At 29.2% G+C, this 72,089-nt stretch overlaps 4 protein-coding genes and 3 pseudogenes across 8 annotated transcripts; 4 read left to right on the top strand and 3 right to left on the bottom strand.

The window, feature by feature from the left end:
- Window positions 1-17,100: 17,100 nt before the first annotated feature.
- On the bottom strand, window positions 17,101-22,893 carry LOC111294342 (putative leucine-rich repeat receptor-like protein kinase IMK3). 2 transcript variants are annotated; one of them, XM_022887616.2, is made up of 2 exons: window positions 18,072-22,893; window positions 17,101-17,986 (listed from the first exon to the last, which is right to left on the bottom strand). In XM_022887616.2, exons 1-2 carry the CDS (start codon window positions 20,002-20,004, stop codon window positions 17,364-17,366), a joined length of 2,556 nt encoding a protein of 851 aa, XP_022743351.2. In that variant the 5' UTR covers window positions 20,005-22,893; the 3' UTR covers window positions 17,101-17,363. The 2 variants fall into 2 exon arrangements, with proteins under 2 accessions (XP_022743351.2, XP_089599693.1); XM_089743567.1 differs by having other exon boundaries at window positions 18,096-22,893.
- A 107-nt stretch (window positions 22,894-23,000) lies between these two features.
- LOC111295393 (PRA1 family protein B1 pseudogene) lies at window positions 23,001-24,107 on the bottom strand (annotated as a pseudogene). The gene has a single exon (XR_016327548.1). The product of XR_016327548.1 is annotated as a PRA1 family protein B1 pseudogene (transcript).
- An 18,087-nt stretch (window positions 24,108-42,194) lies between these two features.
- Window positions 42,195-46,752, top strand: LOC111294796 (uncharacterized; annotated as a pseudogene). The gene is made up of 9 exons (XR_016327284.1): window positions 42,195-42,461; window positions 43,519-43,716; window positions 44,049-44,131; window positions 44,984-45,132; window positions 45,581-45,707; window positions 45,796-45,858; window positions 46,003-46,060; window positions 46,149-46,190; window positions 46,444-46,752. The product of XR_016327284.1 is annotated as an uncharacterized LOC111294796 (transcript).
- Window positions 46,753-49,382: 2,630 nt separating this feature from the next.
- Window positions 49,383-50,134, top strand: LOC111294293 (protein EARLY RESPONSIVE TO DEHYDRATION 15-like). The gene is made up of 2 exons (XM_022887557.2): window positions 49,383-49,697; window positions 49,785-50,134. The coding sequence occupies exons 1-2, from the start codon at window positions 49,445-49,447 to the stop codon at window positions 49,943-49,945; spliced, it is 414 nt and encodes a 137-aa protein (XP_022743292.1). The 5' UTR covers window positions 49,383-49,444; the 3' UTR covers window positions 49,946-50,134.
- Window positions 50,135-50,627: 493 nt separating this feature from the next.
- Window positions 50,628-51,124, bottom strand: LOC111294795 (cytosolic sulfotransferase 17-like). Its single transcript, XM_022888157.2, has 2 exons — window positions 50,988-51,124; window positions 50,628-50,898 (listed from the first exon to the last, which is right to left on the bottom strand). The coding sequence occupies exons 1-2, from the start codon at window positions 51,122-51,124 to the stop codon at window positions 50,628-50,630; spliced, it is 408 nt and encodes a 135-aa protein (XP_022743892.2).
- Window positions 51,108-53,724, top strand: LOC111294794 (staphylococcal-like nuclease CAN2; annotated as a pseudogene). Its single transcript, XR_016327547.1, has 5 exons — window positions 51,108-51,854; window positions 52,016-52,605; window positions 52,701-52,887; window positions 52,986-53,035; window positions 53,113-53,724. The product of XR_016327547.1 is annotated as a staphylococcal-like nuclease CAN2 (transcript).
- Window positions 53,725-55,195: 1,471 nt separating this feature from the next.
- Window positions 55,196-56,008, top strand: LOC111295697 (protein LURP-one-related 14-like). Its single transcript, XM_022889317.2, has 3 exons — window positions 55,196-55,426; window positions 55,508-55,732; window positions 55,880-56,008. The coding sequence occupies exons 1-3, from the start codon at window positions 55,196-55,198 to the stop codon at window positions 56,006-56,008; spliced, it is 585 nt and encodes a 194-aa protein (XP_022745052.2).
- The last annotated feature ends 16,081 nt before the right edge of the window (window positions 56,009-72,089 follow it).

Below are 72,089 nucleotides of genomic sequence, written 5' to 3'. Positions count from 1 at the left end.
CCAAATTAAGGAAAATGTCTCTTGAAAAGATAAGCACCTTTATTTTCACCAACTATTATGCAGTGAAAAATGAGCACATTTAATTGGTTGTTTTATCCTTCAAGTACCCAAAAGAAATCCTTTCCCCAAGTTGTAATATTTGAAACATTGGTTAGTTATTCAGGAGCGTCTGTCAAAGACAGCGATGTAGAAAACTTTCTCCGTCAAAATAGGATAATAACTAGGAAGATATAAGCTGAAACTTGATAGTGATACAAAATAATGAGAAGAATTAATTATATTAGTGATGAGAACTACTGTCCTAATCTGTTCTAGACTACATAAAAGAAATCAAGTTTTTCGGCCAATGTCATGATTCGCGTCTGTTTGCAAGAATCAATTGGTCTGTGCTGAATAAATTAATCAATATCAAGCCCTATGCTATTGGCTATAAGAAATTGTACCAAATTTCTTAAATATCAAGAAAAAATGATTCAACCTACAGGACTAGGTAAATTGAATTGTTCAGTTGTATGAATGGCAGCAACTGAGAAACAACAGCAAAGGCCAGACAAGTTTAGTGATAACGGTTAGTCTCTTTTAATAGAACCGTGTCAATAGAGAGAGAAAGAGAATCAAAGGGTTAGGATTGGACAGGTGGACAAAATTGAAGGAACAATTACAAAGTTGGTAAAGTTTGTTACTGACTTTTCAGAATCTTAGAGAAAAAAAATAAAAGTGCATAAGAAGTTCGTTATAAGTAATGAAAGGAGATGAAAAAATTGATGGGAGAGCTGAAGGTTCCTTTTCAAAGTTTTCTTCAGCTTTGCTCTTTCATCGATTTTTTATCTGTTTTTATCTTTTGTTTTTAAATTATTTCCTCTTGCTTTCTTAGCTTTTCATTTTCAGTGGTAGTTATAGGTGGTTGAGAACTAATGGAATGTTTAATTCAATCATTTTGGTCATATCTGATAAAACTTACAACAGCATTTTATACTGTAAAAAATGTTAGCTAGAGTTAGAATTTTTCTATCTGATAATTTATCCAGACAGTGACGGATAGTTAAAGGAATTTGCTATTTGGGCGTTGATCATTCAAATTCTGATGGAATGTTTCAATATCCATGGTAATTTCGGTTTTCAGTCCTGGATGAATTGAAAAAAAAAAGTTGAAAATGACAAAAATTCAATAGCATTTTCTGTTTTTTTTCCCCTTTGGGGATAGATTCATTGATCCCTCCTTCAACAACTTGGATTCCAAGCTATATGCAGTGGTTAAAGGGAATTGAGTGAAAATGAAATGAAAGTGGAAGAGCCCAAAAACCGAATGACTGAGAGAAAACATGGAAATGAAGCCTCCAACCACTTTGTGATTGAATGCTACAAACTGGAACACATTGATGGTTTTTTTATTTTTTTGAATTACTTAGACAAAAAACAAAGTTTAACCAAACAAATAATTTAGAGGTAGTAATGAAACCCCATTTTTAAGTCCCTCCAAAAGGAGTGATAGACTCTTAATAATAGCAGGAAAGACACCCCTACTTTAGAAGGTCTCGAGTCTTTCGACAAAGGGTAATAAAGAGTATATGAACAGCTTGGCTGACCAGTGTACTCCTTCGTAATGCAATTTACAGGACTGCCACCAAAAAGGGAAACTTATAGAAGAGCCAGCATCAGTATTTCATTTATAGAAAAAAAATTAAAGAAAAATATTGAAGAGCATCAGAAATTTCATTTATGCAGCATAATGTTTAGGCTCAACTTCAGTCAAGTATTTACGCCACGTCTTTTATCTACAGCCTAGAAGAGAAAAGCCAGAAACTAGAGGCTGACATGCTATAAGTTGGGATCGTCTGAACTGAAACGACATTAGCCATGACATTTCTGATTAGTGCTTATAGTTAATTATGGAAGATTGATCAGTCATCAAAATTTTGAGGTAAAAATCTTGTGCAGGATTTCCAACCATTGCTGCAGGTACTAGCCTGTTTGAGGTCCATTCCCTATTGAGCTCTTTTCTTGAATCATATTCTTTTTAAATACTGATGTATTTCGGTAGGCTGAATTGATCTCCAGATCTAGACCCTCCAATGGAAAGGGGATGTGTTGAAAATCTGCAGCAAACTTTGTAACCACAACCTTAACCTGGCATGTGTCAGCCATGCCTTACTTTTGTGCATATAATCTTCTATAATGTGATTTAGTGAAAAACAAAATAGTATTAAGTTTGGTAAGCAAAAAAAATAGCAGAAAATGGACTGCAAAGACAATGAAACAAGGAAAAATGTACTGTTTCATGATGAGCAAGTAATTTGTATAATGAAATCTTATCAGAAACAATTCCAAGGCCAGATTGCCCTAAACTGTCAGTGCTCTATAAAATTCTATGAAAAAGATACTTACGATTTATGAAGTCAAATAGGACAGATCACCAACTTTAATGAATGCTAACATCATCCCGAAAGTTGCCGTGGGTTAAAATTTTTTATTTATAAATTATAATTAATAATATTTATGATAAATTTAATAAAGTAGTAAATATAATTTTATTTATAATTTTTAATAATAGTAATGATTAGTAAAAATTTATCAATTAATTTTTAATAATATATATTTTATTGTCATAATTTATATAACAAATCAAATTCATGTATATTCTTTCAAATTTATCTTTACAAGCATAGTTTAAAAATATTAAAATGGATAATTAAAAAAATTAAAACTAAAAAAAAAAAGGCCAAAGATTAAAAAAAATAAGAGTCAAATAGAGGTGCCATATGGACATCTCTACTTAAAAATGACAATAGGCTTGGTAGATATGGGTTTATATTCGTCTCAACTCAAACTAAAAATCAAGTTATTATTTTTTATACATGACCCAACTCAACATATAAATAGATGTATAATTCATATTTGACCCAACTTAATAAAAATAAATAAATTTAATAGTATAATAGTAATAAAAATATTATTTTTACTGTAAATTATATTTTAATTATATATAAATATAATATTTTATTAAATTAAATTATTAAATAATAACTATTAATATAATACATATATAAAATAAATAAATAATAATATATATATATATATATTCTTATATATAACCGAAGATGAGATGGAACGGAGCACCCAAATCAATTTCCATTATAATCTCAACTCCGATTTTAAAAAATTATCCATGTTGGATTGACAAAAAGAAACTCATAGATATGAGTTATTTTGCAATCATAACCTTCATTAACCCCATTTCTTACAAAATTCATGTTATTAAAAAAAAAAAAAAAAGGCATGGCTAAAAAAAATAAAAATCCAAATATAGGTGCTACATTGACACTTCAATTGCTCATTTATTTCTTCAAATATAAATGAGAAATATTAAAATGGATAATTAAAAAAATAAAGCAAAAAAAATGAAAGCACCCAAGCAAAAAAGAATAAAAAAGCCAAATGGAGCACCACATGGACACTTTGATAATGGATGGTTTGGTAGATTTATCCTTATCCTAACTCGACCCATTTTTATAATAATTTAATCTAATTTCGATTCCGACCAACATTGGATTATTATTTTTTATAGCTAATCCAACCCGACAAATAAATTGATAACCCACATACTATATGCATTAATCCAAAATTAATTAAATTATTTAAATTTAGTATAATGTTCAAAAAAAATTTAATATAAATTACATCTTAATTATGTATAAATAAAATATTTTATTAAATTAAAATATTAAATAATAATTTTATTAATATAATATATATAAATATAAAATTAAAATAAAATAATAAAAAATATATTTTTATATATACTCAGGATTAGGCAAAATACTATAAACCTTCCTCAAACCTAATTCTTATTTAAAAAAAAAAAAAAAAAAACTTGATATGATCTCGAATTTAAAAAAAAATGCACTTATTTAATCTATTGAATTGAAATTCATCAAATACAAATTTTTGGTCATCCCCACGTCTATTGAATTATTTCTTACAAAATTTATTTAATTAAAAAAGTAATAATAATAAAAAGAAAGTGGCAAAAAAAAAAAAAAGCCAAAAGGTGCCACGTGAACATCTTAATTGCCCATTTTCTTACAAAATTTAATGCATAGATTAAAAAAAAACTCAAAATTTTAAATTTTAAATTAAAAAAAAAAAGCAAATAGCTAAAAAGACAAATTAGGATACCACGTCAACACTACCGTTTGTACCTTTTTTTTTTTTATAAAACTATCTAATTTAAAAAAACAAAAAGGAAAGCATCGAAAAAGAAAAAGGTTTTTAATTAAAAAAACAAATGACCTCATGCATAATTTTTTAAAAAATAAAAATAAAATTATTTATTAAACATAAAAGATAAATAAATAAAAATAAAAAAATAAACAAATAAGGGAACTCATTGGGTGCCACGATACACCCAAATGAGTAAAATTAATATATTAGACTAGAAATAAATTTTTTTGGTTCTGTCATCTGCATTTATCATTTTAAAAAATTATTTAATTAAAAAAATAGGAATGATACGTAAATATTTTAATTAACTTCTTTTGCTCATAAAATTTATCTAATTAAAAAATCAAAAATAAAAAAATAAGACTAAAAGCTAAAAAAAAAATTTTAAAAGGGTTTATAGAAGGTGTTAATTGACACTTTATATTGAGTTTAAAATATTAATTTATTAAATTAAGGTTAAAAATAATTTTATTAATATAGTATTATATACACTTAAAGTTAAATTAATTATAAAATATCTACATTAATATATAACTCAAAATTGATCGAAACAAAATACCGTAAATATGTTTTCGACCCTATATTATTTATTTTTGAAAAACTCAACCTATTCAATACTCAATCCTTATTTTTTAAAAAAATCAACCTTTGTCAAATCAAAATGGATCAAAATCAATCGAATATAGATTATTTTGGCATATATATCAATTGACACCAGTTGTTGCAAAATTTGTCTAATTAATAAAAAAAAAAGGAAAATGAAAAAAAGTCAAATGACTGTCACATGACTTTTATTCGTTCTTTTACAATAGAATTTTAATAAAAAAAAAAAAAGAAAAAGGGAAAGAACAAGAAAATATAAAATAAAAAACATAAAAAAAATGAAAAGAAAGTTTATTTAAGTACTAGTGGAGATCCCATTTAAATGGAAATCTATCGAATACGAATTATTTTGACACATCTATCCATTAGTTTTTTTTTTTCAAAATTTACATAATTAAAAAATAAAAAAACTAAACGTAATTAAAAAAAAAAAACAAAAAACAAAAAGGGACAAAAACAAATTAGGATGCCATGTGGAAATGCACATTTTTTTCACAAATTAATCTAAATAAAAAATTTATAACAAAAAATTTGGGATTGATGGATTACATCTTAATTACATATAAATATGACATTTTTCTTAAATTAAAGTATTAAATAATATCTTTATTAAATAATACATTTATATAAATAAAATATAATTTAACATGTATAGTTAAGGCCAAATGGAATACTATAAAGTTGCCTCCTACTAAATTTTGATTTTCGAAAAAAACTTTGATTCGATTTCAAATAAAAAAATATACCTATTGAATCGAGAAGAATCAAAATCAATTAGATATGCATTGTTTTGTTGAGCATACATCAAATGACTTTTTTTTTTAAAAAAAATTCACTAATTTCTTTTATTGTAAATTATTCTATTAAAATAAACCAAAAAGACAAGAAAATGAAATAAAGTGCTACTTTTACACATTCATTGATTCTTTTTTTAAAAAAAATTCTCTTATCAAAAAAAGAAAAAATGAATGGGACCAAAAGTTTAGGAAAAGTAAAAATAAAAGATGAAAAAGCACAAAAAATCGAAGAAAGTCGGATTTACACAACCTTAGCGATAATGAGTTTTCTTTGCAAAATTTATATCATGAATATTTTTTTTTTAATTTACTTATTTTTATATTAATAATTTTTTTGAGATTTTTTTTGGTGTAGGGTTTGCCTTGGAAGTTATTTAATTTTATTAAGGGGTTAATTGATTTAATACATGACATGCTTTTCAGCATCAAGTGGATCTCATTAAAAAAAGATGTAAAAAATTAAGTTTTTTAAACAAAAAATATATATTAAATTGGTGTCAACTAAATCAAAACAAAGAAAATAAAAATTTTATTAAATATTAAATAAAAAACAAATAAAAACACACAACACCAAACAAAAAATTTTGAGTAGAACAAAGATAAAAATGAGTACAAAAAATATAATAGAAAAGTAAGTCTTACATTTTTAAGAAACATAAATTATAAAAAATTGAAAAAAAAATGAGTCTATAAAAAATTGCAAGCTCCATTAAAATAAAAACATAAAATATATAGGAATAATAAAAGAATCGTAAAAAAAGTCCTAGGAAAAAAGGGTGATAAAAAAGGAATTCAAAACAAAAATGAGTATATTAAAAAAATCATAGTTACAATCGAAAAAACATAAAATATATATAAAAAAAAAGAACCTTGTGAAAAACAAAAAGTAATAGGTCCCAAAAATTTCTTTTTGAAAATAATAAATGTATAAAAAGTTAAAAAATAAAATATAAAAGGTAAAATGGCTAAAAAACTTATCAATAGAAAAAAATAAGTTCTACCATTCAAAAAGAGTGGGCCTCGAAAACTAATTTTATAATGTTATATATTTAAAAAAATAGAAAAATATAAAATATAAAAAAAAGTAAATAAAGCAAAAAAATAAAATCTATTACATAACATAAAAGCAATCCTTTAACTATTTTAGGTGTTTTGTTCTTTTAATTTGATGTACACATCTATAATGTTATAAAAAGAAATTAAAGGATAAATTGGGAAACCAAGAAAGGGTAGAAAGCTTATAAAGAATAAGAGAAGCTTTCCAAGCAAACAAAATTGCAGTCTTTCTTTGACTGGGATTTCTCTCATGTTTCTCTCTATTTATAATTCTCTCAATTTGGCATCTCTTTCTAATTATTTCATTTATTATTGATTGTATTTTATCAAATTTAAAACATGCATTTTTATTTTTACTTTTCTATTTAATCTTTATCTAACTTTTTCAACTTTTTTGTTCTTTTGATTTTAGTCTTAAGGTCTAGACGTTTTTAGGTAAAAAAGAGGGCAAAGACATATTAAACTTTGCAACTAGAAGCTTAAATATATGAAAAGATCAAAAGCTCAAAACAACAACAAATAATTAAGCTCGAGAAACATAGGATGGAGTTTACAAAGGATTTGCAGTTTCAGCAATTGAACATGCTCATTGATGCCTAGTTGGAGATGGAGAAATCGAATCGACAAAAACATTTGACTCGTTTAGGTCTTAAAAAAAAAAGCTAAATTTGTTTGATTTATTATATACCTAAGTTTAAATTTTGCTTCGATTTGCTCTATTTAAAATAAAAAAATTTAGAATTTTGATGATTGATAAATGAGTTTGATTGCTTAATTTAAATAAGTGATCTTTTTCTAGTCAACAATTATTACTAGATGTCCTAAATGAAAATAAGCTAAAGTTTTGATGATTAATAAAATAGCATAAATGTTTAACCATTTTTTATAATTGTGTTTGATGGTTTATATTTGATTTGAGGTTATGTTAATGGTAGTAATTAGTGGTGGTTGTTATAGTTGGCGACATGTTTTTGGAAACAACTTTATTTCATGCTGAGCATTGAAAATTATATTGTACAAGTGAACTCATCAATCCTTTTTTAATATAACATTCCCTTTTCTGTTGATGACCTTTCCAATTCACTCCAAGAGAAAAAATTCTTGGAAGTCAAACCAGTAGAGGAACTTCTTAAGAATCTAGCCTTCCAATTTTTACACAAGTAAGGCTTAGATGTTCTCTCCCTTTTTTGTGTCAAGGTGGCAATGGAGACTTTAAACACTGTAACCAACTTTATGATTGCTATAAATTCAATTCATTTTCCCTTCTTGATACATATATCTTTTTCTTCACGTCCATCAATCGTTTGTTATAAAATGTTCTATTAGTTTATTTTTTTTAACATCTAAATTGTCAAAACTGTCATTGTTAAGCGAGGCACGAATTTGTTTGGTTCATTTAGGTTTTTCTTTATTTTATTTATTTTTACATTAGCTTATTCTTCTTTCATAAAAGGGAAGGTGTTTTTATTATTATAGGAAGTCCAGGCGTAATGCTTAATGTTATTATAGTTGGTGGTGAGACACTGATATCTCTCCATCCAATTTTTTGTTGTATAAGGCAACCCATTATGGAAACATTCATATATATAATTAAAAGATTTATTATCATGGTTTTGCTAATAAATTTTGTTTCCACAATTTCTTTCGCCTCCAACTTCTTTTTGTAATTTTCATTTCAAATTCAAGATTTTATGATTTCTTGTGAGTTGTTAGGTATGAGCATGCTTACATTTCTTGCTTTTGACATAAAATCTCCATTTTCATATATGAACGTTACTTGTAGCCACTAATTACTACCATTAGCATTACCTTTGTTGTTTGTAAAAGAACTTTTTACTATTGTCATGTTGTCATGGTCTATAAGTTAATATTGTAACATTGATACTGTTTACCAAATTTTTAATTTTAGTATTTGAATCTTAGCCTTTATATCACGATCATATAAGTTGTTCTAAAAAAAATAAAATGAATACATGTGAAATTTCAGATTGGATGATGCTTCTGAAACATCTTGCTTGAAGGTAAATTGCTTAGAAGTGACTTTAAAGATTAATTTGCAAAATAAGTTTGTATCAATTATTTATTATTTGTGTTATATGAACGATCTCTATGACATGGGCTTATTCATTTATCCATATTTTAAGCTTAGGTCAGTGATACCTTTTATGGATGTTGGATGATTGAAATGGCATTAGGTTATGCTTTCTAATTCATATAGGTTTTCATTCTAATCTTTTTTTTTCTTTTTTTTTACATAGGTTTGTTTATTCATCTTAGAATTTCATATGAAAAAAGGTCATTTTTTTGCTTTTAGATTCTATATGGATTTTACACTAATTTTTCTTTTATGTTCTACAAGTAAACTCTATTGATGAAAGCTCAACAAAGTCAAATGAAAAGTAGGATGATCTGACAATGCAGGATTTGCAAATGAATGGCTACTAGTCAAAGGATGAAAAAAACCTTGGTGATAAGGTAGTGACATTTTTTAAAGACCAAGTAACCCATATAAGAAGGGATAAATATAATAAAAATTTGGGCTTTTTCCTTAAAAATAGTGGTGAGCAATTATCCACTCCTTAAAAGTAGAGATTAATTATGAAATTCAAGCAATAATCCAGATGGTTGGTGGTAATGTTTTGTTGTTGTTAAGGTCATGGCAAAATATTTGGATTCGGTTTTCAGAACTTTAAGCTGTTCTTTAAACAATAAATATCTCTCTAATTTTTTTTTAATTCAGTGTAAGTCTCTTTCATAAGAACCATAACAAAGAGATGTCTCTCATTGTAAAAAATATTTTACTTTGTTTATAATCAATTATTTTTATTTATAAATTAATGCTTTATTATGTTATTTGCAGGAAGAACATGGGGCTTAGTAGGAAGTAAAGTTAGAAAAGATTACCCTACTATTCAATTGACTGCATTAAATGTATGGGAAAGTGACTATCTTTTGTTGTATCATGTAATGCAATGTAATCATATGATTTTATTAATATATAATTATGGTATTGATAACTTGCAATTTTTGCATATAGTTGGCTGGATAAACTACCAGTATATGCCGTTATAGTTCTAAGTTTTTTTTTTTTTTTCATAGCTTTGTTGCTTTTACTGGTGAGCTCTTCAATCTTTCATACAAGTCCACGCCTACCAAAACTTATCATTTTTGAATCATGCATTGACTTTATAAGTCTAGGGTAATGTAATGTGAATATATGACTAGGCATAAAGAAAATCAAATTTTGCAAAAATTTATTGCAATTGTTGCAAGTATACCATCCCTTATGAGATTCTACTGGCTGACAAAATCCATCATGGAATTTATGTTAATAAATTGTTAATCTTGTACATGTGTATTGAAATTTATTTAAATAGTAAAAGCACAATGTTAAAGTAATGAGATGTGGAAGTTATTGTAGACTTATTTTATGATGCATCATGCATTACTAGTGTTTCATCTTTTTAATGGTATTTTGTATACTAAGAGTACTTTAATGTTGTTTTTCACTTTTTTCCTGTTGTATCTAGTGACTTTAGGAAGCATTCCAGATGGAACTAATAAGCTTTTTTTTTTTTTTTGCATAATTAAAGTAAAATTATTCATAAAAAGTTGCTAACCCTACTCTTACTTAAACTTTACTAAACAAATATTTTTGGCGATACAAGGATGATGCAAAGAAAACAAATGATTTTGCCTTGAAAGGGGACAAATAGGCTCTACAAAATCTCTATGTTAACCAGGTGAGCCTGTGTATTCATTTTATTTCTTTAATATTAAAATTTTATATAATATTTTATCTAAATAGTTAATGGTTCAAATGGAGAAACTTATGGACTTATGGAACAACAACGATGAATTTCGTAGATGCAATGTCAGAAGCACATTAACGAGATTAAATACATTAGATAACTATGCACTTGGTCCTGATGAAGAACCACTTGTAATTCAACAAGTAGTAAATGAAAGAGTGACAAGGATCGTAATGTGACAAGGATCGTAGTGTTCTTAGCTCAACTTTGAAACAAGGAACACAAAAGAAACTGCTGCTTGCAAAAGATGATAAGGCAAATGATAAACCAATGGCAAAGGCTGTTTTCACGGCTAATTTATCCATTGTGAACAAGTTGTAAAATCTATTTTTACTACTTTCATTGTCAAGATTTTAAAATGTTCATTAAAGTTTACTAGTGCAATACCTTTGCATATTGCAGAATGGATAAATTGAAAAGTCACTTTCCATGTCATAAGGAAAAAAGATTAAATGAATCATAAACTTACTATCAGATTTGAGAAAAAGATTTATACTGCAGCAAGTAGTCGAGCAATCACAAAAAATCATGGCTACAAAACTTTTTTCTCTTATACATTGTTCAATATTTAAATTATTAATACATCATTTTATTTTACTTTTGTAACTAAATTACAAGTATATAACTTTATTTTATTCCCACTGCAAAGCACGGGCTTGAAACCTAGTAAAAACAAAGTGAGCCCTAAAAAAAGTTATGGATTCCACTTGAAAGAAAATAAAATAATTTAATAATAAAATATATAAAAAATTAAAAAAAAAAGAAAAAGAAATGAAAAAAAAAGTAAAAAAAAACGACACATAACCATAGTACAAGCTATACAACTACAATATTTATATTACTAATGCATAATTAATCATAATAGCATAATACTTGTGCAATGTCGTGGGTTTTTTTTTTTTTTTTGCTATTTTTATTTATTAATATTTTATTGTAAAATTTATCTAATTAAAAAATAAAATGATCAAAGATGAAAAAAGAAAACTAAATGGGAATAACACTTAGAATTTTCAATTGGCTTTATTTTCTCACAAAATTTATCTAATTAAAACAAAAAATATAGACATAAACAAAAAAAAATAAAAAATAAGGCTTTATAAAAAGTGCTATATAAACACTCCCATTAAGTTTAAAATATTAATTTTTAAAATTAAAATATCAAACAACAACTTTATTAATTTAATGTATATAATAAAATTAAAAACAAAATATATACTTTTATATAGTCCAAAAAATAGGTTTGGACAAAACGTTCTAAACACATTTATGTTCCGATCTTATTTCTCTCAAAATACTCAATCTCGTCCCAACTTGCTTTCTATTTAAAAAAAAATCCATTAAATTGGGATCGAACGAAACTCATCGAATATGAATTGTTTTGATATTTTTATTAATTAGCACCTTTTTTTTTTAAATTTATCTAATTAAAAAGTAAAAATTTTGAAAAATAAAACACCAATTGATGGTGCCATGTGGATTTTTCTATTAGCCTATTTAAAAAAAAAACTTAATTTTATTTAAAAAACCATAAAAACAAAAAAAAAAGAAAGAAATAAGAAAATGGAGCTCATCGAGGCATAACATGAAATTCCAATTGAGCTTCAAATGCCAATATATTAAATTAAGGTATTAAATAATAATTTTATTAATTAAAAATCAAAAAAAAATAAAGAAAAAAATAAAAAAGAGAGATCATCGGGCTATCATATAAACATCTTAATTAAGTTTAAAATATTAATATTTTAAATTAAGCTATAAAATAAAATTTTAATTAATATAAAACATATATAAATATAAAATTATATAGATAATAAAATATAGACAACAAAAAAAATTAAATAAACAATATCAAATGGGCATCACCAAATAAATTTTATAATATAAAAAAAAGTCATCAAACATTAAAAAAGGAAAAAGTAAATTAAAAAGAAAAAAACAAAGAAAAAGACTTGATGCATGACATACCTTAGGTATAAAATGAGTCACACAAAAAATTTTAAAATCTTTAAAATATTTATTAAATATATAAAGAACAAAAATAATAGAACAAAATGAAAAAAAGAAAAAAAGCAAATACAGAGCACACCATAGATATCAAATAAATCCCATAAGAAAAAAAATTTAAATCTTAGTAAAATATTTATAAAAAATTACAAAAAAAAAAAAAGAAAAGAAGATGCAAAAAAAAAAAATTGGTATGAAGTACGTCCCACTTTTAAAAAATTTAAATGGAAAAAATGATTAAATATAAAAAAATGTAAAATGTAAAAAAAATAAAAATTTAAAAAATTTAAAAAAATTTAAAAAAATTTAAGAAAAAAAAAGTCTCACTTGGCACTCGAGTTAAGCTCCGTATAAAAACAAATTTTATCTAATTAATGAATTTTAAAAAGAAAAAAAACTATAAAATGAAAAAAGAAAGAAAAAAAATTAGTAAAGTGGATCCCACCTAAAATTTGAAATCTTTAAAAATATAATTATAAAGTTTATAAAAAAAATGAAAAATAAACTTAAAAAACTTGGAAAAAAAACCAACAACAATAAAGTAAGCCTTATATCTCATAACTCTAAGGTCAACTACATGAAAGGCCAAAAAAAATTTTTTTTACACCACTCATTTCTATCAAAAATAATATTTTCATCTACTTTTTTAACCCTCATATTATTTCTTATCACTTGTATCCATATCTTTCATGGTCTACCTTATAAGTTTTGATTTCTCCTAAATCCAAAAGCTCATTTCTCTTAACTAATACACAAATAGCTCTAAATTTCACATAGCTAAATCATCTCAAACAGTATTCTCATATCTTTTCCTTAAATCAGGTTACCCCTAATTTTTTTCGAATCTTTTTATTTCTATCTTATCTATTCTAGTCTTACCATACATCCATCTAAGCATCATTATCTCAACTATGCTCATTTTCTTCTCATGTTGTTTCTAGCCACCTAACACTCAATCCCATATAACAATGTAGGCCTTACTATTATTTTATACAACTTTATCTTAAACTTTAAAGGCATGTTGACTCAATATACTTCACCACCTTAGCCATTCTACTTGAATCCTTTAGTTTACATCCCTTTCTAATTTAATATCGTTCTAAATAATTGATCTCAAATATTGAAATGACTACTTTTTGGTATTATCTCACCATCTAACTTAATCACACTAACACTCATTTTCCTATGACTACTAAACTTACACTTCATATATTTAGTTTTAAATCTACTCAATTTAAAGTCTTGAAACTCCAATGTATGCCTCAATAATTCTAATTTTGCATTAAGATCATCACTAGTTTCAACAACTAAGACTAAATCATTGGCAAATAACATATACCATGGTACCTTATCTTGGATATGTCCAATGAGCTCATCCATAACTAATGTAAAAAAAAAAAAAAAAATGGACTCAATGCTAAGCCTTAATGCAATTTTGAGGTAATTGGGAAAGCTATGAGTCAAGCCCTCAAATGTTTTCACACTTGTTACAACTCTTTCATACATATTTATAACTATATTAATGTACTTTAAAAGAATTAATTTCTTCATTAAGGCCAACCAAAGCACCTATCGAGAAACTCTATCATATGCTTTCTTTAAGTCGATAAAAAGTAATTAAATGTAGATTAAGAACAACTCTTTTTCTCTATCTCTTGTCTCTAGTTTTTTATATAATTTCTTATAGATCTTAGTCCTTGAATCTCGAATAACCTTTTTAGCTTTTTTTTTTGTTGTCCTTTACTTCAGATACCTATTTCTTCTTAAATTCCTATAACACTCATGCCTTTGATGTATCTTATGCCATTAAGATCCTTACTTTTCTTATCTCTCATCTTAGCAATTTTGAATAACTTTTTTACGTTATCTTTTGTCTTTAGTTTTTTATATAATTTCTCATGGATCTCAATTTTTGAATCTCAAATAACATTTTTGCCTTCCTTTTTTGCTGTTTTATACTTTAGATAACTCTTTCTTTCTTATCCCAAAACCTTCTACCAAAAGTCCCAATAGGTAAATTACTTCTGTTGTAGAGCATCCTTACTTAAATCCAAATTAGTTTTCGAAAATAGTCGTAACCTATTCAATTACTCTCTCAAAGTTTCATAGTATGACTCATAAGTTTTATTCCTCGATAGTTCAAACAATTTTATATATCATCTTTATTTTTCTATAAAGACATTAAAGTACTCATTTTCCATTCTCTTGACATTTTTTTTAATACATCAAATTTTGTTGGAATGATCCATCAACTATATTATCCCTATTTCATCCAACTGTTTTCAAACCTCAATCAAGATTCTATCTGGTCTTATAACTTTATTTGCTTTCATCATTTTCAAAGCTTTTTTAATATCATACCTTTTAATATTACATTTAAACATACAATTTATATTCTTAAAAGGTAGGCTACACTCATATATATCATACTCAAAATTTCCATTAAAGATATTATCAAAATAATCTCTCTATCATTTCTTAATCTCCTCATCTTTCATTAAAACTCTTTCGTCACCACTTTTGATACATTTTATGCCATTAAGATCCTTACTTTTTTTATCTTTCATCTTAGCATTTTTTACCAACTCTTTTTCTCCATCTCTTGTCTTTAGTTTTTTATATAATTCCTCATGGATCATAATCGTTGAATCTTGAATAACCTTTTTGGCTTTCTTTTTTGTTGTCTTATACTCCAGATTACATGTCTCATCCCTATTACTCTTTAAATTCCTATAACACTCTCTCTTAATTTTAATTGTCATTTTTACATCCTCATTCCACTACCAAGATTCTTTTTCTAATGGTGAACGATCCCTATATTTGTCAAGTGTTTCTTTTGCAATCCTTTGAATTCTTATAGAAAATTTTTCTCACATTACTTATACATTCTTATTATACTTCCAATCAATCTCTTTTACTGGTTTATCCTTAAAAGCTAACATTTTTTCCTCTTAAAGTTTCACTACTTAATACATGGTTCATGACTTTGACGTATCCTCTTTAACTATGAGGTGAAAGATATCTAAAACTAACTGTCTATATTGTGTTGTCACACTCTCACTCGATATAACATGCATTCTTTACAGCTACTTCTATCTTTTTTCCTTATTAAAAATCAATTTGACTACCATTTGACACATTCCTAAAAGTTGCCAAATATGATTCTCTTTTCCTAAAACGTGTGTTTAATATAGTTAGATCAAATACAATAGCAAACTCTAGAATATTATCCTCGATATTGTTTCTTTCTTCAAAACCATATCCTCTATACTCATTCTCAAAGTTACTATAATCTTTGCCTAGGTAACCATTCATATCTCCTCTAATAAACAATTTTTCTCCATTTGGTATGGCTCACACTACCTCGTCCAAATCTTCCCAAAATTTTTGCTTAGTCTCTTGATCTAAACCTATTTGCAAGGCGTAAGCACTAATGACATTAACAGTTTCCTCTCTTAAAATAAGTTTAACATGTAAAATTCTATCTCTCTCTCTTTTAACCTCAACCACATCATCTTTTATATTCTTATCTATAATTATCTCCACTCCATTTCTACTCTTATCTTTACTTTTGTATTAAAGCTTAGAGCCCTACTTCTATCTTTTTGGCCTTTTTTCCTACCCGTTTAGTTTCATCAAGACATAAAATATTAATTTCTCTCCTAGTCATGACCTCTCATATCTCTACTAGTTTACTAGTTAATGATCCTATATTCCAAGTAGCTAAGTGTAACTTACCTCCATAGATTAGCTTTTTTTACTTGCATTTGTTTGTTAGAACACGAGAACTCTTGCTTATTTGACACCACACCTGGGTGACAATGTGACGTGTCACTTTCAAGTGATGACCTAAACTCTTACCCATTTAACACTATAATCGAGCTACAGTGTAGCGCACCATTAGGAGGAGACAATGATTCAATAAAAATTTTTATTTTGGTCTTCTCATCATAGTTTGATTATGTTTTAAGTTAACCATCATCCTACCACCACCCTCTTCGCTTTAGGTGGGCTTAGAATCGGCAATGTGATTACATACAAGCAAAGTTAAAAAATAAAAAAATAAAAAAAAAGAAGAACCACGTTGTGTCACGTGGCACACCAAGGGAAGGGGATATCTGTACATTAGTAAAATTTAAAGTATAGATGTGAAAAGATAAAAAGAAGTAAAATTTACTTTATTGAGATTTATGTACACCATTTATTGAACATAAGTTAATAACTTGAGTTTTTTTCTTTTCTTTTTCTTTTCTGTTTTTATAGTCAAAGTATTTAGTTACTATTCTGAATTAATTGTTAAAAGAAACTGACTTCTTTGCTAATTATTTAGTAAAAAATTCCTTCTATAAAATTATGGGGCAAAAATACAACATTTGATATGCAATAAAGCATTTCCAAAAGGGAAAAAAGAACAAGAGTCCCAAAAATAATACTAGTAGGAGGCCATCATACAGATGGAAATTTGAACCAGTTGGCTTTGGCTTGCTTTGAGTAAATTTTATTTTGCTGTGGTCCGTGGAAGAATTAATGATTATTTTATGGCAGATGCTTGTTTAGGTTAGAACTAGAATGGTAATAAGTCATCAAAAGGAGCTCAAATTCAAACATACTTATCTAACAGGCCAAAATTTTAATTGAAAAACAATCTTTTCTCTAGTGAATCAATTGTAGAGAATTTCAGAATTTGCCTAGTCGTTCCAGAGGATGGAAGGAAACCAATTTTTATTCAAAACAACATCCTCGAGCAATTTAAACATAATATACAGACTCATAGATTGGCACACAAAATTAACATCTTAAGATACATAGTAAGAATAAAAGAATCATACTCTATTGCCTAACACATAAACTACATCCTAAAATCCCTTTCTCACTCGCTTGTTGAAGGAACTCCTGCTCCATCATCACCTGAAGGTGCAGAACTAGCAGGTGTCTCTAGTCTAATCTCTTCTAGCTGCTGAATAACCTGCCGAACTTCTGGTCGCGCTGATGGTGACGGATCAACACAATGTAATGCCAGTTTCAAAGTGTTTAGTAACTCATCGCCAATGGAAGATGCATCCCTCATCAACTCCAGATCAAAGACTTCATTTGTCCACTCTTCTTTCACTATAGAGGCAACCCATTGTGGCAAATCCACACCATTCATTGCCTCTCCAGGAGATTTCCCTGTTAGGAGTTCTAATATAATAACTCCAAGGCTGTACACATCAGTTTTTGTGTTAGCTTTCTTGAGCTTTGAAAGCTCTGGTGCTCTATAGCCTAATGCTCCAGCTGTTGCAATTACGTTTGCATTTGCAGCTGCTGTCATTAGACGAAAAAGGCCAAAATCTGCTATTTTAGCATTTGTATCCTCATCAAGTAAGACATTGCTTGATGTAAGGTTCCCGTGTATAATGTTCTCTTGAGTGTGAAGGTACAGCAAACCTCGAGTAACCCCCTTTGCTATTCTCATCCTTGTTGGCCAATCAATGGGTGTGTCTGGCCCTCGAGCTGGGCAAGATAGAACACATTATTTGTTGGATGAAAACTGCAATATTTTATTAATCAAAATAGTAGTAGTTTGAATTTTACGTACCATGAAGGAAAGTTGCAAGACTACCTTTAGGCATGTAATCGAATACAAGAAGCTTCTCCCCTTTAGGTCCTAAGTAATATGCCCTCAACGCCAGAAGATTTGAGTGTCGGATTTTGCCCAGCACATTGACCTCATTTTCAAATTCTCTCTGACCTTTGGTAATCTTTTCTCTAAGTCTCTTCACTCCTACCTGGTATCCATCCTCTAATGTGGCCTTATAAACAGTCCCATAGGTGCTCTTCCCCATAATCTCAGCAGTTGCACACAGAAGATCATCAGCAGTAAAAACCAAGGGCCCATCAAAATGGACTAGTTTCCCACCAGCCTCTCCTCCTGCTTCAACTTCACCAACAGCAGGTGGAGTTCCCTTTTCACCTCTTGCTGCAGCAGTAGCAGCAGCTCTGTTTGTTGTTTGACCATTTTTTGCTTTTGATGTTGCCCTTCTTCTGATCAAGCAACACAGCAAAATGAAACAAAGAACAAGCAGAACTATAAGAAGGGCTCCAGCAGTAATTAGGATTATATCTTTGGTACTCAATTTTCTATGTTTATGGCTTGATTTCTCGGATGGTGAAGAAGGGACATTTTGAGAAGGGCATGGAGGTGATCCAGAATATCCGCATAACTGAATATTTCCCACAAAAGAGCTTGCATTGAACTCTTGGGAGAGTGGAGGTGGAACAGGACCAGAAAGGTCGTCATATGAAACATTTAAAGAATTAAGATCTTTAAGATCAGCAAGAGAAAATGGGATTTGTCCACTGAGCTTATTCTCTGACAAATCAAGTTGAGTTAAACTGGAACAATTTCCTACAGTTGCCGGAATTGGACCACTAAATTTGTTTCTCTTCAAAACAAGAACAGAAAGGTTATGTAAACTGTCAATGGATTCTGGTATTTCGTTTTCAAGAGCATTGCTTTCCAGGTTTAAAAGAACAAGAGAGGAAAGATTGGAGAGACTAGCAGGCAAGCTTCCATTAATTGCATTATAAGAAAGATCCAGATTCCTAAGCCTAGAAAGCCTCCCCATATCATTTGGTATGGATCCAGTAATCAGATTATGACTAAGGGAAACCTCTTGGAGCTCGCTTAACTTCACTAAAGAGGCAGGTATGCTTCCAGATAGGAGATTATGGTCAAGGGTTAAATACTGAAGTTGATAAAAGCCATTCTTTTGTGTTGCACCCCAAGAATCTGGGATGGAACCAGAAAGGTTGTTGTGTTGAAGGGCAAGAAAAGTAAGAGAAGTAGAGTGAGTGAAACTAGCCGGGATTGATCCTGAAAAAGAATTGAAGCTAAGGTTGAGCCTGTAAAGCTTAGTGGAGTTTGCAAGACTCTCAGGGATTGTACCAGTGAGTGAATTATTACTAAAGTCAAGGGTTTGAAGCAAAGGACATGAACCTAATGAAGCAGGAATTGAACCTGAAAGCCTATTATTGAATAGCTGAACACCTCTAAGATCAGGGAGAATGCCTAATGCTCGAGGGATGGAACCACCAATGAGATTATCATGGAGGCTAAGCTTTCGAAGAGCTTGAAGTTGGCCAATTTTCTCAGTGATTCTGCCACCTAATCCTTTCCATGGGAGTTGAATAACTATGACTTGCCCTTGAGCACACTTGATTCCAACCCAACCACCAGAGCAAGCACCATAACCGCTATCATTCCAGCTTTTTAAGAACCCTTTGGGATCAATTAATTCTTGTTTAAACGTTTGAAGTGCTTGAAAATCCGCTGCAGTGACAATGACACCATCCCATGCCTGACTTGAAATTGGTTGAATGAAGAAGCAGACGAGCAGCTGAAGAAGCAAGAAAATGTGGGCAAAAAGAGAAATATCCTTCCATTTCTCCTTTTTCTTATTTGAAATACAGCGCCAATCTACACCTCTACAAATGAGAAACTCAAAATTTTGTTTCTCTATTGCCATCATGGAGTGGCAAAGAACTCACAAGTTGTATTTTTGTTTTCCCTCTCTCTCTCTCTCAAGTTTGATTCTGTTTTTTTGGTAGGCATGGAGGAATTAAACGGGAAATGGTAGATGAAGGGAGGTTTTGTACAAGAGAGGAAAGATAGCCCAAGAGGTGGGGGTATACCGTGAAAGAGCACGTGAAGATCTTATAGAGAGAGAGAGAGAGAGAGAGAGAGAGAAGAAGATGAATCTTTTTGTATTGGGAGAGAAAAAAACAGCAGACAATTGTCAGGTGGGTGCAATAAGGGAGCAGAGGCTCTTCCCTCTTGCACGCATATAACACAAGCCTAACGGCTAGTTTTTTTTCCTACGCCGCAACATTAACATTTGTTTTCTCTATTCTTCTCATTTCTCAATGCTTTCCTATATGTTTTGACCCTGTGCATGGATTGAATATGTGCTATTTTATTGACCTTGGCGCTCCTCTAACGGCTATCTTTCTTAAACGGGTCCAACAAAGTTGCAAAAAAATTGGTCAGCCATTTATAATTAGAAGAATGACCGTTGTACCCACGACAATTTACAAGGGTTTGTCTCTGTGGGCTTTCTAAGGGGGTGGGGGGGGGGGGGGGGGTTTTGGTTAGCGACGCGAGGTTAAAATGAGATGTCATTATCTCAACTGTTGAATTTACTTTACTACCTGACAAAACGGGATCGATTGATGTCATCTTGAGGAAGGAAATGGTTCCTTCTTTGATGTACACCCCTTGGATTGGTCGATGTTGGCTGAGATTTCACCCTGTACGGATGAGGAAAAAGACGCAGGGGAGGTTACCTTTTTGCAGTTAATGATGAGAATCCATTTTAGAAAGGTTCGAAGCAATCCAGAATTATGACAACAGAAAAGGTTTAGTCATCATCATCAGGTTAGGTTTTGTGACAAGATTGCTAAAAGAAGGACGGCATATCCATCATCATCGGCTCAGGCTCTTCAACAGGCAAGATGGGTCAAATACTCAATAAAGGCCCAATTGAGACACATCCGAACTTGAATGGGAACTGCTGTTGAATATAAATTACAGAAGCGGGCATGGACAAAATACTTTGCAATCCGTACATATCCTGTAGTCATTTGAATGTACATGGTTAACTGTACCACAAAATAACATAAGTTAGTACATACAATGTAGTAGAGAACAGCACAATACAATATGACTCCCATCCAAAGACGTGACCTTTTCTCTGACCAGTTATTGGAGCCTAATTTGAATATAATAGAAATATAAAGATAATGGGATCATCCTGTCATATACCAGAAGCAGGAATCCAGCAAATGTTTTTAACCGTCCCATATACGGGACGTTGGATTTAAACACGAAGCAATTAGAAGAATGCTATCTCGTCTTTGCTTCACTAAACATAAACCCCAACCCTGGTCTATCCTAGGCAAAAGATAAGAGCCAACCGTTTACGCAGAACATAGTACCAGCACTAAAAATGCTTATTTGGCTACAACTTTCTGACAGCAGCAGATAATGGGTTATGGGAGGTATGGGGGGCTGCATAGCTACACGTTAAAATGGCATGAAAATGCTGTTCTGCACAAATAATAGAACAGTTTTGCACATGGATAACAAGAAAAGGCAACTTGGGCAGCTGATGGAGAATACTTTTTATCGGCAATAAATGATTTTATTAAGACTTTGCAGAGCTGGCAGGTAATCTCCGTAAGATAATGCTAGAAGTTGCATTAATTATGCCCCAAAACATCAAAGCTCTGGTAAAGAGGGAAACAACATTATTGCATCTTGCCAAAAAATTCCAGTCTAACCATCATATACCGTCCTATTTTACGCTCTCAAATTAGGTGTTACAAGCATTACTCTACATACCAAGTCATGATCCATCATTCCTGTTTCTTATACACAACAATGACAATAGTCCCCTAGCGAAACCCATAGAGGGTTACCTTACCCCAGCTATCTACCGTAAAAACCATAACCAACACTAAAAATGGTTGTATGTAGATAAGTCACTCTGAGAAAGATGGATGCTATTTTGTATGCAGTGACTTGGAACATAAAACAATGAGAACGTCCTTGCAGTTACCTCGAGATTTTAGCACAAGCAAAGACTGCAATTGCACTTTTCTGAGAAGCTAGGAGTTCCATGCATGTATGGGTATAGAAGACCGTATTACCATGTGGGGATGACATGTTATATCCAAATCATAAAAGCTCGTGAGTAAGCAAACTTTTACTCTTAATCCTACACCATACACTCACAAGCAGAAACTCAACAACCAAGAGGAAGTAAATAGAACATTCCATCATCACCAGCTAATATTAGATAATAACAGAAACATATACAAACCTGACTCATATATCTCACAAGAAACACTAAAAATAATCTTAGGCAACTTTTGGCAATCAAAGAATAGTTTTAACTCTAATTGCACAGAAATTTAATTCCTTGTACAAGTCGATTGATGATTCCCCCAATCAAAATAGGATAAATACAGCAGCCAAATCCAAACAAACAGAACCAACTAACCATTGAAGCTAAAAAGATTCCTACCAATGGTGTTAACCAACCAAGCTATCGAATGCCCAACATTCTTGTAAGCTAGAATCAATATACCGTTGAATCTTTAAGCGGCAACCAAAGCTACAGGACACACCAGCTAACTAGCTTGAACCTTAACCCAACTCATTTCAACGAAATGAAACAGAAAAGTACCAAATTAGAGATCCTTCAATCATAAACCCTCACTTTCACAGACAAGTAACAACCAAAATGTTCACCTTTCTCCATTCCAACTACAACCATAAACCTTTCCCTAAGCACCTTCCAATTCTTTTAATTTGCCAACAATAAAATCATTGAGCTAAACAAAACACAACTTTCCTAAAATACAGACAATTAGTATCTTCATAAATTCTTATCCACTATATTTAAAAACAACCTCATAAAACCTTCAAAACAAACAGAAAAAGAATGCATAATAAAATTATACATTTAACAAATTAAAACTTAATCTAAATTTCATCAAAATCAAAATTTCAAGCGGCAAATAATACAACATCTAAATCAAAACACAAAAGATCTAACTCTTAATCCAAGTTCAATCCAAATCTAAATACAAACAAGACAGCAAAGCTACAATTGAATATTTTAATCTACCATGAAAACGGTAAATCATTTTTGATTTACCATAAACGAAGATAAAAAGTTCATGCGCATGTGCAGCTTGAAAGATCTGCTGTTCACACGCGTGAGGCAACTGCAGGGGCCGCCGCAGCGGCAGCTGAGGAAGCGGCTCCGCCGAGGAAGGAGAGAAATCCAGAGTTGGAAGGCTCCTGATCGTCTAAGAACAAGTCCTCTGGAACCCTAAACGAACCGTGTATGCAAATGATGGCTACTCCTATCAAGAGCGCAGAGATCAAGAGCGATCCAACGCTGGTCATGAACACGACAAAGACGGTCAACACCACCAACACACCAAGCGTCTCGCGATCGGAGATCGTACGGCCGAAGATCACGAGAGGTTGATCCGACGGTCGGAAAAGGTACAGTAAGACCCAAGCGGCGAGAAGACCGAGGAGGACGAGGAGGGAGAGTGGATGAGAAAGGAGAGAGAAAGCGAGTACAACTGCGAGTATAGTTATGTAATTGACTTTGAAGTAGGAGAGGTTTTTGCGGATCCGGGAATAGGCGTCCGTTAGATTATCGGGACGGGCCATGGCAGTCCGATCGATCAGTTCGTACCAGGGACGGCGTTGGGAGAATCCCCGACGGATAGAGGATGTTAGTCGTGAGAGGAAAGCACGGAAAGCGGGCGTGGCTATCGGGGGTTGTGACTGGGCCCCACCACCCGCCGTCGATTGAGAGCTTGTCATCGGAATGGTCGAGGGGGTCGCCATGGGTGGCCAGTCAAACAGAAGGAACTGGTGGCGCGTAGGATTCTTGTAACGGAACGGCAGCGTTTGTTCCAATGGGGTTTTGTTTTGAGTCTTGGAAATACAAGTGATTGTTCTACTTACGGCGTTAGTTTCAATTTTGAGTTATGATTTCTGTTGCGATAGACGGTAGATTTGTTATTGAATTCAAGTGAACGGTGTGGATGAAGAGTTTAGGGTTAGCTCGTTTGCAGGGGGATATCATTTCATTTTCTTATTATTTTTATGCTCAAAATAAATATCAGGCAATGAGTCTTAAGAGTACTTTAGGATTATTAAATTTGCAAATTCAGAATGCACAAGGATTGATTACATCGCGGAAGGGAAAATTTTTTTCTCAAATTTGATTTTTGTGAAAAGTATTTGGAAAGTAAAATTTAATATTTAAATCAACATGAAAAAAAATTGTATATTTATTAAAAAAATTAAACTCAAGCAAAATCTAAAAATACCATTAATCCAAGATATTACTCATTAGACTTTTATTAATATCTTATTAGCATAAGGATTACATTATATTAGACTTCCTACCCAAAAAAAAACAAAAAAAAAAAAGGATTACATTAGAATATGATGAATCACGATAATAGAATTGACTACTATAAGTTGATGCTCAATTAGCGGATGCATATATTGAATAAATATATAATTTAACTTAACTAAAATTGTCGCATTATGAAAATGGAAATTAGCTTTATTTCATGCTATGCAACAAGAAATTATGCTTCCCTTAAATGGATGGACATTAACTACCTAACCTCACCATTGTCTAAATTTCCAAGATTCTCCTACTCAACTTTCTCACCCTTTCACTGCTGCCAAATATCTCTGCTCCTTCCTCCCAAAACACAGTTTGTCAATTGCCTATGCAAAACTTGTATGGGGTGCTTTAGCGTGCTTAAACTTCAATATTTCCATACTTCTCTTATTTCTCTCTAAGTTGAGCAACTAATATTTATCAATATTTCTCTCTAAGAAATTTATTGTGTTGATCACACTGATTCATCTGTTCTTTGTTGCTGGATTAATTACCATTAACCTTCCGATACATGTTAAGATCCTAAAGTTTAAGTATGGGTTTTTGTTTAAATCCTTGTTAGAGTTTGCTATTGTTTTTGGTACTGTTTTCCTTTTACACTTTATCCAGGAAAGGCAGGCAGCTGATCTCTTTTTGTTTTGCTTTTGCATTACATACCTTGTGTGCCTCGAGATTGATCACAGGCTTAGACCTTTCCATCATGATTGTGTTCATTGGTATGTCATTAGACATTGCAATTGATGTGATGAAAAGCTGGGAAACATGATTCTAATTTGCTTTGCAATTGCATCTTTCTTTGTTTTGCTCATTCGGAACTATATCGAAAGACAAGATCAGCTCTTACCAAGAAAGATATCTTGTCCGCTGAAAAAGATGAAAGTGAAACATCTAATGAAGACTATAATGATGTAAGGCTTCAACTATTGGGTGCATAAGCGTTACTAGGAGCTAAAAGAGTACACCAAAAAATCCATACATATATATTAGACATTACTTAAGTCTAAAAGTTTAAGCTATTGAGTTTTTAGATCCTTCATGTATATATACAACATCTCAATCTTATTTTTGGATAATGTGAGATTCTTTACTCACGTGTGAACATTATCTCAACAATCTCCCTTGTTCGTTTATGAGTTCTAATCAAGTCTTGCATTTACTTTCCTGTGAAAATAAGTCCTTTCAACACCTTCTTTGACAACTTCACGTCTTGTATGGTCTTAGTGTACCTTAGGCCTACCTTAAACCCAAAATTCAACCTAGGGGTGTAAATGATACATGAGTACTCACAAGCTATTCGGGTTCGATTTGAATAAAACACGAATTCGGTTAGATTATTATTGAATTGAGCTTAAGCTCCAGTAGCTCGACTTATCGATCGAGTCGAGTTCGAGTATTCTTATACCCGGCTCGAGTAGCTCGCGAGCCTAATCAAGCTTTTATATTTAAATTTTTATTATTATTTTAATCAATAAAATATCTCGAATTCGAGTTCGAGCTCGAGCATAAATAATCGAGCTCTATCGAGTATAAGAATTGAGCTTATTTTAACATATTAATCAAACGAGTTCGAGTAGCTCGATTTTTATCACGAATCGAGCTCGAGCTAGAAAAATGAAACTCGATCAAGTTCGAACTGAGTATCAAGCCTCGACTTGGGAGTCGAGCTCGAGCTCAAGTTTCTCACGTATCTGTTCGACTCGATTACACCCCTAATTCAACCTTGTCATTCTATAGGTCTAAGTTATCTCAATGCCTCTTAAGCTTGGACTTAATCATAGTACACAACCTTATTGCCTAGGTTGTCTCAATGCCTCTCAAGCTTACAATTAATCACAGCCTAGACTCAATCTTGCACTCTATCACAAGTTGACTAAGTACATCACTCACTTTGGTGTTTCACTTCTGCATATTATCATATACTCATTGTAATCTAAGTCAAACCTTACTGACATACCACTTGTTGGACCTGAAGAAACAAATACAATAATACAAAAACAATATATCATAACAAACACATAGTAATAGACAAAAATCAATAATCCAAAATATAAAAAATAAAAATAAAAAGCATACTAAGATTTATGTGAAAAACCTTCTAATGTAGAGAAAAAAAATCACGGACCACAAAAAAAATCTTTATTATCAAATAGTAAATATGCAAAGTTTTTTTCTAGCTAAACTAGAGCTAATCAACAGTAGATAAAAAATTGGAGAACTCTCACCAAATAGGTGACTCAACAAATATACTTTAAATTTGTTTCTATAAAACTTCAAACCCAATCTTCACCATTCAAAATGTAAAACTCTAAATCATAAGCTGACAAAATTTCAATTCAATTGAACCATAGATTGACTTTTGTTCAACCAACTCTCTTTTTTTTTTCTCTCTCTACTTTTTGGTTTTTTTCCCTTTTCGATTTTGGTGCCCCCATTCTATTATTGTTTTAAGGCTTTATTTTAAATTGAAGGTCAAAAGCCCATGGCCTTTGATTGGCTAAAACTAATTACATGGTGATAAACCCCATATATTCCTAACAATCTCTCCCTCCAACCTAATTAGGAGGAGATTCATTACCATAGTAGTTTCATTTGAAACTTACCTTAAACAAAGAACCCATTATGATCAAGTTACTACAGAGCTCAAGCTTTTTCTTATGAAGTGTCTTAGTCAATATATCTATTGCATTCTCATCAGTATGAACTTTCTTCAACAATATTTATTGTTTCTCAATCACCGAATGCAACCAATGATATCTAACATCAATGTGCTTTTATTCTAGCATAGTACATGACATTCTTACTCAAATCTAAAGCACTCTAGTTATCACAAAATACCACATACTCTTTTTGATTCAATCCTAATTTAAGAAAAAAAGTTTCACCCAAAGCATTTCTTTACTTGCTTCGGTTACTGCAATATACTTAACCTCTGTAATTGATAAGATAACACATTTTTGTAACTTAGACTACCAAGACACAACTCATTCTGTAAAAGTGAACAAATATCCTAAAGTAAATTCTTTATCATTAAAAACACCTACCATGTCAACATTAATAAACCATTTTAGAATTGGTTGTGAAACTTTATAACTCAAGCATATTTTTTACGTACCCCTCAAATATCTGAAAATTCATTTCACTGCTTCTTACTGAATCTTTTCCAAATTAGAAATAAATCTGCTCACTACATCAACTGTACGAGCAATGTCAATCCATGTGCAAACCATAAAATAAATCAAAGAATCAACTGCAGAAGAATAAGGAATACTAAACATATCTAGTTGCTCTTTTTTAGTCATCAGACAAGATTTTTTACTTAGATGAAAATGGTTGACAAGTGAACTGTTAACCAAATTAGCATGTTACATGTTAAATCTATTGAGTACCCATTTAATATAATTTTTCTATGATAATCACAGCTTTTTAACTTTTCTATCTCAGTTAATATCATACAGATAATCTGTTTTGCTAGACCTAAATTATTCATGTAAAAAGATTTAAATAATTATTCTTTCAACCTATGAACCATACCAGCATCTTATCTCACAATCAACATATCAGTAATATATAATAAGAGAATAATAAAATTATCATTAGAATATTTTTTGACATACATATAAGGATTTGTTGTCATTTTTTTATAGCTATGGCTCACCATAAAAGAATCAAACTTTTTATACCACTATCGTAGAGCTTGTTTTAAACCATACAAGTTTTTTTTTTCAGTTTAAAACTAAGTGATCTTTCTCTTTCACTTCAAAACCCTCAGGTTGATCCATATAAATGTTCTCCTGTAAATGACGATACAAGAATGCAACATTAACATCAAGTTGCTCAAGCTTAATATTCAAACTAGCTGCTAATCCTAGTACCACTCGAATGAAACTCATCTTCATAACTGGAGAGAAGATCTCATTAAAATCGATGTCATATTTCTGAGAAAAATCTTTTACCATTAATCGAGCTTTGTATCTTACTATTTTATCACCATCTTTTTTTAACTTGAACACCCATTTACTTTTTAATGACCTCTTCTTTTTCAAAAGTTTAACAAGATTATATGTACTATTTTTTTATAGTGACTTCATTTCTTCTTTCATTATTTTTAACTAGTGTTATTTATCCAAAGAGTCTGTACATCGTGAAAGCTCTCTGACTCTCTTCCGCTAATAACTAAAATAAAATTTAAACTTGGATACCTGGTGGATGGCCTTTGCTCTCTGGTAGATCTTCTAAGCTAAGACTCTACACTATCTGATGCTAAAAGTAACTCTTTGTACTCAATACTCTTTGATGGAAATGACTATTCACCCTATTCAACATTCTTAAATAGAGAAGATTGCTTCCTCTACTCAAAACTGATTGTATATGGCTCATTACTAATTATGGTTGGTTCATTGATATCTCTAAGTTCTGTCTCTTGCTTATTTTTACCGTCTGTGGCTCTTTCTAATGAAACTCTTATCGATGTTAAAACATCACACTTAATAGTAACATGTGCAGTCTTCTCATTTTTCTCAATGTCTACTATGATTTTTTTTCATAAAAGACTACATCTTTGCTTCTAACTATTTTTTTCTTTATTGGTTCACATACCCTGTAGCAAAAATCTTCATCACCATATCCTACAAACACACACTGTGTGACTTTATTATCAAGTTTTTATCTATACTCTTTCTGTATATGCATGAATGTTTTACACCCAAAAATTTTCAAGTGAGAATATGAAATATCTTTTTCTATCCATACTTTTTCTAGAAAGTTAAATCCCAAAGGAACTGATGGTGATCTATTAAGTAAATAACAAGCTATGTTGACAAGTTCACCCTAGAATGGTTTTGATAATTTTACCATCCTTAACATACATTTGACTTGTTTCATAATGGTGTGTTTTATCATTTCATCTACACCATTATGTTACAATGTTCTAGGTTTTGTCATCTCATGTATGATTCCATGCTTTAAACAGTACTCTTCAAAGTCTTTCGATGTGTATTCCCACCATTATCAGTCTAAATATACTTCAAAGACAGCCATATCATCATTTTTACCATGGCATGAAATTTTTAAAAATACAGCAATACCTGACTTTTATTTTTCAACATATACACTAACATCTTACGTGATGCATTATCAATAAAAGCAATAAAATATTTGTTATTACTCAATGACTCAACCTCAATGGGAACACATACATCAGAATAAATCAATTCTAAACTATTTTTTTTATGAAAACTCTTATGAAAAGAAATTCTATGATACTTGTTAAATAAAAATGATCATATAAATCGAGAGACATACTTTTGGTTAAGGTAATGAGAGACTGACTTGCTAAAACCTGTAATCCCTTCTCTTTCATTTATGTTAGCCTCTTATGCCATAAGTTTGTTGAACCATCATCCTCAATGGTATTTATCTGGTTACCGTTCAATTATACACATGTCTTATATATTATGTAACATAGTTTTCTTCTTGCAACTACCATAGATCTTTTGAGAAGCTTTCATTTCTCATTCTTTTATCAACTCTTATATCTTTTCTTATCAAGGATAATAATAACAAGTAAGTTCATTCTCATATTCGAAATGTGTTTAACATCCCTCAAAGTCAACATGCATCATATACTAGTTCGTACAATAATATCACCAATCTTAACATTAATGATACATTCTTGTTTCCCATCTTGATGCAACCAAAATCTTTTACTTTGTAAGTTGTAAATAACTCCATTTTAAAAACACAATGATATATCGATATTATGTTAACTATCCACTCAATGTCGAGATCACCAGTATGATTACAATCACCATGTGTATGAATCAAAGTAACTGAATCACTATCTGAATTCACTATTGCAATATTGTTATCATTTGAACTCTTGTATTTCTCATATTTTTGCTCTTGCTTTAAGATTTTATAATATCACTTTATATGACCTATTTTATTATAATGAAAGCACTTTACTTTATCTCTAGACTTGGATCTATGTTTAAACTTACTACGATCTTTTAAGTTCTGACTTATGTCGATGTTTTTGGCCCTGGTCTCTATGATAAGAGCTTGATTCCCAAGGTCTAAATCTTTTTTCTTTGCTTTTTCATTAAACATATTATCCTTTACCATCTCCAATATCACCTTGTAACTAAGAGTTGAACTAAGAATATATATAACTAAAGTATTCTAAATATCTAACAATGAACCCAAAAGAAATAAAACCTTCATTTCATCATCCATCTTAAGCTCCATAGTAGTCATCCAATTAAATATATCTTGAAAATCACTTAAATGCTCTATAATCAATCGTCTATCCCTATATTATAAAGTTGTAAGTTTTTTAACAAGCATAATGTTATTCATGCATCTTTTTCTCTTATACAATGCTACCAATTTTTTCAAACAGTGTGGACATCTATCTCCTACACTACATGATGGAACACACTAATATTAACCCATTTTTTTATTATAGCCAATATCTTTTTGCCAACTTCTTACAGTTTTCATCTTTTGTATCTGCTAATTTAACTGAATCACTAAATATCGACTCATATAAATCTTTGCAGTATAAATGATCCTCCATCATAGGCTTTCAAATTGAATAATTTAATATTATTAATTTTATCATTAAACCTATATCACCATCCATGATCTTAAACAGAATTTACTTTTATCTTGGGTTGCTATTAGGTTAATGTCTAAAAAATAATCCTTATTTTGATACCATTTTTTGAGAATTACCACAACTCTGATACCAGTTATTGGGAAGATAAGCTACACTTGAAGCCCATGAGAGCACACTAGAGAATCCATACGTACATGTTGGATACCACTTAAGTCCAAAAACTTAAGCTATTGTGTTCATGGGTCCTTTATATATTATAGGATATCTCATTCAGATTTTTTAGTGATGTGGGATTATTTACTCACATATGAACCATCCCGTGCACTTGTGAGTTTTCATCAAGTCCCACCTCAGCTACCCAGTGCGAGTAAAACCTATCAACACTTATTTTTGGGCCAATTAATCTCATATCTCTAATGCCATTTTGGGCCAGGGCACAGCATTCAACTTTGCTACCTAGATTATCTCAATGTTATCTTAAGCTTGCATTCTAGGTTGACTCAATATACTGCCCACTTGGGTGTTCCACTTCTGCACACTCACTGCATCCAAATCAAATTTTTTTTACTCTAATATCGGCATTTGAACATATGGAGTTGATAGACGAGACCAACCTATTATCTGCCAATAATCTCCTCCAACACTATTGGGACTTAAACCCGTAACCTTGGCTTTGATACCGGTTATTGAGGAGATAAGCTACATTTGGAGCCATAGAAGCACGTCAAAGAGCTTATATATACATATTGGACATCACTTGAGTCAAAAAACTTAAGCTATTGAGTTTTGGGGTTCTTCGTGTATATATAAGAGATATCAATCTTATTTTTTGATGATATTAAAATTCTTTACTCACATGTAAATCTTATCTCAACATAATTACATCATTGGTGTCACGAATTGAAGGTGAGACCGGTTACTCATGCATTTTTATTTTTATTTTTTATTTTTTTTATGTTGCTGAGGTGAGGTATATATTAGGATGTATATATTAGGGAATTTTGACGAGAAAGATGACTTTACGAGGGAAGGGTGTGTTAGACTTGACCCTCGGAATTACTTCGAAGGACAAGATCAGCTCCGCCATGCACAGAAAATAGGAAACAAGAAAGATGTCTTGCCGGTGAAGAATCTAATGAAGACCACCACGATTATGACGATGTAGAGCTTCAACTACATCAACTGGGTGTGTCACGAACTATGGGTAATTAGTCGGTGACTGATACATTCTTGTTTCTTATTTTTTTTTTTTTTTAATTACAAAAGATTGACGACTCAGACGCTTAAAATGTTGCTGCGGTGGTAGCACGTAGACAGTCAAGGAATAATAACGAGATGGAAGCCTTTGGTAAGAGCATTGGGGCAAAACGAGAAGACCCTGGCGATAAGTGTTTTAAAAATGGCATCCCAATGGGATCATTTCCAAAAGGAGAATCTCCAATATTGTCAACGAGGAATCCTTTTATTGATACTCGCTATTCTTACCCATCTACCTCGCTTGATCGTCGGCCATCAAATCAAGAATCACCTTCAACAAGCCTCTATGATCATTTCTAGATTCCAGTACACACATCCTAGAGCAATACAATATTGAGAGCTCCTTTTCTTTTCCCTAATTTTCCTTGAAAACTTTTACATTAAGCTTTCAACAAAGGAAAAGATAGAAATATATAATTTTTCATCACCGCAACTGGAAATTTGAGTAAATTAATTTATATCTCTCAATTAGGTATATTGAAATCAGAAAACAACACAATATATAATTTTCATCTACAAATTAATTAGCTGATACGCTAACAACGATCAAGTTGAAACATTAAACACGCCGTGCAATGCGTATTTTTTACATTGAATAATAGTAACATATCTTTTTATTAATTGTCCTTCAAATGCTTCAATCAACTTATTAGTTACATTTACTAATAATAATTATAACATCTGCCTATATACATGTAGACAAAACAAACAAACGAAAAAAATGGAAATGATTTAACAGCCTTATTATATCTATAATATAACGAATTAGTTCAAAGTGTATGTTATTTAAGCACATTTTTGTTCTCGCATGCTTGAATTCCTATTAAATTAACTTAGAAGCACAAATTTAAACAAGAAAAGAGAAACAAAGAATCTGATACTTATTTTAATTAATTTATATAATTATTTTTAAAATAAGACATTCAATAGATCTAAAATTAAATTTTAAATATCTGAAACTCTTTTTTCTTGTCTTTAAATTACAACCTTTCTTTAAACAGAATTAAAAATAAGACTCAACCCGCTTTCAAATTAATAAAAAGGAAAGTCGTTTGGCAGCTAGGAAATTATGCTGCCTGAGCGCTTACTATAATAAGAAGGATTACCGGTTACAACCAAGGAAAGGAAAATTGTGCTAGATCTAAATATTGATGGGCAATTTTTAGAATATATTACTACTATACGAAGGATCACAGTTACAAATGGGCATTTATTTTATGCTAAAAAATAAAAACAAAGGATTATGCATCATATATACATTAATTGATCATTATTAGTAATTCCTTCTCTTAAAAGTGGTCCAACCACTATATATATATATATATATATTTCATACTATCAAGGTAAAGTCAGAAATATAAAAAAAAAAAATGAATTAAATAATAATTTTATTTTAAAAAATTCAATGTTATTTTTAATAAAATAAAATATTTTATTATAATAATATATAAATAATTTTGGGGGCATGCCCTTGCCAGCTCCCTAGCTAGCTGGCTACGCCCTGCATATTACATTTGTAAAAGTGATTTTTAGGTGATGTATGATTTGACGAAATTCATAAATTTTTTTATAAAATTTTATTAATAAATATTTAATTTTAATGTTTAAAAAATAATTTAATTATGAGATAAAATAATAAATTTTTAATAATATTTAAAATCTCGAAATCAAAAACTTTCTTCTACAAATCCGAAGGAAAAAAAGAAAGAGGCCAGAATTTTCTGCTCATTTTAACCATTTGACTCTATAATTTTGTTGGAAAAAAAAAAGTTGCCTAGGCGTTTGTTTTGCACCGTTGCACTGATTCGACGTTGAAGTTTATGCGGGACTTCTTTATTTACACGTTATTGATTTGTACATTGAGTCTTATCAAAAATATTAAAAAATAAATTCTTGCAATGTAAAGTTGCATTCTTACTGTGTGTTTGAATAAACATTAATAAAAAAATTACAAAGACATAGTTTTCCGTTATATTTAAATAAATATTAATAAAAAAATAAAGAAAAAATGCATGCAGTGAGAATGTATAATCGCTAGAAGGCCTTCAACCAATATAAGAAATAAGGAAAAAAAAAAAGTTCTAAGGTTAATATATTATGAGACATTTTGTTCATAAATTTTTAAATTTTAAGAAAATGTAATTTTTGAGAGAAAGTATTATTTTCATGATATCTTATTGTTAGATTTTTATATTTGATTGGAGAATCTAAAATTACTTAATTATGTATTGTTATTATAATATCTTTTTTTTACATAGTTAACACAATAATTTATCAAATTAAGATAATCGATAAATAATGTAATATTCGAGTAATCAATTATAAAAAAAAAAGTTAGTCATCAATTATTGCATGAATATTTAAAGGAATGTAATAATTGATTGTTTTTTAAAAAATACAATATACAATTACTACATTTTGCTTTAAAAAAAATGTAGTAATTGATTAATTTTAAAAAATATAATATATAATTATTACATTTATCTTAAAAAAATGTAATAATTTATTATTTTAAAAACTTAAAATAAATAATTATTACATTGATTTTTAAAAAAACATAATATTTAAATTTATAATTAAATTATAATAATCAGTTACTATATTTATTTAAAAAACACTTTAATTAAACTTCTTTTATGTATTTTAAAAATTTTATATAAAATAATTATTACATTTAATTTTATATAAACGTAATAATTATTTATTTTATAAAAATTACATTGAATAATTACTATGCTTATCTTGAAAAGAACGCAATATTTACTCCATTTCTTCCATGTTTTCAAATTGCATGTTATGGTTTGTAAGGCAAAATTAAAATTCAAGGACACAAAAGTACCATCAATTATGTCACGGTCACAGCCTACCAATGGCCTATAAATGGCCATTATTAACATAAGTGGCCTACAAATGGCCTTTGAAAGACTACAAATGGCCTATAAATGGGTAGCTATTGGTGTTGCATGTGCAGTAATTATATTTATTTAGTTTTAAATATTGTATTTATTTTATTATAGCATTTTTAAGAATATAAACGCAGCAATAGAATCTAAATATAAACCACAAACAATAATTATTGTATTTTTTAGAATAAAAATATAGCAATAGAATTTGAATATAAACTACGTAAAAAATAATTAATATGTTTTTAAGAATAAAAACATAGTAATAGAGTCAGAATACAAACAATGCAAAGATCAATTACTGTGTTTTAAGAATACAAATGAATATGAATATAAAAAATTACCAAAAATAATTACTGTATTTTGTTCAGTACAAACATTGTAATTGATCTTATAAAAAATTAATTTCATTATCAGATGTTACCTTTTAAAAGGGTAAAATAAAAAAAAATTTTATTTAGGTTAAATATAGAATTAAGACAACTTTTCTTACGAAATTATAAAAGTCACAAAAATGCAAGTTTTTGTTTTTGAAAATTTTTTATACTATTAAAAATCTAAGTTTTTTTCAAAGAATCGAATATATTTAAATTAAATATAAAAATTAAATACTTATAATCAAGATTTTTAAAAAAATTTTAAATTTTTTTCATACCAAATGCCCCTTAGAAAATTGCTGGTGAATAAAATTATGCGACTTGTAAAGCAATTGGAAATATGAAAATTTATTTTATTCACTATTAGTGAAGATTTTAGATTTTAAATTAGTTGGATGACACATGTTATATAAAATATATTTTTTTAAAAATAAAATATGTGTTAATATTTTAATTTAACTCGTAAAATAAAAAGAATTACACAAAACACGTATCAAATACTAACTCTCCAAAATATTTAAAACAAATTTCTTAAATAAATTTCTTTGGTAGAAGAAATGCTGGCCTTGCCTTATCATATTCCCTTCTCTATTTTTTTCGTATATAGGTATATATAAAGCGTGGAAATTAAGTAACATATCTAACCTTCAAGGGCATAATTATCATATAATTCATTATAAATCGTTGTGGAAACTTTCTTTCAAACAGATTGCTCCAAGAAATACCTAGAAAAATAAAAATTCAAATAGTCTTTTTTTGGGTGATTTGTTTTGCAGTATTTTCCTTGACTTTGGAGCATAAATTTGAATAGACGCAAAACCTGCAATGTATTACAGCAGCAAGCCCCATCATGATGTTGACCACTTGATTTGTTCACATATGAAAATTAAAAATTAAAAATTGCAATTTTTATCAGTAACATTGGAATTTTTTGGACTAAAATCGTATCTAACATGATGTGGTTCTATGAGCATTGATTTTTCATTCAATTAATACATTAACAATCACAAATTGGTTTGTTATATAATAATGAAGAGTATAATAGGATATTAAAATAAAAATAATATAGACTGTGAAATTAAATAAATCAAACCATTAAATTAAAAGTAAAAGTGTAATAAGTAAATAATGGTCAAAGCTTAAAATGTTGAAAAGTGAATACCAAAAATAGAAAATTTTGTATTATGTTAAACTTGATTTTATTTTTTGAAAATTTATAAGCTTTTATTCCAAAGAAAATTGGAAAATCCCTAATAACTTTACATTTCCTTTTTTGAAATATTGGGTTTTTTTCAATTTTTTTTGGGCATGTTAGATATAGAGTTGTTGAAGATATTTTTTTGATCATAATTCGTTGTAATTTCTTGACTCGTACTATTATGGTTTATATTATCCATATTAGATATAGTGTCGTTGAAGTTTTTCTGATGATTATCGTTTTTCATAATTTCTTCACCCATACTCTTGGAATCTATATCATTCGTTTAAATTCTAGTAATAAACCATGGAAAAAAAATGAAATGAAAAAGTTAAATATTGTTAAATTAAAATATTGAAAACAATTAATCTAAAAGTTAAAAACCCAAATAAAATTAACTAATCAAAAAAAGCTCTTAAAATAAAAAAAATATATTAACTAAATAAAATAGGGTGTGTCTAGCATACTACAATTATATATTTTGATAAGAGAAAATAAAAAAAAAAAAAAGGGAATGGTATTATGACAATATTAATGGTGATATTTACATTTTTAAGCAAAAAATACAAACAAATCGTTTACAAATTTGGTAAGAGAAACTAAGTTTGAAAAAAATCAACTTTTGAGATTTTAAATAATTAAATTAAAATTTCATGTTTGAGACTTGAAAATTTACAAAAATATATATAACCAAAAAATAAAGGTAAATGTTTAAAAAAAATGCACATTTTTATTTTTCGCTTTATTTTTCTTTCATGATAATGTTACAAATTGAAACTAACCAAAACACTCATAATTTGAAATACAAATTATTGAAAAAAAAAACAACTTGTAATGTATTTGGACAATGGCCTTCTAGGTAATACTAGACTACATCAAGATATCCTATTTATACTAGATTTTTTTTATGTACAATAGAAAATAGGGTGTCTTTACATTAATGCAAATTATATTAGGCATAATTTATGGAAATCGATTATAATGGATTCATTTAAATTTCAACAGGTTTTTTTTTAAATATCATATCTGTAATTTATAATATTTTATTTGATATAAAAGGTAAGTTAATTGAAAATTTAAAGAGAAATAAATATAATTAATGTAGTGAAATATTTTACAATTTATATGAAATCAAATCAATTATATATATATATATTTAATGAGAATAAATACAGGACACATGGTGATTACTAAAGACTGTCCACGTATCAAAATGTTAGGCCATCCACATTAGAAATTTTCTTTTTTTGTCAAATGTTTTGGTTTTTATATATTGATTTATTTATTTGAACTATAGACAATAGGTAGTCTTTATGCTAATGCAAATTAAATTAGACATAATTTATGCAAATCAATTATAATGGATTCATTTAAATTTTAACATTTATTTTAGATACTATATCTATAATTTATAATATTTTATTTGATATAAAAAGTAAGTCAATTGAAAATTTAAAGAGAAATAAATATAATTAATGTATTAAAATATTTTAAAATTTATATAAAATCAAATCAAATCATATACATAACGAGAATAAATGCTAGATATACGGCGATTGTTAAAAGCTGTCCATATGTCAAAATGTTAGGTCATTCACATTAAAATTTTTTTTTTGGTCAAAAATTTTGGTTTTAATATATTTATCTAAGATTATTTTTATTTTAATGTTATAATTATTTAATTATAATAAAAAGTTTTGTAAGATTCACCTCTTATAAGTTTTGATTTTATATAAAATTTTGATTAAATTTACAAAATTGATGTAAAGTCACATGCTAGATAATAAAACCAATTTTCTCAATACATCTCTACCGTGAAACAATATTGATAGACATTTTGACCAATTAATAACAGTTTTAATTGATTTCTTGAATTGCCTTTTATATAAGATCTTTCCCCTTAAGCCAATTTTTCTAATACAAAATATATAATATAAAAAGATAAAACGATTCATAAAAAAAGAAAATTTTGATGCGATGACTTTTTTTTTATATGTAGTGTTCAATTTTTATTTAAAAATTCAATTTTCAAAATTAAAATTACAAAGTTAATTTTAAATATATTTTTTCTATTTTTGATATAATAAATTAAATTGTTGTGGTGGTTGGATCTAAATCTAGCAAGAATATCCACCTATTGTCTTCTTTGAATATATAAATGACAATTTAATGTTAATAATTTTGAAAAAAAATTCCCGCCCATAGTCAAATTCTTAAGAAAACTTTAAGACCAAATTAATTTCTTATAATTTTTTCCATAGACCAATTTTCAATTTTTTTTTCATTTTTATCAATATTTTTTTATAACACTCAAACCATTGACGTGTTTTGCCATGCACGTCAAAGCTTTTTGATTATAAGATTTGATTCCGAAATTATCCTGTTAGATAATGTAGGGTATTATTTTAAAAATCATTACGATAATTTAATCATTGAATTGATTTTATTATTAAAGTGATTTTATTAATCTATATTTATTTTTTTAATAATTATTAATTCTTAATAATTAAGGATTGCTATATTTGATATTACTAAAAATCAAATATAATTTTTTTGTTTAAAAATATTAAAATAATCATGCACATCATAATAGTTATATAAGTAATGATTTTAATGTTATTTAAATATAATAATTTGTATATAAAATAGTAATAATATTTTATTTACTTCATAATAAATAAATTTATATTAATAAATAAAAAATATATTTATTGATAGTAAGCTAGTTTTTATAATATAAATTACGTAAAAAAATATTTAAATTAGAAAATAAAATTAATATATTAAGATTATGTTTAGTATATAAAATTATGATAATATAAGATAACATAAGATTATAAATAGAATTAAATTAAATTAAATTATATTGTACTATTTTATGTTTGGTGTTTGTAATATAGTTGTTAATTTCGTTTCGATATTGGTCACATCGATTGATATGCTCCACTTGTATCAAAACACAGTACATCTAAATATTATTTTTTGTATCACATTTGATACTGGATAATTCAGGTTATTTTTGTTGGTTTCGATTAATTTTAGTAAATTTCTACGAATAACTTTTTTTGTTGGTATATGAATATGAAATATGTTTTGTAATTTTTAACTTATTTTTTGTTGTTTGATATTTTTAAGCTAATAAAAATAAAATTAATTGATAAAATAATCTTTGAAAGTTGTATTTTTAATTTTTTATTGTAACTTGTTTTTTTTATACTTTATTTTTTCAAATCAAATTTCATAAGTATTTTAATATCTTTTAAGAAATAATTGTGCTCTCTTTTTAAAGTTTATCAATTATGAAGCCAAAGTTAATTTTTTCATCTTTTTATTTTTATCATATGAAACAGTACTTATTTAATTATTATATGATTAAATTAAGTATTTAAAAAAATTATGAAATATTTTATGATATTATTTTTTATACTTTTAAACTTATTTATTTGATTTTTAAAGATATTACATATTTTTTTGTGTAAATTATTAATAATATTATAATATACAAGTTTATGTATATTTATAAATATATTGTATTAAACTGAAAAATCCTAAATGATTTGCCGAAACAACAGGTATTTGTATATACAATACTTTTAAAGAAAACCAAAATGTTATCTTGTATGATATTGACAACTCTAGTTTGCAATGATTAAAAACAAGTTATGATATCATGTTTATTTGTGCAAGAGGAAGATTAGGATGTGATAATATTTTTTATTTATCAAAATTACTTTTTATGTACTAATTTTATTTTTATGTAATTACAAGTGATATCATTTCTCAATTAATTTCTTAAAAATAATCTATCAATTAATTAAAAGTTGGTAAAATATAATTCTAATTGATAAATTCCTTCAATAATTTTAATTTCAGAAAAAATATTCATAATAAATAAACATATATATATATATATATTGAACAAATAATAAATAAATATAAATAAAATAATATTATATACACATGTGATTATTTTATGATGATATTTTAAAAAACAAAAAAATAAGATTAGTTTTTTATTAGATTGCAATTTTTTATTTTTAAGTATTACTATAATTTACTAATTTATCAAAAAAAAAAGAAAAAGAAAAAGAATAGTACGTTGTGTTTCAATCCAGTATATAGACTATAGTCCTCCAGAAGGACTAATTTCTGATTTCTCCTTTGCCAAGCAAACTCTGAAAAGAAGTAGAACTCGTTTCATTCCAACTCATGCTCACTCAATCGACTCATAAAATAAACCTTTTCTCATGGCAGTTAGCTTTAAATAATTGTGCGATTTTGTTTCTAAAAAATTAAAATTGAATAAAAATAAGAAAAAAATAGTAAAATACCTATCCAAAAATTGATTTTGCTTCAAAATCTACAAAAGAAATAATTTGGATATTAAGAGAGTGAAGAATTTGTTCAAATATTTGATAATTTAAAATTTAAGTTTTATCTTTTAAATTTAAAGGTAAAATAAATAATTTATTATTTAAAAATTTTGATAAATTATCTAATCTCTTGAATTAAAAATAGTCCTCAACTTTTTTGAAAGATGAAGTTTTTTTATTGGCATAAAATTACTAATTCTTTTTATAATTTAATCTTTTTATTTAAGTGTATAATAAATATGTGATAGGATGATTAGTATCCTATCATTCATGGAATCCTATATACTAAATATAACCTAAAATCAAAAGATTATATTACAACTAAATTTAAAAAAATTAAAAAAATCACATAAAATATTTTTGAATTTGTTGTAATAAATATTAATTTGAAAATATAAAAATTATAATATAAAATAATTTCAATTAATTTTAAATAAATGTTAAATTTTAATTCATATATTAAATTAATAATATTAATTATAATTATCACTTAAAAAATATAATAATTTGCTTATGATGATTAGATCAGTAAACTTAATAATTACTTAATGATCTTATATGAAAATAATTTTTGATATCTAAAAATGATTATATTACTATCTTGAATTATTATTTTTGTTTTTTTATGATAATAATTTGCATATTATAAATTTTTTTTAATTTTTATTTTAATCATTTTTTACATTTTTTAAATATTTTTAACAAAATTAAAAAATAAGAAAGTATTGGATATGAAATTTTGGTAATTGAATTTCATGTTAACTTTTTATTGTGCTTTAATTATTGTTATACTTTGATAGTTGAATTTGTTTATTTATATTTTATTTAATCAATTGTTTTATAACGCTAGCATTGGTATTAATAATTTTTTATTAGAATATTTTTTAATTATCAAAAATTTTAAAACATTGTTCAACAAATTATATATTTTCAACTTAATTCATCTTGATTTCTCATTCTACTTTTAATAAATTAAAATAGTCAATAGTGTATCGCAAGTTTTAAATTATGATTTACTGTAGATGAGCTTTAAAGCTGAGAGAGAGCGAAACTGAGGACAAAGGCGAACATTTCGAAGCGCTCTCTCTCTACTTACACTCTCACCGACAACCACCGAGCCCTCTGCCTTCTTTCTTTTCAATCTTCTCGATTTTGCCCGCGCTTTTTCTTCTATATCTTCTCTCTCCCCTCGCTGTCAGTTCCATTGCTTTCTTTCTTTCCAAATGGACTCCTCTTCTCTCCAATCTTATCACTGTAACTTTCTCTCTCTCTTCTCTCTCTCTCTCTCTCGCTTTTTCTCTTCTTATTTCTATTTCTTTTGATTGGTTGAGTATTGTTTGGTTTTATTGGCAACGAAGAGAGAAAAGAAAGGATAAGAGAGTTTATAGATTTTTGCATTCCGTGAATAAACGGTGACATTTCTGAATTATTTTTGAGTATTTTATATCTGTTTCGGATCCAGTCATTGTCTTTTGTTTTTATGTTTAAATTTTTGGCAATTTAGTGTAAATTATAGGCCTTTCGACTTTTAGAAAATTGAAATTAGGTCAAAAAATTGCTGAGATCTTCCTTTAGTTTTTTCACATTTACTTCTTTATTTTACGCTGTGAATATCAATTGAAAAGTTAAGCTGGCAAACTATGTGAATCTAATTCCCATAAAATAAAATTAGGGGCTTTTACTGTTGATATCATTTTTACAAAGTTTTGTTTTTTGAGATCATGCTAGGTTCATTCTTCAATAATCAATACTCGAACCAAAAAAAAAAAAAATCGAAAAGTCACAAATTAGCTCTTTCATTGATTGCTTATCGTCGAACTATGAGGTTTAATGTTTAACCATATATTATTAATGTTGTTGTAAAAAATTTAAGCTTTTTGATTTCCGAATGCCCTCCCTCAACGAAGAAAGGAGCAACTGAAAGAGAAAAAGAAAGTGCTGAATTTCATTCTTAAAATGCCAAGTGAACGATGTATTCCTCTAACTGACAAGCAACAGAATCAGTGGATTTTGAACATTTTCTGCATTACGAATGTTTTATTCCTTGTTTTTTGGAGTCTTTTTGAGATACTTTGTAAATTCATGTTTCTTCTACTGAGTATAATCTGTGATGTAATATCCTTGGTACAAATAACATGATCTTCTGTTGACTTATCTGGTTCTTTGTTGGCATCCCTTTCTTATCATATGGTTTTTGAATTTCTTTACATTAGCAAAGTATGGTTGCGAGTATGCAGTTTTATGAATTTAAAATTTTCGTATATGGCTTTATTTTCCATTGAAAGCTCATATGCTGTTATTAAAATTTTAGATTCTGTAGGTGCTGTTTCACAAGCACATTGCTCACTTGAAAGGCCCAGAACCGTTCATATGTATTCTGGCTGCTGGCCAACTTCAAGAAAATCATGTGTCTAGGCTGGAGGGTAGAAGAATTCTTCTACAAGATGAAATGTAAGTCTAATATCATGCATGAAGACACCTGAAGCTTCGGTATCAGCCAAGTCAAATGGTGAGTTTATATTGACTTCTGATTAAAAATTTATGTGGTCTTCATTTTCAAAAAAAAGTTGTTAATTATACTTTAACTGCAATTGAACCATGACACAGTACTAAAACTAGTCACTATTGCATATGGGTTTTTCTTCTGTTCCGACTTGGCTCTTCACTTGTTACTGAGTTATACTGGCTGTCGGAATCAAGATTGTTTTGTTTTGTTTTAATTTGTAACTTTTTTATAAATACTGAAAGCAAGAGATGGTTTGTAAAGCAATCTATTATGTAATTACATTAGCCTTAGCATTTTGTCAGGTTTTGCATGCTAAAAGTTGTTAATTATGGTAGCCACAGTTCCATTAGTTGGCACCACGCAAGACTCATTGGAGAGGAAAACTTCATGGAATGCAACTTTTCCAAATGGATTTGGGGTAATTATTAAATCTGCAGATTGACTGTGTTCTCCATTATTGCTTGTCGTTGCTCACTTCTTTTGGAGAAGGGTTTATTGGAGCAATAAAAATCTTACATAATGTTTTCTTTTCCTTGATTGTATTTTTGTTTTCAAGCTGGTTCATTATTGTTTCTTACATTCTAAACAACTCAATTGATGTTGTTTAGCTTAATATTGTATCTGCCTCATTTGGAGCAAAAAATAGTATTAGTGCTAGGAGTTGAACAAACTCTGTGACTGCAATGCTAGTTTTCAAGTATTCTATGTTTTCAAAGTTAATGATACCACTTACCTTTGAGGCAATGCTTCAGGTGCCTTGAAAATCTACTAATCTGGTTTTCTGTATCAGAAATGCTTATTTCTGTCTATATGTTGCTGTTATGTAGTTTCTACCATGTTTATGGCTGTTTATCCTCTTGATGAGTCTTCCTTTGACTTATTTTCTTATGGTTATTATTCATTCACTGTATAGTTTGGTCCCTTCATATTGATCTAACAAAAATTTCTTTCTTTTGATTCTAATTGGCTAGATAGTTAACATATTAATTGCTTAAACTGTCAGGCATTGGTACTGGAGGTGTGAGATAAAACTGAGGTTGCTGAGCTAAAAATGAATGTTACTTCCTTTTCTCTTGTCATGTGATATACTTGCATACTTCTGCTAAATTTAGTCTCATGTCTCAGTGATTAACCTGAAAATTTCCTGTAAAGATATGTTTCAGTGCAGCTAGCTATCTACAGGTTTTTAGTTCCTTTTGTAAATGTTGCATTTTTCCATAAATATGGTATTTATTTTCTAATTGGTTATCTGTTTCTTTGTGACATGCAGATTGGAGACATCAAAATGCATCTGAAGCGGAATGTTGGTGCCACAAAAGCTCCCTTGTCCAGCTTTTTGCCTACAACTGCTCCACCAATCACAACTAAACCAATGAATGAAACTGCTGTTGCTACCCCACGTCTATTGCCACTAGGGGTGTAATTGATTGAATTCGAGTTGATATAGTATTAAGCTCAAACTTAAGCTCGAGCTCGATTCGAAATTCAATGCTCGAACTCGATCAAGTTTTTTGTTCGACTCGAAATAAAAATCGAGCTACTTAAGTTCGTTTGATTAGGTTTGATTAACATGTAAAAATAAGCTCGATTTTTTTATTTAATAAAAGCTCGATTATTTGTCATCGAATTCGAGTTCGAGTTTCGAGATATTTTATTAATTAAAATAATAAAAATATATTAAAATATAAAAGCTCAATTTGACTCACAAATTATTTGAGTTGGGTATAAGAATGATCAATTTTGGCTCGATTGATAAGTCGAACTACTCGAACTCGAGCACAACTTGTTAATAATCAAGTTAAATTCGAATTTTATTCAGGTTGAATCTGAATAGCTTGCGAGTATCAATGTATTATTTACACCTCTAATCACCACCCAAACCCTCCCTAGAGAAGCCTACTTTGTTTAAAAATGTTGCCCTTGGGATGTCATCCAAGTTACCTGCCTTGGAAGCTTCTGGATCTAACAACTACGTTCTAGTATCTTCTTCCATTGTATGTGCTGTTTATCAAGAGTGAGGATTATGTTCTATTTTATATTTCTCTGGAACACTGTCTTTTAATTAGCATCACTTTACTGCAGGTTGGCACATTCTGAAGGAGTAGAACAGTTAAAGGAAAGAGGCATCCTCCCATCTGCCAGGAGGTATTAGTTTCTGTCTCAATTTTGCCTTATAAGTTAAAACATTCTTTGATAGCAAATAATGTGGATGCTGTTGATTTCTTATTATCATGACCTTGTAACTTCAGCTGGCTTTTCTTGATCCTCATGAGTTGTAAATACAAGCAGGGTGATTTGATCAGAGGACAAGCAATAGGATCAATTTGGTACTGGACTACCTGTTAAGGTGAATTCAAATTATTTTCATTTGTTAGTTATAGTTATTCTTTTTTAAGTAGGTGTTTAATGGTGTGTGTTGTTGATTTGTTAAACAGTCAGCTGTTGCTGGAGAAGTCTTAAAGCTCCTCTTGATGGAGGTATAACTTTATCTGCATTTCATATTTATTTCCATGTCTTGAATGTCTAGATTCCCTTTACAATGGGTAAGTTCTCTGGGGTTCTGCTTTGATGCTATGCAACATGCATAATTACTAGAGACTAGATAAAAGTTGATTTACATTATGGCAAACAATGGATGATGCCTGAGAAGCATAAACCTAAACCTGGACTATTATAACAATTGCTTTTATTCTTTAAATATTCTGCCTTTGCTTCAACTGTTTTGCGCAGATGCCGTTGGTTATGGAGATCTTCTTTTTGCAGTCATTCCATCATTTCATGACGTCAGGTGATCAATCTCTTCTACCTATGGTATTTGTGCGGAGATAATGTCACAAAGTCCGAAGGTTTGCATTTTGTTTTCTCACATCATTTTTTTAGTTTCATTTGTTCCATCTTTTGATCGTGTGCCAGGGCACAATCACAAAATGTGTAGATGGTGATCTGTAGTCAATGTTGCTTATCAAGTGTACCAGGGTTTTTATTTTTTATTTTTTTTAAATTTATACGAAGCTTTTAGACATTTGTTGGTTAGAGTTAAGATCGTTTTGCTGAAAACATAGTTGAGGTTGTCCTTGCAAGCAGCTTTGTGCCTTATGTGACGGTAAAAACATTGGCGACCGATATAAATTTTCTGCAATTACAGAATTTGATTATGTGGTTTGATTTGAATAAAATAAGTTTCAGGTATGCTTACACTTTGCAATCTGTGAAATTAAGCCATTGTTCTTCAATACTTTGGCAACTAGACTTTCTTCTCTTGTGCTTTGAAAGTCAAGTTTAAAATTCAAAATCACCATTTCAAGAGGGAGGGGACAATCTGGCCTGGTTTTGAAAAACGCAGCGGCAAAAAATCCCGACGCTATGCCCAATGCCTACAAGAACCGCCGGTATGCACAGTAAAACTTCTATTTTGGGTTAACTATAAAAATAATTTTTATATTATACATTTTTTGTCTGATATTTAAATAAATTAAAATTTTAATTTGATATTTCAATTTTTATTTCTATTTGTCACTTAATTTGGTATAAACATCAAATAATATTTTATCGCATGTTAAAAAGTACTAATATTTTAACACGTGTTAAGAAGTACGGACAGAGACAATTATCAATTGTTGTGTTAAAGATAATTTTTTTAAAATTTAAAAAAATTCACAAAAATTTTATAAAATTTGAAAAAATATTTTAAAAATCTGAAATATTTTAAAAAATTATTTAAAAAATTAAAAATATGAAATATTAAAAAAATAAAAAATATATGAAAACTTAAAAAAATAAAAAAATCTCATAATTTTAATAAAATATCTTAAAAATTCAAAAAAATGAAAATTTTTAATAAAATAAAATTTTCTTAAAATTAAAAAATTCAAAAATTTTTTTAAAAATGGAAAATAATAAAAATCTAAAATTTTTAAAAAAATCTAAAAATTTTTAAATATTTGAAATTTTTTAAAAAATTATACAAATTTTTCTTTTTTTGAATTTTACAAGTTTAATTTCTTAATAATTTTATGAATTCTTTTAAAATTTTAAATTCTTTTATTCTTTTATTTTTTTTTATTTTTAAAAATTTTTTATTTTTTTTAATAATTTTAGTATATTCCTATTTTATAAATTTTTTTATTTTTTCATAATCTTTTTAAGATTTTAAAGAATTTTTTAAATACAATTTCAAATTATTAAAAAAGTTTAGATTTTTTTTAATTTTTTGAAAATTTCAAATAATTTTAGATTTATTTATTTTCAATTTTTTAAGTTTTAGTGATTTTTTTTAATTTTAAGAAAATTTTATTTTTATTAAAATTGTTATTATTTTAAAAAATATCAAAATATTTGGAATATTTTGGATTTTTATTAAAATTTTAAGATTTTATTGAATTTATTAAGTTTTAGTAATTTTTTAAAATTTTTATAATTTCTAAAAACATTTTGTATATTTTTAATTTTTGTAATTTTTAAAAATATTTTAGATTTTTTTAATTTTAAATTTTTTTTTGAACTTTTAAAATTTTTAAAATATTTTTTTATTAATATTGATATGATAATTAATAATATAATAATAACTACATATTTTTCATATATGTCAATATATTATTGATTGTTTGTATTATGTCAACAAATTAATTAACAATTGAAGTATTAAAATATATAATAAAATAAAAATTTAAATCTTAGATTAATAATTTTATTTTTTAAAATATTAAATTAACAAAAAATATGTAATGTAAGGTTTATTTTTATATTTAACCTTTTATTTTAATATAATGCTTTTTTTTGGGTTAATTTCTAGGAGATAATAAAGGATAAGAACAATTACGTGGCCTGTTTCTCACACTAGTTTTTTAGGCAGGAATTCCAAGATAGCATCATTGGCACGTGGCGCTTCTCATCTATCTCTTATTTCAGTTAATAGCATCATCGGCACGTGGCAGTTCTCATCTCTTATTTCAGTTTAAAAAATTTATTTAAATGATTGATTTAATTAATTAACAAAAAAATTTTAATTTTAAATTTATTAATAATTATTTATTAAAATCACTTTAAATATATAATTTATAATTATTTATTTTAAGTTATTAGATATAATATACTTTGTTTTGATACGAAGATAGAATCACTTACTTATCCCTGATTTTTCTTTAAAAAAAAAAATGGACGACAAAAGTTTCTGCTTTCCAAAAGGGCGGCAACAGAAAAGGAAAAAAAAAAAAAGAAAAGAAAAAACCATGGGCAGATGCAGCTGCTGGGTTCAAACTTTAGATAACATTAGCACCAGCCATAGCCGTCGCGTTATTTCCTTCGGCTCCAAATTCTAAACACGTCATTAACTTTTTATTTCTCTTAGAAATGTTGAAATCTTGATTAATTCCATCATTGCCCTCCTCAATTGCCACATATTTCAAAGTTGGCAAAGTACATTCATTGACAAAAAGAAATTTCGCAGTAGCACAATTTATTTCAGTGTCAACTTGAGACATTAAATATTTTATCCTAACTTTATTATTTATTTACACTTATACTAATAATTTATACTAGCTAAAATAATGGAAAATAAAAAATAATAATTAAAAAAATGTAGTGTCATGAATGTAATAATACAGTAAGCCATGCCCAGTTAATAAGCTTATCCAACTATATATTCAATGAGTGTACTGGGTCTTAATCTTATCTCTATCCTTTCAACTCACTTTCTCTTTGTTTCATTTTCCAACCAAACTTTTAGTGGCAAATGGAGGTTCTTTCGCAGCGATCATCACCCTCAACTCTGGATCCCCACGCTCCATTGTTCGTTCCCTTGGCATATCGGACGGTCGAGGATTTCTCTGATCAATGGTGGGCCCTTGTCCAGTCGTCCCCTTGTTTCCGCGACTACTGGCTACAAGAACGCTTCCACGATCCCCAAAACGACGACGACCGTCTCTTCCCCGACGACCTCGATGCTATCTTTGACGAATACGACGAAGTTATGTCCGACCCCCGACGTAAGTGACTCATTTAACTCGCCCGATCAACGAGTCAATTAAGTATAACTCGGATCTCACTTTTTTTTTTTTGTTTTCTTTTTCCAGTGGAGGAAAAGGAGGGAGATTGTCAGAAGGAATTGGTACCTATTGGGGCATTGAAGTGGCGAAAGGGCCGAGTTGTGACTAAGTTGCCAAGGTTTCTTGAGAAAGCACCAAAGATTGTGAGTGTGAAAGTGAGTCCAAGGACGATTCACCAACCAAGGTAGATCGACTCGTGCTGAGTTAAGATGGGAGATCTCCTCTGGCCAGAAACGGTCACTTTTAAGGCGTAACTGCTTTTTTTTTTCTTCTTTTCAATTTGTAATATTTTGTGTACAGAGATCTCTCCCCTGCCTTTAGATCGCGGTTTGTAACTTTTTTTATTCGGTAATAAAGGAAATTAACCTTTCTCCAAAGTATTTATATTACATGTTCAATCATTTATGTTTATTCTAATTATTGCCAAAAAAAACAAGAATTTGAAGTAAGAAACAGAAAATCCAACAAAAAAATTTGTTCTCCTTAAAAATTTTTCTCCAAAATATTATAGAAATAATAGTAAAAACCAAAAAAACAAAAATAAGAATTTTCTCAAGACAAATTTTAAGTTTATAATCTTAGAGGCCAATCTAAAGAAAAGAAGAAAAACAAGTGTTCTTTCAGCATATTTATTGATTAATTAGTTAATTTCCCATCTTCTGTATGGCCTTCACCTTATTTCCTCGCCAAAAGAGAGTACCAAACCCCATTCCACTCTAATGAACATTCTCTCGATCCTTATTCACATCCAATTCACTTAACCCCTCAAAGCTGCTTTCTTCCACAATTAATTTGATCAGATCTCAATGAAAATTAGCAACCCAAAAACTCAGCGAATCTTAGTTCTCACATGATGATTTGGGTCCTCCCTCAACTCCTCGTAAGTAACAATAAACACATTTTCTTTCCTTCCTTCCAAAACTCCACTACATGGTTGAAGTATGGACCTGCAGGCACGGAGTCTTGACAGAACTCATCAAAGGCCTCTTCCAGGGAGATTGTGGTGCCAAACTGCTTGTTATAGACATGCCAAAGAGGTACAAACGTGTCTGCCGGATTGCTTGCAATGTAAACAATACCACAATTTGGCTTCTCGATACGATCCGGCAAGATTGAATAAGGGGGATGAGTGTTGAAAACTCTGGCAGAAGGAAGTGAAAGGAAAAAGTCAAAAAGTCCCAAATTTCAAGGGACTAACTCATGCGGATTCTTGTTTGGTAACGGAGCAACCTGTTTGTTGGCTTCAGGATTGAGTAATGGCCAAGTAGTGAAAGGGTGAGAGCTTTTAGCCTTGTGGTCCCAGTCGTGGGAAAAGAAGCTAGGACTATACCAGAGGGAAGAGGCTTGAAATGGTTTTCAATGGCCATTGTAGCTTTAACATACTCGAGCTTAAACCAAAATCCTCTAAAGCGAATGCGAGGAGAATCTACCCGCTATTTCACTTTTGGGTTTTGCAGAGATCATCAGAGGACTTTTCTCCATGGAAGCTCTTGGCATTGGCCATGGAGAGAAGTGAAAGGTGGCTTAATTTACTTGTTATTAATGTTTGCACAAATTTATATACGGCATGCTTTAGGCAAAGCTTGAAAAACAATCTCTAGTCCTGATCACATTAAAAAATAAAATAAAAATAAAATTATATACGGCATACACGTACGTGTGGCTAAAACCAGTAAGGGTATATATATTGTAAGGCCTAACGGTATTTAATAATGACATTGCCATGTACATTTCAAATCTAGTATCCAATGTTTGTACAAACAGGTCAGCAGTACTAACAGGAATCTGCAATTCTGTACAAAATCCATTGGATACTTTGACTATAAAGAAGTGCACAAGTCCACCAGAAGTGGTCATTTACTTTTCTTCCAGCTTTCTCTTCTCCTCTGTTCGTCAGTCGTTAGTATCTCTGCTACTTTAGAAGATATTAGGTTGAGACGATGCCAAATGGGAAATGCTCTTAGGTTCCTATGTGGAAAATGTTGCAAACCCACTACCACACAGTGTTCTGATTCACTAGGACCCTCTTATACCACAACCGCTTCTGGGGTTTCAGCTCTTGCTCATGATCTCTTCAACTTTGAAATCACCTCTCAGGTAGATCTTCATGATCATTTCTGGTGGCTTTCAGTAATTTTTCTTTTGAGCTGAACGATAAAATCTGTTTGTTAAAATCTGTTGAGCTGATCAATCAAACCTGTTTGTTAGATTTTCATCATTAGTTCATTAAATTGTAAACTGGTTTCTGGTTCCTGAAGGTCTCAGTCAGCAAGTAACATACCCTCAATAATCTGTCTCAAAAAGTGGTAAGTACCATCAAGGAAGGCTCAGGCTAAGTGGTAAGTAACATACCCTCAATAATCTGTCTCAAAAAGTGTATCCGTTGTTTAATTGAATAATCTTGAAGAAATTGAAAGTTTGAAACTTCAAATAATTGACTGAATTTCCTATGTAATGATAAAAAAAAAATCCGGTTGATTTACACTTTTGGCTTTTGTTGCCTGTCTAAATTTTGAGAATACAATAAGGTATAGAAAGCTACTGCAGGCATCGAGAGATGCAAAACCCCCAGCAAAAACGCCTGAAGAGGTAGCTAGGCTTGTTATCCAGACCTTGAGTAGACACCGAAAGGCAGATGTTGTGGTACAAAAGGCCAAAAGTATCAAAACTCTGTGCTAGTTCCATTTATATTGGAATGGAAGAAAAAAAAATTAATGCATTGTGGATGTCCTGTATTCTAATGAGCTTATTAGGGTTTGCTGGAATCCCTTCTGTCCTTGAGGAAAATTCTGCTGGAGTCCCAATAAGATTGCCTGAAGGAGTGAAGATTGAAATGTACACACTAACAGTAAGGATGATCTTTGTCAACAAACTACAGAACTATCATATAAAAAGTCAATTAGATATATAATGGATTTGATACTGAAAAATTCTCTAAATCAGGTAGATGGGAATCTGGTACCAGATGGGGATGGCATAAATGTGTATGTGAGTACTGCTGATCCTAGAGAGCCATCAAGCGTACCCAGAGATGTTTGTATGGCTGCAATTTGAAGATCGAAAGCATGTGCTAAGAAGAATTATGCCAAGGCAGATGAACTTCGCCAGAAAATATTGAATCAGGATACCAGTTAGTTATTTAACTTCCTTAGTCAAATCTTGTTCATTCAAATTAGTACTACAAACTGTTATCAATGCCAATGGTTTCTAACAGTCATCTATCTCCAGGGTCATAAATCTTCAAAATGAAGAGATCCTTGCTATCACATCCGACTAAGGTACATTCTCTACTTGTAGGATTTCAATCTTCCTATTTTCTAAGCTTAAAATGTGATGGTTTGTCGATAGTAAACAGGGGTATAGATGCACTAGAGAATTCTATGCCGTATGGGAAAGAAGCCCAAAAAAGCCAAAAAAGAGTTGGTTAAGCTTGTTCATGGGAAGTGTTTGAGAGGGCTCGTCTATGGGGAAGATAATTATGATCGCTGTGTCACGGATGTATACTGCAATGGCATTTTTGTGCAAGTACACGATTTTATTGGCTTGCATTTGGTTTTACCTGGTAAGAACAAATTCATCCGGCGATCTCTCTGTCAAACAGGAAGTAATGCTAATGAAAGGACTTGCATGGCATTATGCTGCCTATGACAAAACGCATTGAACTTGCAGCTGAAGTAAACAACGATTCTTGCACTTCATTGAGTTAAAAACTCTCAATTATGGTCTTTGAACGTATGTGATAAACTATTAATAGTGGGAAAAGGAGGCTCGGGCAAAGCGAATTGGCCTTTGGCAATCATCAAACCCTAAGAAGCCATGGGAATGGAGGAAGGCCAGACGACAAGGCGGATAGTTTGTCCTTATTGAACCCGTATTTGCATACGGAATTTATGTATTATCCTTATTTATGGAGTGTGATAAAAGTATGCAACTACATTTCGTATAAGTATCAGCCCTTTATTTTCGTTTTCTTCCCTCGTCAAATATATAGAGATATTTTTTTGGCTTTAAATTACTTCATACTTAAAAATCTCAGTAGCTCATGAAATGACGTTACAGCATACAAATATCTTAGATTAAAAGTTAACTTTCAATGGAAGAATGAGAAACAGGTAACAGCAGGAAGAGCTAACATAACTGATTTAACAGCTACAGCGCTTGGCATCTTGCCCTTATCCTTCCTTAAGAAAAGGGCTTGGTAAAAAATGCAAATTGATTAGAACCGAAAGGCTATCTCATGTCGTTCCGAAATATCCTAGTCTCCTACATTTGCTGTGATCACAAATGCAAATCAGAAAATCCTGCTACTGTGTTTTTTTTTTTTTTTTTTGTACAGCCACATTCTTTGGTAACATACAACTACGTATTCAGATCAACGGTTGGATCAGCTTGGGGGGAGGGGGGGGGGGGGGGCGCTGTCTCGAAAGCAATTTTTATGCTTTGGTTCATATAGCACCTAATTGCATAAGCGGAACAAAAAACGCAAGAAAGGCAAATAAGCATAGTGAATTCCTAATTTAACTGAATTTATTATGATATTAGTTAAATGTATGAACAATATAACTTACCATCTGCAAATTAAAAGGAATGCATGTAGTTCTTCCTGGGAGCAGGATCTCAAACTCTTAAAAGAGTTGAAACATATAAAACCTCATCAATGACCATAAGAAAGCTGAAACAGTTGTCATCAATTTTAAGCATTTGGGCAGCTATCTAACATTCAACAAGGATTAAAACCAAAAAATAATAACGAAAGGTGATTCTACATATAGCAAGGAACCAACAACTTGGTATAAATAGAACAAAAGCTGTGAAAAATAAAAATCATAAGATAAAAGGGAATAAAATTGTGAACAAATATTTTTTTTTTTAAAAAGAGGATAATATTCTCAAATGGATGCTGAAAATTAAATCAGGATAAAAATTTAAGATTCAAGTTGTATTTTATCGTTTTCTTTACTAAAGATATTTCAAGTTGTTATGAACATATTGATATGATTACGTGGATTAAAATATTCGGTTGAAAATTTTAAAATTTTTAGCAACTTTGATTTAAGGTTGCAATGGTTAATATGGATGTTTTGCTAAATCATGACAAATAAATTATAAGTGATTAGTGAACGACTTATTTCTTAAAAAAGCAATGTTTGTTAGGAAAAAACAATCAAATACTTCTGTTAAATTCTTAAATTTAGATACTCAAAATTAGATTCTGAGATTTTTTGCTTTGCAAATTTTGATATATGTGAATCTGGCATATATTGTTACGGTGTTTCCCATATTCAAAGACCTTCATTTCCAGGAAATGCAATAAAGCTTCCAGCCTCCAGCTCCAGGGACCCCTCTTTGAAGTGTTTTCTTTCAGTTTACCGAAGAATATCAGCATCAATCAATTGTCAAAAGTTTGCCATCAAATTTTCTTCCTTTAGATTCAGAATATGGCTAGTGATGATCAGATCATTAATGTCGTCGGGGATCGATTTTGTGTCCCTTACACAATGGAGCTTCTTGTCAAGAGGAAGATACAATCATTTTCTAATACACACTACGATGTGTTTGATATTACTGGAAACGTTCTCCTTCAAGTCGATGGCGGTGTCTGGAACTTCCAGAAGAAAAGGGTCATGAAAGATCCTGCTGGTTTGCCTGTCATCTCTCTTCGCCAAAAGGTTGGAAAAAACGTTTTTTTGCTGATCAGATTTTTGAGTGTGAAAATATTTGTAATGATAGTATGAGTTTTGGAAATTCAGCAAGCATTATCCTGGAAACAGCAATGGTTAATTCATCAAGGTGAAAGCTCAGAAATGAACCATTTTCTCTGCAGTGTGCATCAATCCAATGCTGTCCAGATCAAAAACAATCTTGATGTTTACTTAGCAAGCCCGTTCAAGAAAGATGGTCGTGATTTTCGTGTAACTGGAAGTTTAACCTCCCTCTCTTTCAAAGTTCGCAGAGGCAATTCAATCATTGCAGAGGTAAAAAAAAGTTCTTTCTTGTTCAATTTTCTGTTTCAAATGTGTTTGATTTGGCACGGGAAGTAGAATCCCTTTAAAATTCCTGAAAATGTTAACATTTATTTCTTTTGTTTCCTTTCTTTAATCCAATGTGATTTAAATATACAGGTTAGCCACAATTTCACATGGGGAAGCTGCGAGGGCAAAGAGAGTTTCAAGATAAAAGTGTATCCAGAGGTGGACTATGCTTTCATTGTAGCTTTGGTGGTGATTATGAACGAGAATGACAATGCATAATCTTCAATCGATAAGTTTGCTTATTTCTTTTATTCCTCCAAAGCTTGTATGAATTCTCTTCTGCCGTGCTGCGTATATATGCACAACCTAAACCAAACAGAGCCTCATATTCCATTTTGTTTGTCTTTTCCCCCATTTGAGTTGGGTCTCTTGTTTGCTTCATGAACTGTGATTCGGTGATAAATGGGAAATCAGTACAGGCCGAAACCTATGACTTAGCAAATTGGGCTTTCAGAACAGGTTGGGAAAAGGGATCCAGTTTCTTAGGCAGGCTTTTCATTGAAAACCTTGCATAGAAACATGGATCCAATCGGGAAATCCCAACTTTCTTGAACTTTTCATTCTTGCCAGCCAAACCCCATCAATCTCTTGTCCGAATATGGATTTAAAAACTTTTATACAGAATAAGCAAAAGGGACACAACTATATTTGATAAACCCTTTAACAAATCCCATCAATAAAATGCAAGCATAGCCCATGAATAGTGTAGTGAGCTATTACTGAGGTGTCAAGTTTAATCATTAAGTTGCCATTTTCGATCAATCAACCAGGAAACATAAATGAAATTGATTAGCTAAAGAATATGTCTCTCCCTTTCATTTAGTTCTGACCACAACTACACAAGCAATATATGGATTGGACTTAACCTCTTTGGGTGTGTTTCCTTTTATTTAGTTGTGATTTTGTCATATTCCTCCCCTGCACTTCATTCGATTATGCTGGTGGACACGTGCCTAGTAAAGATTTAAATGAAAATTTTAAGTGAAGTGTACAAATTTTTTATTAAAAATGATTAAATAAAAATTAAAATTGATAAATTGAAAGGTCTCTTTACATAGATGAAAAAATTGAAAAAAAAAATAAATTTTGATATATTTTTTAGATAGATAATTTTAATAAAAATATTGATAAAATTTTTTACTGTTAAATAACTATCAATCAAATTTAAATTATAAATAACTATCAATCAAATTTAAATTATAAATAATATTTTTAATAATTTTTTAAAAATATTATTGATATTTACATTGAATTTTATTGATCTATTAATTTGAATTTTTATTAAAATTTTTATTAAATTATTAAAAAAAAAAACTCATCAACTTCACCCTATAATACTTCATTTAAAATTTGTCCCATGCTTATTGCTCTTAAAAAAATGACTTTTTCTTTTAAAGAATAAAGACACATGGTATTGACTTCAAAGAGATTTTTTATATATAATATAAAAAATGTTTCAGATTTTATTTAAATTTAATTATCTTTCAACAATTTTAAAAATGTATTCTCTTACATTAATATAATACATTTAAGATGTGTTTGTTATATACGATTATGATGGAATATGATAAGATGATATTATGAATATAATTAGATTAAATAATATCATTTCATTTTATGTTTGATATTTGTAAGGATTAAGTTATGATAATTTATTTATTGGTCAAAATTATTCTTCCTTAAAATTTATACAATTTAAATTATTGATTTAATTTTTAAGGATATAATAAGATATATTAGTTCAATTTCATGAATTAAAAATAATCCTCTTCACTTAGAGAAGATTGAATCATTTTATACCTAAGAGATGATTAATCTTTCTTACAATTCTATTCCTTTCTTTATATATAAATTAAATATAATATAAGATGATTATCATCGTACCCTATCCAATATTTTATTCATTAAACATGACCTAAAATTTTATTTTCAAAATGCTTCTATCATTACTGTCATAACGATTTTTTGTCTAGTGGGACTTGATCGCTAGACTTGAAAATTTTTTAAGTCATCACCAATCTTATTTGTAAGGTATAATTGGCCACCCAAAACATCTTCTTTTAATAAAAATATTAAATTAATTAAAATTTACTAAAGACGCTTAAGTTTACGAAATCAGGGTTGGGTCCAGGGGTATGGTTATGAGTGAATAAGGTATTAGTATTCTCACATCGTTCGTTCGAAAAATGCTACTAATTAAACATGTGTTATCCTTAAATTAATTTTGACGATGTGGTCTTCTTTATATTTAAAATTAATTTTTTAAAATTTATTTATGAAAAACATTTTTTTGTTGTGAAATTATTATTATTATTATTATTATTATTATCATTTTCATATTCTATAAAATTTTCAACGCTTTAGTGGAATTTATAAAAAATCTTTATTCAGAAAAAATTTCGAGAAATTGATCATTCACAAATTTTTTGAAATTTCGTCATAGTATTTTATTTGTTTATTTATTAAACTGATTTTAGGATTATCTCGATCTTTTGGTGAAATCCAAAAATCATTTCTCAAATTAATTTTAGGATTATCTCAACTTTTGACGAAATTCTAAAAAGTTTTAAGTTGATTTTAGAATCATCCTAACTTTTTGATGAGTTCTTAAAAAAAAATCCTTTCTCTTGGTGATAATGAAGAAAAATTAGACTTTTCAATTTTCCTTAAAATTCTTACTTAAGAGATTTAATTAAACATTTAATTAATTATTATTATTTTATTATTTTCTATTATTATTATTTGCTATTTATTATTTTCATCTTTTTCTTATTATTTAAATAAATCTTTATTTAGTAAAAATATATATTTTCTGATATCCCAACTCTTTGGTGAAATCTCAAAATATATTTTTGGTAATAATTAAGAGATTTATTTAAAGAAAAACTTTTACTTTTTATTTTATTATTATTTAAATAAATATTTATTTAGTGAAAATAACTTTTTAGATTATCCTAACTTTTTGGTGAAATCCAAAAATATTTTTTTAATAATTAAAAAATTTATTTAAACAAACACTTTTATTTTTATTTATTTTTATTATTCATTGTTTTTTTATTGAATCAAAATTTTATTTTAGTACAAAAATAATTTTTAGATTACCCTGACTCATCAATTAAATCTAAAATTATTTTTTATTTACATTAATTAAAGAAAATTGAACTCTTTCAATTTTCTTTAAAGATTGCATTTTTTAAAAGTTTTATTCAAATAAGTAATAATTATTATTATTTTATACTTTTTTATAACAAAAATAATTTTTTGAATCGTCCTAACATTTTAGTGAAATTCAAGAAATATTTTTTTTATATATTTTTCATTTGTATAAATCAAAAGGAATTAGAACTATTTTTATTTTCCTTAATAAATGTTATTCTTTTTGGTTTTTTTTTAATAATTAAAAAAATTATTTAAACAAACACTTTTATTTTTATTTATTTTTATTATTCATTGTTTTTTTATTGAATCAAAATTTTATTTTAGTAAAAAAATAATTTTTAGATTACCCTGACTCGTCGATTAAATCTAAAATTATTTTTTATTTACATTAATTAAAGAAAATTGAACTTTTTCAATTTTCTTTAAACATTGCATTTTTTAAAAGTTTTATTCAAATATGTAATAATAATTATTATTTTATATTTTTTTATAATAAAAATAATTTTTTGAATCGTCCTAACATTTTAGTGAAATTCAAGAAATACTTTTTTTTATATATTTTTCATTTGTATAAATCAAAAGGAATTAGAACTATTTTTATTTTCCTTAATAAATGTTATTCTTTTTGCTTTTTTTTTTAGGATTTATTTTAGATTATCACTTGTAGTGATTATTGATTATTGTTATATTTTTAAAATAAAAAATTATATTTAAAAAATCTAACAAAAAATAATAAAATAAAATAAAAAATAAAAATAAAATGGAAAAAAAAAGTAACAAATGGGTCGGGTTAGGCGCAGATCTTGCGTGGCTCAAGCATGAATCTAGACACCAAAATGGTGTCATTTTGGTGCCCTATAAATAGGCTATTTCTAAATTTTTTAAAAAAATTTTCCCCATGCTCTTTCTCTAAAAACTTAAAACTCCTTTCTTTAAAAAATCATTCCTTCCGTCAGCCACCATGTAGTGTAGATTCTAACCAGTTGTCATCATGCACTGGTGGCCAAAATCTTCAATGGTGTCAAAAAATTCAAGAAATTCTAATTTTTGACCGATTTTCTAGTTTATTGTGGTTAGAAAATTCAATCGGTCATAAAAAATTCAAGTTTTTTCATATTTTGATGACCTAAAAGAATTCAAAAATTCTCAAAAAATTCCAAATTACTCCATTTTATTTTCTAAACACTTTTTCTAAACTAGATTTTTCAAAAAAAAAAAAAAAGATTCCAAACCTCATAGATCAAACTTTCTAGTTTCGCCTAAAAATTATTTTATTTCATTTTTGCAAACAAAAACCCCAATTTTTTTACTGACAGTTCCTTCTTTGAAGATATAATTTTAAAAATTTTTTTTCTAATGCTTGTGTGTGTATTTTTATGAATGGTTGTAACCTAGTAACCTAAAAAAATTACTTTGTGTTTTTTTTTTTAGCAGTGTTCTCCTATGTTCTTTTATGTTTTTTTTTTTTGCTTGCAAAAATTGACTCTATTTATAGAGCTAATCAAGAGGTCAAAATCTCAGATTTTTTGGGATTTTTGTGGACTTTCTATGGTTCTTTTGTGAAAAAATTTAAAGATTTATCCAATAACTTTTGGTCACCGGATTTCATGTTGCAAAAATTAGATAGCACAAAGGACTTTTGGTGTATTTAATGCAATAAGACTTTGGGGAATGAAGAAGAAAAAGAAAAAAAAAGAGGTGTTAGAAGAACTAAGAAAATGATGATAATAATAATAATAATAATTATAATTATTATTATTATTATACTTAGATTAAAATGAGACTGGACAAAATGAGTATCTACAGTTATCTCTCTTTACATATTTTTTAGAAATAAGAATAAAGTAAAGGCAAAAAGACAACAAGTTTATTCGGGCAAACACATATAAGAGACAAAACATTTAACACAGTTTTTTTTTAAATAATTTGAAAAGCTTCTTTAGATAGAGGCTCGATAACTTTTGTAAATTTAAAAGGCTCTTCTAAGCAGAGGGTCGACTTTAAGTAGAGATTTGATAACCTTTAAAAATTAAAAAATGCTCTTCTAAGTAAAGGCTTGATAACTTAAAGCTCATTTGACTAGAGACTATGAAACTTTAAAGAAAGCTCTTTTGACTAGAGGTAATGAAACTTTAATAAAGCTCTTATAACCGGATGCAATGAAACTTTAAATAGCTCATCTGACCAAAGACTATAAAACTTTGAAAAGAAAATCTAAGAGGTCTTATAGATTATACCTTTTATTCTTGTAAATCATGTCTAATTTTAAAAAAGTCTTCTAACCATAGGCTCTTAAAATTAAAAGCTCATTTAACCAAAGGGCATAACACTTTGAAAATAACTCATCTAACCAGATGCTATGACACTTTAAAGAAACTTCTCTGACCAGAGGCTAAAAAACTTTAAAAAAAGCTCCTATAACTAATGGTTATGACACTTCAAAGAAAGCTTCCCTGACCAGAGGTTATGGAACTTTAAATTAAAAATATAAGATGCAATGGTATTTGAAAAATTCCTCTAAACAGATGTCATGAAACTTGAATGATTTCTCTAAAAAGAGGCGATGAAGTTTGAATGACTCTTTTAAACAAAGGCCATGTAGTTTAAATATTCCTCTAAGTAAAGGGTTTACATATTTTTTTCTTTAACTTTTCCTTTTGTTGGTCTTGGATTATCCTATACCCATATATCTGTTGTATCATATCTATGCATGAATGATATTTTCATGCTTTGGCATTGTCATGCAATGAATGGTGATCATGATGCAAATGAATAGACCATTTTCTTTCTTTTCCATTTTATGTAATTTTTTTTAATTCTTTAAATTTTTTAATATTTTTTTCCTTTTTTCTTTTGAATCCCATGCATTTTAGCAACTGATTAAGTTTGGATAAAAAGGTTTCTCTCTGCATTTTTCATATTCAATGTCAACTACTTTTATGACTTATAGGCCTTTTTTCTCATTGACCTTTGTCCCTTACTATTGTGCTTATCATTTTAAATTTCTTTCAAAATAATATGTGTCTTTCATGATCATTAGAACTCACTCATCATTTTTTGAATTTCATAACAATTATAACACATTGCACTTTTTTCTTTTGAATGAGAAGGGCAAAAGAAGGATAAACAAAAGGGTATTTTATTTCAATAAAAGTGATAAGTATTTCATGCATTATCCAAAAAGATATAATAAGAAAAACAAGGAAAACAAGTAATCACATAACGAATATTTAGATCATCATGAGCTAATTCATCATGAATTCTTTTCTAAAAACTCTTGTTTGATGCCCTTTGACTTTTCAAAAACACAACAGACCAAGCTAGCCCAAAATCAATGACATCTTTTAGCACATATTGAGAATTGGCTCACTCCATTCAATGTTTTTTTTATTTAAGTCACCTTTTCAGGTTTTTAATTCAGATACTTCTTTAATTCGTGTTACCTTTTTCTCTTTTTTTTTTTAAAAGTAATACTTTTTTACTACATCAACATTGATTAGATTTGGCAAATCATCTCCATCCATTTTTGCCAAGATTAGTGCCCTACTAGAGAATGCTTTCTTTATCACATATGAGCCTTCTCATTGGGAGTCCATTTTTCTCAAGGATCCTATTGGTTGGGAATAATCTTTTTCAAAACCAATTCTCCTTCTCAAAATTATCGAAGGTAAATTTTCTTGTCATGAACTCGCATCGTTCTTTTTTTGATACAGTTGACCATGGTAAAGTGCAGCTAGTCTCTTTTCATCAATGAGATTTAACTGTTCATACTAAACATAAACCCACTTAACTTTTTATAACTCAACTTTCATAAGAACCCGCAAGAAAAGAATTTCAATTTCAATGGGCAACACTACCTTCATCCCATAAATCAATGAAAATGGTGTAGCTTTTGTAGATGTGCAAATCGAAGTTTGATAAGCATGTAATGCAAATGGTAGCTTTTCATACCCATTTTTATACACGTCTATCATCTTTCAACAATTGTCTTTACGTTCTTATTAGTCGCTTCTACTGACTCATTCATCTTCGGATGATAAGGCATCGATTTATGGTATTTGATTTTGAATTGAGCACAAACCTTATTCATCATTTTGTTATTCAAATTAAGAGCATTCTTCATTATGACCATTTTTGAAAGTTCATATCGACATATAATCGTTTCATGGTGGTTTTGCAAACCACCATGCTTATTACATTAGCATATAAAGTCGCCTTTATCCACTTTGTGAAATAGTCGATTACCACCAAAATGAGTTAATGACCATTTGAATCTTTTACCGTAATAGGCCTTATCACATCCATTCTTCACATAAAGAAAAGCCAAGGTTTTGACATGACATGTAAGGATGTTGGAGGAACTTGCATCTTGTCTACATAAATTTTACATTTATGACATTTTCTAGCATAATTGATTCAATATTTTTTTATTGTCAACCAATAGTGTCTTGCTCTCATGATCTTCTTAGTTATTATGTGGCCATTTGCATGAGTTTCACAAATACCTTCATGAATTTCTTTTGGTAACTTTTTGGCTTTAGCAACATTCATACATCTCAATAGTGTTTAGTCTCAACTTATCTTATATAAAATTTTTCCATCCAAAAATAAACCTATTGTCAGTTTTTTCAAAATTCTTTTATCATTCTCTGATATGTACTTTGGGTATTACTAATACTTGACATATTTAATATGTCAGAATACCATGGTTTCTCATCAATTTTTTTTTCAATATTTGAATAATAAGCTGGTTGCTTGTGCAAGCTCAACTTGATTGGTTAAACTTTAGCATTTTCATTTAGCTTGAACATTACTGTTAATGTAGTTAAAGCATCAGCCATCTGATTCTCTTCTTGAGGCAAATGATGAAACCAAATATTCTTAATTTTTTGGATCAATTTTGATAAGCACTTTTGGTATAGAACCAATTTTGAATCTTTGATTTCTTATTCTCCTTGCAATTGGTATATGACCAAGGTAGAGTCTCCATAAACTTTCAATGTATGGGCTTTCCATTCAAGAGCAACTTGAAGACCCATAACACATAATTCATATTATGTTATATTATTAATGCAATCGTAACTTAGTTTTGTAGTGATTGGGTAGTAATCTCCTTTTAGAGATATCAAAACTACTCATATACCATGCCCCAAAATGTTTGATGTGCCATTAAAATATGTCTTCCATGCATTTTCATTAGGCTTTTTTTTTTCATCTATGTGCAATACAAACATTAAGTTTTCATCTAAAAAATCAAATATCATAGACACATAATTTTTGTGAGCACATTCTACAAGAAATTCAATAAAAACACTTCATTTGATTTCTTTTTGGGACATGTATATAATGTTATATTCAGAAAGTAGCAATTGCCATCTTGCTATTTTTCTCGATAATAAAGGCTTTTCAAAGATGTACTTGATTGGATCCATTTTCATAATGAGCCGAGTAGTATGATACAACATTTATTGTCTAAGTGCGCCAGCTGTCTAAGCTAATACACAACACATCTTTTTCAAAGGTGAATACTTAAACTCATATTTGGTGAACTTTTTGCTTAGATAATAAATAACTTGTTCTTTCTTTCTTGTTTCATCATGTTGTCCGAAAATGCATCCATTGATTTTTCATGCACCATTAAATTCAATATAAAAGGTCTTCCAGGGATAAATGGCATTAATACTACTGGGTTTAATAAGTACTCTTTTACATTTTCAAATATCATTTGATAATCTTTATCCCATTTTTCTGACCCATGTTTTAAAAAAATCTTAAATATGGGGTCACATTCAGCTAAAAGTTGGAAAATGAAATGAGCAATATAATTTAACCTCTTTAGAAAACCCTTTACTTCTGTTTGCATACGCGGAGGTGATAGCTCTTAGATGGCACATATTCTATCTAAATCCATCTCAATCCCTCTTTTATTGATGATAAATCTAAGTAATTTTTTTAAGGTTGCGCCAAAAGTGCATATAGCCGAATTGAGCTTAAGTTGAAACGTTTTTAATCTCTTAAATAACTTTATAAGATTAGGCACATGATTTTCTTCTTCACAAGATTTAGCAATCATATCATCTATATACACCTTTATTTCTTTGGTATCATGTCATGGAATAGAGTCACCATGGCTTTTTGATAAGTTACCCTAACATTTTTCAAATTGAAGGGTATGACTTTATATCAAAATGTTTCCCATAATGTCACAAAAGTAATTTTCTCCATATCTTCTTGTGCTATCTTGACTTGATTGTAGCCTAAAAACCCATCAATGAATGAAAACAGAGAATGCCTAGTGGTATTATCCACTAAAGTATCAATGTAAAGCAATGAAAAATTATCTTTCAAACTTACTCTATTCAAAACCCGATAATCAAAACACATCCTTACTATGCCATATTTTTTGGGTACAAAAACTATATTCACCACCCATTTAGGATATCTAGCCACTTCTAAAAATCTTGCATCAATTTGTTTTTTTACTTCTTCTTTTATTTTCAACAATAGTTCATGTTTCATCTTTCTTCACTTTTGTTTGATTGGTTTGCACTCGATTTTAGAGGTAACTTATGTACTATTATTTTTGTTTCTAGTCCTGGTATATCTTGGTACGACCAAGCAAATACGTTTACATATTCATATAGTAACTTTATTAACTTTTGCTTTATTGGTAATGGCATTGAAGTACCAATCTTAACCTCTTTTTTAGTTTATTCGTTCTTTAAATTCACAACTTCAGTGGCTTTTTAATGAGGCATGATTTGCTTTTTCTTCTTGTTCTATTAATCTCAATAGTTTTGAAGATATTGCATGGTTTTGCACATTCTTTTCATCATTAAGTTCACCAATATAAATTGAATTTTTAAAATCAAATCCCAAAATATTCATGTTGATTTTCACATTCATTATTTAAGTACCTACAAATGAGTGAAATGGATGAAATATAGAGAGATGAATAACAATGCGAGGAATTGAAACAAACGAGGTAAAAAAAATGTGACAAATACACTATGCTTGTCATTTATTCAAATGAAAATAAGGAAACAAACACATATACAAGACATTTAATGATTTTAACAAAAGCATTTTGATTAAGTTCAACACATTACTTTGAAGAAAATTTAAAAATAACATTTAGCTCATCGACACGCCAATTCTTTAATTCTGCACCAAAAGAAGTAAGATACATCCATGGATAACTTAAATCTTCATTCACTTCTCATTCACCCATCATTTTATATAAAAAATTTAGTGAAGATATCCTCTAATGATGGTGTAGGCCTTTTTTTCTATGTTTTTGCCACATTTAGATAGATTAGCTAGCTGAGATGAAAGTCTTATAAAGAGAAGGAAAAAATAAGTTTCAAAATTTACCTCTTATCCTAGAAAATAAGCCAACCTGTTTTTTCTTTTCTCTTCTATGAACTTTATTCTTCATTTTTGAGTAAGCTTGTATCCCAGACCAAAGCGATCATTTTTATTAGGTATCATCTATGATCGTTTATCCCTTACAAGTTAGTTCACACATGTTGTCTTTTTCCTGCCATTTTATTAAGGGTCATCTTCGAAGTTTTGGATAGACATGAAGTAGGCTCATTTACCCATATAAGTTGCATTAATAAACTCAAAAGATCTAAAAGAACATTGTAGGTTTTCCTCAGTTGTTTGAACATATAGTGCAGTAAATGGTTTAGTCACTAGCAAATCTTTTTCATCGGTAATAATGATCACCTTTTCATCAATTATGAATTTCACCTTCTGATGTAAAGTGGTAAGGATAGTTCCTACCTTATGAATCTATGATCATCTTAAAAGATAACTATAAAAGAAAGCGATGTCCATGGCTTGAAAGGCTATATCAAAAGTACATAAGCCAATTTGAATTGATAGCTTGATGTTGCTTATCATTTCATAATGATTATTATCAAAAGCCTTTACTATCATGTGACTCGTCTTTATGTAAGACATGTTGATTGACAATTTAGATGTGTAGTCATAGGCATGACGTTTAAAAAAGATCAATTATCAATGAGCACCTTTGTCAGTGTATGGTCCTTGTATCTTGTAGAGATGTGTAAAGCCTTAGCATCGCCCTTACCACCTGGTGGAATGCATTATTGCTAAATGATTAAAATTTTTCACTGTGACGTTTACCACTATGCGATCAAGTTTATCCATAGATATATAGTGGGCTACACGAGCCTCATTGAGTACTTTGAGTAAGGCATTGCTATAAGGTTTATAATTTAACAATAATGAAAGCATAAAAATTAAAGCTAGTAAAGGATTTAACTACTTCACCACACTATACTCAATGCATTTAATAAGTTTTAAGAACTCACAAGTTTTCTTTTGTAACCGGATTCTTACGTTCTCGATCTAAAATTGGGGCTGGGTTAGTCTCTCGATCATTGGATGATTTATCTTTTTTTTCTAAGCTTGTCTCTTTTTTTTTTTTACTTTTTTTTTGTATTTTTTCAAGTGCTTCTGGAGTATAGCATTGCACATTTTGAGTTATGCCTTTTACACGAATTATATTTGTTGTGCTTGCATTACATGAGACACATTACAAGGATACATTATCCAAACCTTGTGATATGATATTACAATCATATTTTCAAGGGATTGCTTTATTAGTTTTGTATAAAAATAGGTTAAAGACCTTAATTGTCACCTTAGGAATGGTCATAAAAATTGGTTTATTGATTTTAGTACTCAATTTCTCATCATAAAAGATGGTGATAGGTTTAAAATTCATACAAACTGGTTTAACGCAACTGTCATACATGAAATTCATAAGTTTGATCAAGATTATATGTGAACTTTTCATAATTTGTTTTTTCAAGTATTGGATGAATCGTATTGGTTTTCATTAGAACAACAAATATTTGATCCATAGGGGTTCTGATCTCACTTACTTTTTTTTAATGTTTCGAGTTGTTTCACTATTTAAAGCATTTACTAATCCCTTACCATGATTGGGCAACGGATTGGCCTCAACACTTGGTTTGACTTATATGGTGAAATTTAAAATCTCGTTATCAATCAAGTTTTACATCTTATGTTTGAAAGTTACACAATTTTCTAGAGAATGGCCCTAAATCCTATATTGATTGTCATAGTAAGCTTTGGGATCATACAACTTCAGATATGGAAGTTTTAAAAGCTCTATGAGTAGTAGGGCCACCAAGTGTTTTTGGAATAATTGAAAAAATAGTTCTGTGTATGTTATAAGAATTGGATAAAATCATTGTTGCTCTCGATTATTTTGAAGTTCTTTTTGATTAAAGTTTATTATGCTTGATTATATGAAAGGCTACGATGGAGGTTCTCAGAGATGAAAATTAGTTTAGAAGGTAGGTGTTTGGGTTTGCACTAGTTGGTAATGGTATGGGTTTTGAGAAATGTTGGAAATGGTTGGGTAAAAAGGTTGGTATATAGGATATGAGTGGTAAAGAGTAAAGGATCTTGGTTTTGGTTTTTCAGCGATGACAGCTTGCATTTTTCTTTTTTTTGGGTTGTCCTTTTTTCTTTGATCCAAAAGATCACCCATTTTAATCTTTCCATTCTTAATGGCATTTTCTATTATCTTACCTGTAATCACTATATGACTAAAGTTTTTTGCGGTATGACCAATGAGCCTATCATAGTATAGGCCTCGAAGGATATTGATGAAAAAAATAGTTTTTTTTTTTTTTTGGTGAGAGGAAGTTGAACTTGGGTAATAACATCTTGCTATCTCTAGGCATACTTTTTAAAGTTTTCACTAACCTTATTTTCTATGTTTTGTAAGGATAGTCTATCTAGAGCCATATCTGTGACATGCTTGTATTGAGTAATAAATACTTTGACTAGATCTTTTCATGAATGAATTCTACTTTTATTTAATTGAATATACCTTCTGACAGTTGATCCAATAAGACTATCTTAAAAATAATGTATAAGCAACTTGTCATTCTATGTATATCCAGTCATTTTTTGGCAAAACGTGGTGATATGTGCCATAGGCTATTTGGTTTCATCATATTTTTTGAATTTTAGTACCTTAAACTTTGGTGAGATTACCAAATCTAGAACCAAACTGAGTTTACTTTATCAATTTCCAAAAATTCTCACACCTTTAACTGCTTGCAACCTTTCTTCTAAGTGATCAAATTTTTGCTACACTTTTATATTCTTAGATTGTTCGGATGTGCCTTTTTTTAGTTTCTACTATTCTTTTGGATCATCTAAATCTAAGACCATAATGGAATCAACATGACTTGCCCCAATGTTTAGACCAATATGTTTTTGATTCCATGGTTGAACCGTGAATGAAGGTAAATTAAACTGAGCATGTGACTGCCTTTTAAGCTGTGTCATTTGTGGATGTACTTAATGAGAGATTTGAGCATAGAGTGGAGTGAATCCTAGTGGATATAATGAATCTTCCTTATCATTGGTATTTTCTTAGGCTTAGGGCTCTTTTTCGATGGTCACTTCTTCAACCACCATTTTTCCTTTAGTCATTTTACTTATCATGTCCATCACTGTAGCCATTTTTTTTGACTATTTTCTTAAGACCTAGTTATTTGTTTTATCAACTCTTGTTAAGCCCTAATTATCTACTCCTACATCTTAAATTTAGTTTTCTCCATCATTTTCATTGTAGATGCTTGCTCATTTTTCATGATTTTGACTTGTGAGTGAGTGTTGCAATGATGACGAGTAATCTAATCTATGTTTCCTAATGGCTTAACGATCTTTGCACCTGATTGAGTTAAGGAAAACTTTTTTGTTATTTTGAGGCCTCTTTTTTTTAGTGATGATGTATTTTTTTTTAAATTTAACATTAAATGGCACACATATATGATGCACAATTACAAAGGATGTGCTTGTTATGTATCCAATATTTGCAAAAAATTTTAAGTTTAAGCTTGAACCACCACATCATAATGTCACATTACTCAAATTGAAATGTTACAACCTTGAGTTTACCATACTATCTTACTGAAGACTCATTAAATTTAAATATTAAAATTAAAAAAAAACTTTACATGCTTGTATTGTTTGTAAGCACTATCTAGAAAATTAATCAAACATTGGCTATGTTGTCCTAAGTAGACTTCTTCAATTACTTGTTTAGCTTCTTGGGCCATGTCTCTTACTTTAAAGCTGTTCTCTTATCTGTTTTACTGGGCAAGTGGCTTGAGATTCCTTCAGTAAACATTATTCCTTCTAGTATTGTGCTTTTTTGGCTCTAAGTTCAAATTGATCTCATTCTTTTTTCAAGACTTGAATGGCTTTTCGTTGATAGTCTATTTGCTATTTCAAGTCATCCATGAGACGTTGCAGTATCTTTTTTTTTTTTACAAATTGGCTAAACTATTTTTTCTTAGACAACAAATTGGACTAAAGTTGTTTTACATTTTTTTTGAATTCTTTAAGCTAAATGGTCATCAAAATGACGGACTTATACAAGTTATTAGATATCTTTTTTTATTCTTTTTCAAGTCTTTAAATTTCTTTTCACTCTCCTTAGTCTTATTTTTTCACTTATTAATCTTATACTAAAGCCTCTTCTTTTTAAGCTCCCATATATCTTTATCTTCTTCAAATTTACATTTCATAATTTTCATGTCCTCAAAGACCTTTTCACGAGGGGCATCTTTCTGATGTTGTGGTCTCTCTTCTTTGAGAGCAACTTTGCTTTTAATGCATTGCCTCCTCTATATCAGATATTCTAGAGTGGCTATGTTTGTATACCCCTTACAATCTACTCTTTGGGTCTGCTTCCATTCTTTGTAATTTTTTTTTCACATTTATAAGAAATCCTAGTTCTTTAAAAGAGAATTTCAGTTCCCAAAACCCTTGAGTCATTGGAACAAACTACTCTGACCCCAATTGCCGACGAACCATTGTCGGAGCATAGCTTATACCTCCTCATGACCTTAAGAGTGGAACCTATGGCTTGTCACTGCACTTGACTTCTTCAAACAAAGTTTCCTTTTTTGATTTTTTCTGATAGTTTCTCATTTTGCTTTGGGTTTCTAACGATAGAGTTATTACTACATTAGCATATTTATACATGGTGGACTTCGAAATCGAGAACATCATAATGGTGTTTCTCAAGCAAGATAAAAAATCTTCTAGCTGATATTGGCACATTGATAAGCACATCCCGTATGCAAGTGTTTATGATGATGCAAGATCATAAAATAAAAAGAAAATAAAACAAATTAGGGTTAACAATCTAATTAAAATAAACGTTCCTTCATGTGTCCTAATTTATGGTATAATCTACAAAAAATGGTATGGGTCTATCTAAGATTGGTTTTTTAAGGTTCATTATATATAGGGTTTGGTATTTAACAAAGGCTAAAAAGGCTCCCAAATTGATTCTCACGTTATCCACTTTGAACTAGTAAGGTCTCTAATCCTCATCCATATGGGTTGCTGATGGAAATGATTCAACTTGAGTGAAAGTATTTTGCTAGCCTAATCGAATGTGTTATAACCTCATAAAAGCGTAGTTACTCTACTCCCTCCAAAAAGAGATAGATTTGGGAGCTTGGTTATAGAGATCATGTAGAGATGCAAGTGTATACATGTGTGAGGGAACGTAATAATTATTAATCAAAATAAAATCAACAATATAATTAGCAATAATATAAAACAAGTAAATTGATATAACAAAGCTAAATGAAACCATCAAAATTTTACTTTTTTTAATTATTTTAAATATTATTTTTAATTTTATACTAAAATGAGATAAGGAATTAAAATCAAATATCGAAAAGACCATAGAATTAAAGTCTGGATGACACATGCTTAACTTTTGGCTTGACTATCTAGCGTTCTCAATGGAGTTATCAAACTATCATGATGATTTTTCATCTAAGGGGACTCGAATGCTAAACTTGAAAATTTTCAAAGTCGTCACCAATTTTTTTTGTAAGGTGTGATTGGCCAACAAAAAAATCATCTTTTAATAAAAATTTTAAAATTAATTAAGATTTACTAAAAGACACTTAGGTCTGCAAAATCAGGATTAGGTCTAGGAATATGGTTACGAGTAAAAAATGTATTAGCTCTCTCATATCCCCCGGTTCAAATAATAGTACCAATTAAACATTGTTATCTTTTAATTTTAATGATATGG

This window comes from Durio zibethinus, chromosome 14 (assembly GCF_047325235.1).
Source record: "Durio zibethinus cultivar Kanyao isolate XHJ-2024 chromosome 14, ASM4732523v1, whole genome shotgun sequence".
In the NCBI taxonomy this organism is placed as follows: domain Eukaryota; kingdom Viridiplantae; phylum Streptophyta; class Magnoliopsida; order Malvales; family Malvaceae; genus Durio; species Durio zibethinus.
This window is presented reverse-complemented; position numbering and strand designations above follow the sequence as displayed.

What these genes read in the sequence shown, in the direction of transcription:
- LOC111294342 (XM_022887616.2), bottom strand. Translation starts at nt 20,004, where the DNA reads ATGATGGCAATAGAGAAACAAAATTTTGAGTTTCTCATTTGTAGAGGT. An exon ending in TCTTGCAACTTTCCTTCATG is followed by an intron (nt 17,987 to 18,071) that starts GTACGTAAAATT and finishes TATCTTGCCCAG; the next exon opens with CTCGAGGGCCAGACACACCC.
- LOC111294293 (XM_022887557.2), top strand. Translation starts at nt 49,445, where the DNA reads ATGGAGGTTCTTTCGCAGCGATCATCACCCTCAACTCTGGATCCCCAC. An exon ending in AGTTATGTCCGACCCCCGAC is followed by an intron (nt 49,698 to 49,784) that starts GTAAGTGACTCA and finishes TTCTTTTTCCAG; the next exon opens with TGGAGGAAAAGGAGGGAGAT.
- LOC111294795 (XM_022888157.2), bottom strand. Translation starts at nt 51,124, where the DNA reads ATGGCCATTGAAAACCATTTCAAGCCTCTTCCCTCTGGTATAGTCCTA. An exon ending in ATCCTGAAGCCAACAAACAG is followed by an intron (nt 50,899 to 50,987) that starts GTTGCTCCGTTA and finishes TCCTTCTGCCAG; the next exon opens with AGTTTTCAACACTCATCCCC.
- LOC111295697 (XM_022889317.2), top strand. Translation starts at nt 55,196, where the DNA reads ATGGCTAGTGATGATCAGATCATTAATGTCGTCGGGGATCGATTTTGT. An exon ending in TCATCTCTCTTCGCCAAAAG is followed by an intron (nt 55,427 to 55,507) that starts GTTGGAAAAAAC and finishes TTGGAAATTCAG; the next exon opens with CAAGCATTATCCTGGAAACA. An exon ending in GCAATTCAATCATTGCAGAG is followed by an intron (nt 55,733 to 55,879) that starts GTAAAAAAAAGT and finishes TTAAATATACAG; the next exon opens with GTTAGCCACAATTTCACATG.